At 37.4% G+C, this 67,902-nt stretch overlaps 1 protein-coding gene across 1 annotated transcript; it reads right to left on the reverse strand.

Moving 5' to 3' along the window:
- Nucleotides 1–4,499: 4,499 nt before the first annotated feature.
- Nucleotides 4,500–60,389, reverse strand: fntb (farnesyltransferase, CAAX box, beta). Its single transcript, XM_028821278.2, has 12 exons — nt 60,188–60,389; nt 36,271–36,335; nt 34,227–34,299; nt 26,133–26,224; nt 22,154–22,300; nt 21,217–21,300; nt 19,220–19,306; nt 18,574–18,703; nt 16,449–16,581; nt 13,831–13,942; nt 11,830–11,944; nt 4,500–4,862 (listed from the first exon to the last, which is right to left on the reverse strand). The coding sequence occupies exons 1-12, from the start codon at nt 60,284–60,286 to the stop codon at nt 4,752–4,754; spliced, it is 1,248 nt and encodes a 415-aa protein (XP_028677111.1). The 5' UTR covers nt 60,287–60,389; the 3' UTR covers nt 4,500–4,751.
- Between the last annotated feature and the right edge of the window lie 7,513 nt (nt 60,390–67,902).

Here is a 67,902-nt window from a genome sequence, read left to right on the forward strand (position 1 = left end):
TTGGTCAAGACAACTTGGGGGTGCCACATATACACCTTTCAAATGGAAAAAAAAAAAGAACTATCCAGAGGTACTTTTTAGGTGATCGCTCTATAAACTGGATTAAAAGACACCACTGTATATGTTCATACCACTGTATAACATTCAGGAAACAAGGCAAATATCAGATACCAGACGTTTGTTAGCAGCTTGCACCAGAGGGAAACCACCGTAATATAGTTTTGTATTTATTATTATTGTGTAGTTGCTGAGACACAAACATTACATTTTCATCTTGCCCGACATTATTGATAAAACTTTAGAATGTGTGGCCTTCCAAACACATACTTGGTCGTCTTACCTGTTGCTTATGGTCTGTTGTACTCTGAACATCTGCCATGTTTAATATCACAAAGCAAATCCATAAATTCCATAACAAACCACTAATTGAGGAGCAATCAAAATATCTGAACTCGAAATCAAATGGTTGCGTTCTATGTTTCTGATTTTACAAGTGGCCTAAAGTTAGCTTCTGGGTATTAAAATATGAATTGCAAATGTTTGACATTACTGGACAATAGTTCAGGCTCAAAACAGTTTTGATCACCCCTCACATCTTTTACTAAAGGATTCTTCCATGCATTTAATGTCATGTCAAGGCATTTTATATATAAAAAAGTTCTACCTTTAACTGTAGGGCTTCTTTTCTCGTGCTTACAAGTACGAGCACTTTCTCTACCATCGATCCATTGCCTACTGAATCCAGTTTCAGGTCGTGTGGGTCACAGCCTATCCAGATAAATACTGGGAGCAGGGCAGGAACCAAGCTAAACCAGTGTGCCAGTCCACCACAGGAAACAGACACCTGCTCTCACTTACACTGGGGCAAGTTTCCAGTTACTCCAACAAGCAAGTTATTGGTGACCGACCTGAGAAAAAACATGCACATAAATGACCCCCCACAGACACAAACCGAGTGTCTCAATGGGATTTGGATGGCAGACTTCTAGAAATCTGAGGCAGAGCTCCAATTTGCTCTAATGCCATCACTCCCATAAGGCCACTGTGGCCAAAATATAACTTTGTGTTTCAGAAACAGCAAACACCTCCTTCTTTTGGTCAGTCAAATCCTCCTACAAATTTTGGACAGAAAATAGGTTATATAGAGGAAAGGGGGGCTGGGGAGATTAAAACACTTTGAGGATTACAGTTTTGTGCTGAGTTTTTGGCAGATAATATACAAATGCTCACCACCTCATATTTGCAAAAATGACACTATTGTGTTTTAGGTGCCCTGAAGGCTTTTTTTTTTTTTTTTTTTTTTTTTTAAGAAAATCAACACAGTTTTAACATAAAGTAGAAATGTGGCTTCCTCCAACCATGATATTACCAGATTTTTGCCTAATGATGACTACTGGAGTCATAGTTCACTTCATCAACCACTATTCTCACTGCAAAGTCACCTAGTTGGCAATACGAACAGGTGTGACTGTGCATTACTAAAATCAGACTTGCCTTGTAATCTATAGTTTCTCTTCTTGGCACTCATGAAAATCAGTGCTTGCATGCCATTCATTTCTGTTGTCTTGTGCGCAAGAGCTTCCAGGGGGTCATGCATTTTTCACCACATTCTAATCACACTGCCTGGGAGCAGATCAAAGCTTCATGGTCTAAATGTATAAACAACAAAACCAATATCAATACTCAAATTAACATAGCCATTAACTGCAAGAAACAGAAGAGAGAGAATATAAAGACGTGGACAAATTTGTTGGTCCCCTTCTAGTTCATTGAAAAAAGTGACATCTGCCTCTTGAAAAGTGATGGCATGAAAAGCAATTGTCCCCTGTATACCTGCATGCCTTTAGTATATCATCAAGTAAAGAAAAGAGAGTGTGAAAAGAGATCAAGTATTGCTTACTTGATAAAGATCTTCTAAAATGGCCTGAACGCATTCGTTGGGACCCCTAGAAAAGATCTTAAATAACTGGATTCGAGCGATTTTTTTGAACTAGCTGTTTTTATCCCAATTAGTATCATACACAGGTCTTCAATCGAGAAATGTCATTGACTGTCCCACACTGAACATGGACCAGACAAACCAAAGGAGAGAGCTGTCTGAAGACATCAAAATGACAGACAAGCATGTTAGACAAAGGCTAGAAGACCAACTCCAATCAGCTGGATGAGACAAAACTGGAGCTTTTTGGCAAATCACATGAACTCTACATCCACAGGTGACAAAATGAAGCTTTCAAAGAAAAAAAAACACCATACCTACCTTTTAACAAACAACATTTATTTATATAGCACATTTTCATACAAATGATGTAGCTCAAAGTGCTTTACAGGATGAGAAAAAAAGTCAAAATATATAAGAAAATAAAGTTAGGCAATCCTAATTAACATAGAAAAAGTAAGGTCTGATGGCCAAGAAGGATAGAAAAAACACTGTCCAGCCCTCTAGGCATTCTACCTTTTAGGGAGGCTTGCTTATATTTTGGGCTGGCTTTGCTGCATTGGGCACAGGGTACAATGATATCTCAAGGCTATCAAGACATTCTGGAGCAAAATGTACTGCCCAGTGTCATAAAGCTCTGTCTCAGTTGCAGGTCACGGATCCACCCAACAGGGATATGAGCCAAAACACACAGCTAAAAGCACCCAATACTGGCTAAGAACAACACATTAGACTATTCTGAAGTGGCCTTCTAGGAGCCCTGATTTGAATCCTATCAAACATTTATGGACACAACTGAATCATGCAGTCTGGAGAAGACCCCCTTCAAACTTGACACAGCTGGAGCAGTTTGCCCAGAAGACCTGCGGGCAGGTGCAGAAGTCTCACGGAGAGCTCCAGGAATCAATTGTTTGGATTACAATTTTTACAACCCCTAAAGGTCGTGCAACAAAATATTAGGTGAAAAGTCCCATCATTTTTGTTCAAGCCATTTTTGACTGTGTTATTATTTGACATATATTGTGGAATCAAAACTCTAAAGCAAAGTCTGATTTTTGTTAAATACACAAAAAACAATGATGGGGCAATTACTGTGGTCCATTTCAACTTATTTCAGAGACAGTTGTGGGTTGTTCTTTTTTTATGGACGGGTACCAACAGATTTATTCACATCTGCGCCTATGAGTGGACTTGTTAGATCTTCTTAATGTGGTTTGCAATTTCTTTTATATCTTGAAAATGGTTGGAAATTACAAAAAAAATCAAGTTCCAGCCTCAATGGGTCACATGTTTTGGGCCTGCACCAAATTAACATCATTCTGGACAAAAAATTTTAAGTGCCTTTCAGACAGCCTTGGTGTCACAATCCCTCCTAACCCATTAACAGCTGTGTTTGGTGGACTCACAGACGGGCTTAAAATGGAGAAGGACAAACAAACTGTGATTGCCTTTACTACACTATCGGTACGAAGACTTATCTTGCTCAACTGGAACAATGCTAACTCTCCTCTTTTAAGTCAGTGGGTAACCAATGTTTTATATTATTTGAAATTGGAAAAAATCCAGTTCTCACTTAGAGGATCTGTGCAGAACTTTTTCAAAACCTGGCAGGATCTAATCAATAATATTTTAGAATAAGCTCTTAAAGCACTGAGGAAGCTGATCCTCTTGCCATTTCTTTTTCTTCTCCATTTATCTTTATCCGCCTATTAAACTCGTTAATCTATTTATTTTTACTAGCTTTAAGTTTTACTCCGTTGGCCATGCTCTCTTTCACAGGGGTGGGGGTTGATTTTTTTTCAATCCTATTTTTTTGTAAAAATTGATCTATTTGTATGGATTGATTACAATCAATAAAAATCAATAAAATTGAAAAAAAAATTACAAAAAAAATCCAATAAACATTATACACATTTTTATTCCCAGTCACTTCTATCAGAACTTTTTTTTTGGAAAAACAAAGTTGTAGTGGTGTATATGGCAAAGCTTTTTCCGTGATAAATGAGGACAGAATGGGGGAAGATAGAGGAAAAAAAACATCTGCAGAGCTTCTCATGTTCAACACCTTATCTTTAAAATGTAAAATCATTTTAATAGTATCGAGTTGCACAATGGATCCCAGGATTCTAGCATTTCTAGCCTGAGCACTACATGCACACAGGGAATGGTCCAACCCTGTTCAGCCTAAAATGTGTAAATTTGAACTATAAAGTGAAATTTTTGATTATATAATGTCATGTTAGCTAATTAGGCATGCATATTCCCTTTCCCAAAAAAGAGAGATAACCAATTACCTTTTTCTTTTAATGAAACACTCATAGTGTTCCATTCATTTCAGATGACACAGTTATACATCCACTTTTAAAATGGGCAAGGCACTAAAAATTCTTTCACAAAGCTGCGGTTCTCTCATGGCCAGAACAGAAATATGACACATCAGATTTTTTTGAGCATGTGGATTCTGTATACATACAATGTAGGAGCATCAAGATTTTCTTTAGCTATTGCAACCTACTAATTCATAAGCCTAAAAAAACATACAGATTAAATTAAAACACACTTGTAACACAAACTTCATTTATTAGTATGCTAAAATTCTTCAGCAAGATAATATATTCTCTTGCATTGATCAGTGGACAAAAAATCCTCATTCTCAGATACATGAGATGCAGCACACACCTGCTAGGGACCTTTTGGATTTGTCAATGCCCCAACTTGGAAAACGGCTACACTCCAAAGAGCCCTGCAGTCCCTTTGGATAACTCTGGATGGATTTGTACATGTCTGTCTTGCTGTTTCCTCCTGGAGACAGTTAAGAGCTGGACGCCTCGGTGCTTCGACTTAGGATTGGCTTTTGAAGAAAATGCTGTAGGGCTTGTGCTACTTTCTCAGGACAGATGTTATAAACTGGGTGAGTAGGGGCCTGTTAAAACAAAAAAAATGTTCACAAGGTGTAAATAACTGATTTTAGAGCATTATCTGAGTAATAAATTAAAAACATAACATTTAATATAAAGATATATGGGTAAATCCTATATCAGTTTAATGCTCACTATATATAATAATAAAACAAAATAAATAAATAATAACCAAACCAGATGCTTTGAACATCTGTTTGCCTGTTTAAGCTCCTCCTGTTCGGTCTTTCCAAAAAAGCAGATGAGAGGTATTAGAGTAGGAGAAGCCCATGCAGCACAGCCTTCATTAGATAACTGATAAAGTCCACAATGAGTCACAAGACCACACAGGGAGGTCAACCAGATTGCTAAAGTATCCCCAAATGCTGCTCCACGTATGAGTTACAAAATTTCATCAATAAACATTTACTCCAATACGGATGTGATCACTACCTCTTTTGTACAATGCCACATGCTGCCACTCTTGTTTCTAAACTTCAGACACAGTCAATAACATTCGACTATTTCCTTTAAGCCCCTGGAGTCTTTATGACATGGGAAAACCAGATTCTCCTCAACAAATACACTACAAACTCAAACCTCTTTTTAGAATATTCATGACCACAGTATGATCTGCAAAGAAGTCTCCTGCAAGTAACTATTGCTTGTGTATTTCTATCAGCTACAGTGTAAGCAGTACAATACAACTTACACAAATACATATAACTATGATTTCAACTTATCCAATTAAAACTGTATTGCAAGCCAAGCATAGTTTTGTGGATCCAAGAACACCAAACTGTCTCAGAGGACACTTGCACACCCAACCTACCTGGAAAGGGGTCTCTCTTTGAACTGCCTTTCCGAAGGTTTCTTCCATTTTTCCCTACAAGGTTTATTTTTGGGAGTTTTTCCTTGTCTTCTTAGAGAGTTAAGGCTGAGGGGCTGTCAAGAGGCAGGGCCTGTTAAAGCCCATTGCGGCACTTCTTGTGTGATTTTGGGCTATACAAAAATAAATTGTATTGTATTGTACTTGAAGATAAATTCCACTTGACGCTTTATCCATTTTCAAAACTGATTATGAAGGCCATCACAAGCAATTATTCAACTCAGCAAAAGAGACAAAAAAAAAAAAGAACCAGTCCTGTATAAGGCAAAAGTCCAATGCAGGTGACTTCAAAAACTGGTAAATTTTGAGATTTAATAAAGCTAACAGTGTCTGTTTGGGAGGCATGAGGAAACTCAAGCAACTACACACGGAATAAGAAAATGCAGTCAAGACATGAATGCATGGAGTTGGCACAATTATACTGTATGCTGGGTCACCCAAATCAAAACATACATGCATCAATCTTTTTCCTCAGTGACTCAGTTTGCAGTTTTTCCAAACACTCGCCACAGAAGTGAATATTTTGTAAAGTGAAGTCTATGTTTGACTTATAGGGAAATGTAATTATTAGTAGGGCTGGTGATTAATTGCTGTTAACAAGTTAAAAAATTTGGAGACTCCATTTAACGCAATCCCTAATTGCATTAACTTGATCCCGTTAATATGACCACACTTTACATGTTGTTAATGAAGCAGTGCAACTGAATCTATTAACAGAAGTCTATTAACAGTAGTAATGGATCACAACTACAAAGTAATTCCAGCTCATCTGACTACCCGAACTGCATCTGCTTCTCTCACCTTCCACTGACTCTATACTGAATTCTTACTTTTATAATCTTGTCCCTCTATCAGAGACCTTGTTACCCATTTCCCTGTCAAGCGTGCAGACATTTCTTTATACAGGCCAGCTAACCTCTTTCGTGGGTGCTTTACATCTGGCTCCAACGTAGCTCTTCCCACCCCTGCCAAAGTGCCCTTTTTAATTTCCATCTGGCACGCTTCAATAAAGCACACACTCTTCAAAACATTGCCAGTTTTCCCCTTCTTGCCATTTTCAATCTATCTCCAAGAAGCAAGTAAGCGACTCTAAATGAAGTGAACAGGTGGCAGAAGACATATCCTCCCGAGGGTCCTTTGAGCAGAGACAACCTCAACACCGTCCACACCTCTCCAAGAATGTTGACATCATCCTACACCCCTTTATGTGCTCCAGAAAGGATGCGACGATTTCATTGATCTTTATTTAAAAAGCTAAAAACTAACAGGGCACGTTTACACTTTATTTAGCTGGACAACAAAAGAGAAAACTTTACATCGAGGCAGAAAGCTGGCAAGGTCAGCTATAATACTAAACTTGTTTGCACAGAAATATTGTCTTTTTTGGCAAAGACATTGTCTGCTGGCTACTTAAAATTGTACACGCATGTGCTCTGGCCACCTTGTGACAGCTAATGAAGAAAAAGTTAAGCAAGTGCATAATGTGCAGTCAAGTGAAAAGAACTGAACAAAAGTTACTGGTATGCATTTAATCTTGCATGTGCCAAGAGGCAAATGCAATCAGCCCAATTCTTGTTAACAGGGAGCCAATGATAATTGCAAAGAGCACTGGGTGCAGAGGCAAGAAGCAAATGCCCCTCCTTTGGTGGGCTCATTCATACAGACAATTAGAAAGGAATGTGCTGCGGGAAATCCAGTAAAACGAACCTACAGATAAAAGTATCTGTTCAGTTTTAATCCAGTTATTGTTATACATATTTTGAAACAGCGTGATCTGGTAGTGCAGCGGCTAATGTTCATACCATGAATCTTTGGGAGCTTGTGCCGAGGATGGAAAAGGGGGTGCATGTTATTTACTTTACATCGCATGAAGGACTAAACATATCTTCTTAATTAAGAAGTAGTTGACCACTACATTTCAATTTAAAATACACTATTTCCCCTGTACCTAATTCTGGAACTGACATCCTTAAAAGAAATAAAAATTAAAATAATGAGCTCTAAAAGGTGCATAACAAAATGAATATTATTGAATCCTGCTTTATGTTATCATACTGACCTGGAATGGAGTAGTGTGATATAGCGGGTCCACGGCTTAGGAGAAAAGGGCAGTTTTTAAATAAATAATCACCGCACTCTTGGCTTATAGAGGGGGTATGGTAGTTTGGCCGGAGCGGTTCTCGGACGCAACATGCTGTAGCCATTTCCTCACTTATGTGCATGGGTTAGGAATCGTTCGTATCCATAATTGATGCCGGGAGCTGCTAATCGCCACACCTGTGCCACCTCCCCTTTATATACAATAGGAGTGCAAGTGCGGAGGGGAGGGGGGAAAAAAAAATTGGAAAAGAACCGAGTTTAGTGGAGGAGGAAGAGAAAACGCGAAGCTAAAAGCCGGTGTGCCTGTATTAACAGGCAGCTAGGCTAAGAGCCCCTGTAGAGTGTTTGGCCGGCACTTGGGGGTGCAGAAAGTAGTGGTCACTCCTGCTGAGCGCTTCAGAGGAGCAGTAGTGATCACAAGAAGGTTGGCTCGCCGCGGAAGGCAACAGGAATCGGAGGCATGGGAAGTGGAAACCCCAGTGTGAGTGCCCTGGTTGCTGGGGATCCCAAGTCTTGGTCTGGTGGAGCTAAATGAAGCCAGGGATCGGGAAGCTTCCAGAACAGTAGGGGAAGTCAGCTGCAGGTAGGGTGACTCCCCTGATGCAAGGCCCGAGAGGGAGAAGCAGGGGAGCTGCCAGGTAGAAAGACAGCACCGGGTTTTGTTTTAAAGGACTGCTTCCTGCCATTGCATTTTAACCTCATTTTTAATGGATTTAATGGATTTTTTTAACCTCTACATGTTTTTATGGATTATTTATTTATTAACGTTGTGATGCACTGCACTTTATTTGGACACTGGTTTTGTTGTTTTTAAATAAAAGCACTTTTGCACTTTTACACCTTTCCCCTTGCTTTGTTGGTGTTCTCATTGTCCAGCTCATTACCGACATTATCGATGGTGTTGGGTCCAAGAGCTTCCCAAAATGAAGACGGGAGCATGAAACTGAACCCACATCGTCACAAAGGAGTAGTAATGAACATTGTTTTTTTTATTTGTTCAAGGAAATAAATTTATTTTGATTACAAGTGTGTGTTTCATATCACTATTAGAAGGAAACGTAACACAAAAGTAAGGTACTGTTAGTAACACATTACATTTTATAACAAGTAATATTACATACTCTGTTACATTACTCATTACTTACAAAAAAAAAAAACTAAGGTACTTTTAAAGTAATGTTTGCAGACACTGGTCTGTTGTGTACATTTGCATTCCATATCTGGATATGATGTTAATAAAAATAAAGAGCCTTATTTGATTAACCAGTAAGCAACTGGCTGAACAGCCAATATCAGAATAGCCAGAAAAAAAAAAATCAGTAATGTCTAGAGACAGCATTTTTGACAGAACAAATAAAGTGCCAAAGTAATTTGAGCTGTTCACTGATTCATGTTTCACTGTATATTCAATTGTTTTTGTTACACAAAACTGTTCAATAAACTGGAATAATTTAATATACCCATGCAAATGATTATTAAAACTTTTTGGTATGAGAAAGTAATCAAGAGTTATTTCTCCTTCACAGAAAAATACTAATACATTTGAAGGAAATATGAATAAAATATTTGATTAATATGCAGTTAGTTTTGATTAAAAATTTCAATCGTGTAATTACTTTATCAAACAGCAGCCCCAATTATTAGTACTATTTTTTTATAATTGGCTGAAGCAGTTATCCAAACAGATTTACAGGTTAAGAATAAATTACAAGTATTTATAGAAATTTTGTATAGTTGCCACACATTGAGTTTAAGGGACTTGCTATTGGATCAAATAATGAGACAGAGGAAAAACTGAACAGACAACTTGAAGGTTTTAAGTGTAATGACTTTGCTATGACAGTTACAGTCACAGTGAGGCACTGCACTGGATTGCTGCCATTGGTATAAAGATGCACCAGTCACATTTCCTGGCGCATTTCTTCTGAAGTTCTCAGTATCAGTGTGTCAGAGAGAGGATGTGCAGCATTGGTCATAATGGCATTCCATTTTGTCTCTCCTTCACTATGACCTCCAGGGAGTCCAGAGTGCGTCACATAACTGAGCCTGCCCTTTTAATTAGCTTGTTGATTCTGTGGGACTCTCTTGAAGCGATGTGTGCAGGTTATTTGTTATCTGCATGGTTTGTTTGTTATCTCCAAGTGACTACTATGTCACATTGTACTCTAGCAATCGATTCCTTATTTCCTGTTATGAAGAAAAACACAGTAGAAGATGCCACTTCATTACAGCTATGAAAAAGGACCAGTAAAGGAGATGTTATGAAGTTCTGTTGATATAGATTATGCCTTTTATCTTGGAAAAGTCCATTTTTATTTATTTTTAAACATTTTTAGAAATGTTTTTACAATGTATAACTGTGATGTTAATAAGTGAACAACTTTAATGCATTTAAGAAGTGTACTACTGCTAAAACATGCAGCCACCACATTACTAGTATGGGTTGTTCACGTTTCCCAGAAGGGGTGAAATAAGCATTTAAAAGGGGATGTCTGACACTTTTTGTTCTTAATGGGTCCTTTAGCAATACTGCAGTCTGCTTTTACATCTGTTTTCTTGGACTTTTAAAAAATAATTTCTTTCAAATTTGAGACAAAATCTTGTATTGTACACTTTATTTTGCTTTAACATTTCATGGACTATGTTTCCACAAATATCCTAAGTTTATTGTCAACAACAGTAAAAGGCCAGGATCTTCCTCTACCAAACTTGTTCAGCTGTCCTTTCTTCATACCACAACTACACTGAACAAAGATAGCAAATAAGGAGAAGATCACTAAATCAGCCAGCAAATTAATCTATTCCTCTTACTCTTCAGGGTATTCCAAAGATAACAGATAAGCTACAATAACTGCTCAAATACAGCCTTGAACCTTCTCTTTATTTTTTTGCATTGTACATTTTAATAAAACTTGAATTTAAATTTGCTCACTGAAACCAAAAAGGCCATTGGCTAAGACTAAACCCAAATGTTGTTTTGTGTTCCTATATTTCAAATACCATACACAGAATTTACATAGAATGTAACAAGAGAATTTACTTTTGAACTGCTTTGTAGGACCTTTTATTTTTGTAGAAGCTTTACAAGGGCTACCAGAGCCACGGAAAAAAGCAGTGTGTTTTAAGGAAGGCTGGATTTTCACACTCAATTGTTGTCAACAGTGATCTGCATATAATATTAGGAAATCACCTTTTTTTTTTTTTTTTATAAGCAACTAACATAAAAAAAGTCTGAGATTTCAGAACATGCACTGAAAAGTGATATTTTGTGTTTGCATGATAAAAGGAATAAACGTCCTCTTTAACAAACAGAATGCTGGATGAATTCACTATTTAAACTGCCAACGTCTTTAAGTTTGGTGCATGCTAAGCATCTATATGCAACACTGCCTTCTTGTTTGTTATAGATGAGTGAAAGTACACACGCCTGTGAAGAGATGGCATAAAAATCAATGAATCAAAAATAAATTGCAGACTTTAATTTTTCTTTTTCAACACTAGATGGTGCTGTCAGGAAACTCTTACAACAATTTATTTATTTAGATTTTATTTATATATTATTGAATTCAGTTCAGAATAGAAAGCACCTTTTCACTTAAAGAAAGTCCTTATTCCTTACAATGCATGTTCATCCTTGCATTAGTTGCATTTCTTGCCACTACAATTCAGCAGCAACATTACTTTCATATCTCTGCAATTTTGGCCAAGTATTTGGACGCACACCCAACAATCAGTCATGTGAAATTTAACATGTATACTGGTATAAACCAAAGTATCTAGATACTCTATTATGCTTTATATGTGGATTGTACATATTGTAATATGCAATTTAAACAAACTTACTGGATGCTGAAACTTGATTAAGTTAGTTCATTACAGGTGCCACTCATACAGTCAAATCAGACAATTGGGTTCTTTCTACAACTCAGTTGATGGTTGTAAATACAGCCCAGAACTGAAAGGAGTGTATAAACTGTTTAATTTAGCATCTTTTTAAAGCTTACCAAGCGGTTTTCTTCTTTGCCAACAATCAGTTCATGATGGATATCCCCGCCCCCAAAATGCTGCGATAGAGAGAGCCCGCTTAGACAGTAACATGTATGGTAGAAGTCTCTAGATCTAAATTTGAAAGAAAAGACATTGCACAATGCCATTAGTGGACAGTTATGTAAAAAATAACATGGCCATCCCAAATACAAATTCACTAATGATGTTAAAGGGCTAGGCTACATTACCTAAATTCAAATAAAAAATGAAATCAAATCCATAGTAAATCGCACAACGTTTAGGTTTTTGAGCCTTTACCTACTTTGTTTTAAACTTTAATACTAAAAAATACAATTTACTATTTTTCCAATACAAGGCCCGACTATGCCTCAGTTTAAACATGACATTAGTAAGACCAGTGTCCTCTAAATAACCAGCATGTAGTGTTTACTTGGAGGTTTTTACCTCCTTGCTATAGGAATTAGTATGGATTCTACAGCCATTTTGCTTTCCTTATGTCTTAGCAACAGCTCAAAATGTACAGATAACTAAAACAGCATCTAATATGATTAGATGTTTGCACAGAGCCCAATGAAAATACAAAAAGACTGGTTTGCCAAAAATAAAGGAATCATCAGAAGAGTCTTGCTCCTCCAGCAAGGTTTCCTTTCGATTGGTATGTATACAGTAATCCCTCGTTATATCGCGCTTCGACTTTCGCAGCTTCACTCTATTGCGGATTTTATATATAAGCATATTTAAATATATATCATGGATTTTTTGCTGGTTCGCGGATTTCTGCGGACAATGGGTCTTTTAATTTCTGGTACATGCTTCATCAGTTGGTTTGCCCAGTTGATTTCATACAAGGGACGCTATTGGCAGATGGCTGAGAAGCTACCCAACCAGAGCGTGTATTACCTATTAAATAAAACTCCTCAAATATATTGTGAGCACGGGGGCTGTTCGCACCCCTAGAAGATACGGCCGCTCCTCAAAAAACACTGAAAGATTACCTTCACGTTGCTCTCTTCCTTGCTGGGCTTAAATGTGGCTGTTTTGTCAAGCGATATGCTTCCTGCATGGTGCTTCGCATACTTAAAAGCTCGAATGGCACGTATTGATTTTTGTTTGTTTTTCTCTGTCTCTCTCTCTCTCACTCTCTCTGACATTCTGTGCTCCTGATGGAGGGGGTGTGAGCAGGGGGGCTGTTCGCACCACTAGACGATACGGATGCTCCTCTAAAAAAATGTTGAAAGGCTACCTTTACATTGCTCCCTTCCTAGCAGCTGCGTTGTCCAGCGGTGCTTCACATACTTAAAAGCCAAACAGCCCTATTGATTTGTTTGCTTTTCTTTCTCTCTCTGACATTCTCTGCTCCTGACGCGCACTCCTTTGAAGAGGAAGATATGTTTGCATTCTTTTAATTGTGAGACGGAACTGTCATCTCTGTCTTGTCATGGAGCACAGTTTAAACTTTTGAAAGAGAGACAAATGTTTGTTTGTAGTGTTTGAATAACGTTCCTGTCTCTCTACAACCTCCTGTGTTTCTGTACAAATCTGTGACCCAAGCATGACAATATAAAAATAACCATATAAACATATGGTTTCTACTTCACGGATTTTCACCTTTCGTGGGGGGGGTCTGGAACGCAACCCCCGCGATAGAGGATCGATTACTGTATAATCTTTTCTTTGAAGAGGCCACAACACCCTACAACACAAATCTAATCCCAAAGTCTTACTACTTCTGTTTCAAATAGGAGTTCTACTAATCTTATCAGGGTTAGTGTTTCAAAATATCTTAAACTTTACTCACAAGGTGGTTTACCACAACTCACTGCTCACCTTCGAATGATAAAAGCCCATTTTTATAGTGTTAGTTTTGAATTTGTGTTGTTGAGTTTCTTTTGGAAGAACAATTCCTGTCAATGCGTTCATGTTAAAAATGTGATAAATCATGAAATTACAGCATGTGCCTTTGAATGCTAAATATAAAGAGAACAGAGGACACTTACTTGCCAGGCTTATCCAGCAATCCGCCAGCCGGATTCTGACAACACAGAAGAATGTATTCTTGCAGAGCTTGCTGGTGGAACATCCAATTGGTCATGCTGAGAGCAGAATCACCTTTAGAAAAGAAAAGAAAAAAAACATTAAAAATATTTTGTAATAAAAGAAACAAACAATCTAGTAGAAAAATTGACTATTTCAGTCAGGTAAATGAGGACAACACCCCATGACCGACATGTACTTTCTACCATTCTATTAGCCTGGTATGTAAAGCACCATGTACATACAATACAGCCAGCCTGCTTCCATTCCAACTCACTTCTGGATATATTTACAACATGAATCAGTCGGAGTCGCATCCTTTTTTTCAGTATGGGTACCACAGCATACTTGAGTAAGTGGTAAATTTTTTTTTTTTTTTTTTTAATATAACCAGAACAACACATAATGGATTAATTAGTTAATGGGTAAAATACATTCTGACAAATCTGAGGCTCATAAAGGGAAGGGGGTGATTGAGGTGTTGTGCAGTTAAACCTCTTTCAAATATATAAATGTCTCCCATTCAGCACAAAAGCTTAGGCATTCTTCCATTTTTATTTTACATCAAGAGAAGTTATGCCCCTTACTTATTTAAGTTTAACTGTGAGTCAAAGGATGATCTCACAGCATTTAGCACACAGTGACAAAAGACTACCGTTGTCATTAGTTTTGTTTTTTTTATAAAGAAAAGAGGCTTGTACAATTGTCTTAATTCACTTTCAGTTGTGTATTCATGCATATACACACTCTACATAATTCACTGACCACATTCCACTGCTTCCAACCATGACTGAAATTTATTAATTTTAACATGGTTTAAATTTATGAAGATTAAGTATTAGACAAATTAGGTATTTATGCTGCAGTTATTATTTAAGGAGCCTGAGGTACAAAGACAAAACTATTTTTAGCTGACAACAAACTGGTAACTTGTAAAACAAAGTACATGAGTAAATGAGGTGTACAAACCATTTTGGAAAAGTTTTGAATGCCATCAACATCCAGTTATACTCAAGGTTATATATAACAAATGCTGAACAGACCTAGTTGCTGATTCTGCTTGCTTACACCACTCAAATAACACACTTAAGTGGCTTTGAGAGAGAACCGATCGTGTAGACAGGTTTGGCTGAATTTTCCATGACAAAGACTGCTCAATTTGATGATGTTATTTTTTACAGGGCACAATTGATAACATGGTGTTGGAAAGAAAATCTGAGGGAAAGGGACAAATGTGGAACAAAGTGCAGACTTCTTGATTGTGATGTCCATATACTCATTGAATATGCAAGGAAAACAAAGAAACTCTGCAGTACAAATGTCAACCTAAGGCTGGGGCATGATTAAGAATAGTCTCTCAAGAACCCTACAGAGAGGAACCTTACATTTGGTTTATGGTGCATAAATCCCATTTGTACCGAAAACTGGACTTTTGCAGTTAAAGTGGTGCTAGAACATACTCAACTGACTACTTCTTGGGCCTCTGTTAGAATTTCTATCCTCCTGGCATTGTTAAGACTCATTTACTTCCTCAAAGGGCAGTGCTGATAAATATAATGTAATTCTGAGTGATTAAATTTATACTACACTGACGCATGCTTATCCTAATAATATTTTAACGAACAGTCCAAGATGTAAAAAGCCCATACCCACTGGGCATGAGTGGTCCGTGAATAGTTAAAAGAACCAGACAATAGTATAAAAAAAAAAACAAAAAAAAAAACACCAGCCACTTTATCTCAATTTAACTTAACAATTATGTGACATTCTACAGTTGTGCCTAAGAAAAAAATTTCTACCAGCATAATACAATTTCTCATACATGAATGGTATCTAATCTCTCTCTACTTAAGGGACAGATATCTTATTAAGACAGTTTAAATGTGGCCTTTCTTCTTTCTGTCAGATACCTATATCTTCCTTTTTAGCAAGCACGCAGAAGGGAATTGTTGGTACACTGCTTTGTTTATTGTATACTTATTCTTTGATGACTACTCATGCTATTTTATACAACCCTTTATGAATACGTTCACATTCTCTGTAGTCCCAAGGTATAAATTTATTCTGCACAGATGCCACCTTTGACAATAAACCCAAAAGCTGTGCGATAAATGCATCAGACTGTTTTGCCAGAAATAGCAAAAACTACCACTTTATATCGACACACTACCTATTGGACTAAAGAAAGTAAAAGAAGCAAGACACAAGTGACCTGTGACATTATCACACTCAACAAAAGTCATGTGCAACCTTCGGAATTCATACAAAGTCCCACAAACCCTGCAATTAATATACACAGCAAAATAAATTAAAATATGCTGTATATTTATAGCAGAAAAGTAGCAGCAGTTTAGAGCAGTATCTTCAAATTAGCGCAGTACAAGGGGAAGTGTGATTAAATGTCAAATGGCACTCCTGACCTGGGGATGAGAATATGAATCATAACTTGCATTCAGATACGAGTATGAAAATATCTTAATATGTTTTCCATTTTAAAAATCCTCCTGGGAAATTGTTTACCATTAACATGAAAGAAATAAACTACATGTTGTACTTTACAAACTTGTGAAGCATCACATACCCTCTTTATGCAAGGCCCTGTGCAAGAGAGGAAGTAGTCCAGCTTGCCAGAAAGAGTAACAGCCATCCACTAACTTGTTGCATCGACCTTGAAAACCACCTTCAAATCTCATTTGCCTGCTTGTTACCCAATGCTATACAAAAGCAAAAAAGAAAATCAATTATTGACTCTTTAAATATTCAACTTTATATATATATATATAAAAAAAAAAATACAAACATGCAGACCAGAAAAGAACTCTGGCAAGCTTCAAGAGGAAGTTACCAAAAATTAAACATTCCAAAAGACAAATGAGTAACACACGATTAGCAGGCTAACAATTACTTTTTTTTAATATAGGTTTCTATTCACATTCTATTTCAGAATGTTAAATTGCAAGCACTATTGTTGCTGTTCTTTACGATATACAGTAAGATGCCACTAAATCTATGGAGAACATAAGAAGAATTCTAATGACAATGGGCTACTTATCCAATGCAGCTTATTAAATGCTGTACACCCAACGATCAAGTCAGGATTTGAAGGTTCATAGTTTACACCCAGTATATATGCTTTTATGTGAGAAGAAAAACAATGTGTGATAATTGCTCTTCACAAGTTCAGACTTGGCCCCCAAACTTCTAAAAAGTTAGCAGGTGGTATCCACCCTACTAATTTCTTTCAGAATTTAAAACACTTATCCTCATATTTCCTCTTCAGCTCTTTCAATCTCTCTCTATAGCGGCATATTATGTTTATAGGTTTTTTTAAGACTTTCTTTAAAGCTGTTACATCATTCTTTTAGTTGAGTCCAAAACTGCTCACACTATTTCAGACAAGGCTTCACTAGTGTGTGTTCCACAGCTTAAGAATAACCTCCCTTGACTTCTACTTAACACAGAATGCCAAGCAGCTCAACATCCTATTAACCTTCTTAATCTTTTTGTAGGCTTCCTGGATTGTGAACAGTGACAAATTCACTTTAACTCACATGGTGTACTTTCAAGTTCCTGACACTCTGTTCTGGAATTATTTCTAATATGTACATGTATTATTTGACACATATTATTTACATTTAATTTCATCTGCCACATATATGTCTAATTTTGAATTATGTACAGGCACTTCTCTACTGACCGAATGGTAACTATTACTCCACCTAGTATAGTGTCTTTCACTAATTTTATCTAGCTTGCTATGGTATTACTGAGATCATTTACTGTATATAAATTAAAAAAGCAGTAGCCCCAGCACCAACCCTAAGGAACTTTAACCTCCCTAAATCTGGTAAAAGTTCCTTGCAACATAATCTTTTCTTTTGGGGATTTAAGCGAATTTTATACCCATCTGCACATCACACATTAAATTCCTGCTTATTTTAGTGTCATCACTTAGTTTCTTGTGCGGGTTCTTATCAAAACGTTTTTGAAAGTTAAGAAAAATATTGTATATATATCGATCTGATCAAATACTTTAAATGACCCTTCATAAAAGTCAACCAGTAGAATATTACAGTATACTACAGTACAATATTTTCTGCTGTCAATAAAATGAGACTTCTTATTTAAAATCCTATTATAATGAAAGTAATCCCACACAGTGTTTTCATATTTTCAACAAAAGTTATTCAATAGTGGAAAAATGTTAATTTGAGGATAAACAAGCTCTTCTGATGTTTAGTACTACAGTAACCATGTTTGACTTACAGAATGAGTATACTTTGGATACTTTTTGCCAGTTTACCACAATAAAAACAAGTGCTTAGTCATGTGTGCTTTACTTTGCTAATTAGATTTTGCCAACACTAACAGTATTATTTTTATTGCATAGGACATTGAGATTTTTATTTATATTTTTTAAAATGTGGTTCCTAATATAGCTTGTTCTAATTTCCATTGTTTTTTATTACTCAACAATGGTTGGTAACCCCAAGCAAGGGCTCACAGGATGAAATCAAAAGTAACTACACAATTTTACAAAAGTGATACTGCTAGTGTTCCTAAGCCACTTACATACAGACCTGTTTTTTTTGTAAGCACACTGAAGACTAAACCAGGTTCTAAATACAGCTTCTATATCAAAACAAGTTGCAGCAGTCTTTACACTTTAATGCTTCTCTACTTTTAAGTCTTCAGATCAAACTTACTAACAAGGATTTAAGGTCCAGTGTGTATTCCTTCTGCAGAATAACCATAGCAGCCATTCCACAGAAAGTATAGCCACCATGTGCCTCCAATCCAGGCACTCCACCAATGCCACCTTCCCAGTTCTGACATCTGCAAAAAGAAACACAACTTTACTAAACCTGTGTATTAGGGCTCCTGAATAACTGACATTTTATAATTCAGCACTTTGTGTGTGCGACACCATTACTATGGGCACTGCTGCCTCGCAGTAAGGAGACCGGGGCTTGTGTTCTGGGTCCACCCTGCATTTCCTCCCATAGTCCACAGACATACAGTATAGGTGGACTGGCAAAACTAAATCAGCCCTAGTGTGTGTGTGTGTGTGTTCACCCTACAATAGACTGGCACCCTGACCGATGTTTGTTCCAGCCTTGTGCCCTATGCTGGCACCACCTGCAACCCTGTTCAGGACTAGGCGAGTTAGAAAATGACTGATGCTATTAAATGCGCCAGTGATCAAATGTAAAAGAACAGTATCTCCTCTCTTGTGTGCATCTGAATTATATGAAGAATTAAAGGGTATCTTGTACACTGCATTTTCTGTGGCTTATGTGAGCTAGACGATTTCATCATTTATACAGTTCCAAAAAAGAAAGTTTGCTTCACCTTGCAATCCAGTTTGGAGTTCCCTCAAACAGGGTCGGAGTGAGGATGTTTGTTAATGATGCTACAGAAGCAGCACAATATGCACTTCTGTATGCAAGAATAAAACAAACAAATAAAAGAAATGAATTAGCACAGTCTTAAGTAAAATAAACAGCCATAGTTTAATCAGTTTAATTAAAGCCTTTCTGCCAAGAGAAACAAGATATCCTAATGATGCATTTCTACACAGGACAAGCTCAGTTGCCAAGTTTCTGCAAAACCAAGGTCCAATATGAACTTATAATGTAACTACAGCACTCTAAACATACTAAAGAGGACATTTAATTTATAGGGGTAAAACTTTTTGGTGCCATTTAACATGTGATTGTATTTTTGTAAGCGTAAAGACACAACCAAAATTTAACCAGTATCATTTTATTTGCTGTTCATAAATTTTAAACATTCCTTTAAACATTATTTTTAAATGTACAAACTCTACTTCTTCACTCTTAATTACCTTCACACATACATCATTCCAGATCATAACAGAAACATTTATTGTATTAGTAAATTATAGCCTTTTGGATTTGTATGTGCTAGAGATATAGAGAAGCAGTTTTTCAACCTTGAGTTACATCCCGTTAGGTTGGTTTTCTTACAATAGAATTTTTTCTTTCTGTCCATGGCACCCAAAACTGGATAAGTAAGTTATACAATGGATGGACAGTTTTGATCATTTCTGCACATATACAATGTATGATCAACATGAAGTTGAGTCAGACTGGAGTAACCTGCTGCTCTAGATCTACTGTAGATTTTTATGAAGAATAATGAGCATCACCGACACTGAGGATTTATGAACAACATTTGCTCAGCAGTAGTCCATTTATATTTTAAATGGTACTTTTTATTTAAAAGTTTCTTTTCTGATATTACTAACAAATTGAAATGTCTGACAGAAACTCTTAACTTAGTGCCTCTGCGTAAAATCAAACTGGCATGGTTCCTTTTTCATAAAAAGATAGGAGATAAGCATCCTACGGTCCTAGTGTGCAAAGACTTGTATCTTGCATGAGGTGAGCGAGTTCATCAATGTAGCATCTTGTCTTTCACAGAAATACTTATACTCTCATGTCATACACGCTGTTAAAAATCATCTAAGACTGAGTCATTTTAATCTTGAAAATTCAATTCATTATAGCTTGTGAGATGAAAAAAATATATCAAGTGACCTTCTTCATATACACACATTTTTGCAAAGCAGCCGTTTGTAAATTGGGGGAAGTTCGGTATTCAGACCCCTTCACTTCCTGTTGCGTTGTACATGTAATTTTAAATGAACACGTTTGCCATTTTTTCCCATTAATCTACACTCAATAACCCACGATGCCAAAGTGAAACACGTTTTTGTGAAAGGGTTGCAAATTAATTAAAAATTCAAAGCTGAATTTTATATGCTGAAACTAGATGTAATCCAAAATATAAATACACTAAATGAAACAACATTTCATGTCAAAGGTACTGCAATATAATTGAAATTTCTGTCCATAAAGTTGCATCAGTGGATTTTTTTTAAACAGTCTGAACGTGACCACTATTTTTTCTTCTGACCACTGTATCTCAATTATGATTCAAATGGATTCTAACACATTCTTACCATTTATTCTACAGCAATATACACTCAATTCATGTTTAGTAGTGTACACTTATTTATAAGTGTGTTTTCTTTTCATTAAGAATTGAGTAATCATTTAGACTTGCTCTATTTTACCTTGTTTACTTTGAACTGTACCTTGTTTTTCTGTAAAAGTAATTGTGAAGATGCACTCAACACTTCACAAAATAACTAGATTACAGTTATAAATTAAAGATGACAAAAAAAAAACCTAATTCTGCAGTCCTTGGGATGTGAAAGCTAAACACGTTATATATAAAATATTACAGATATGTATTACAAACTTCTGCTATTAAAGATGACAATACTGTCGGCTTTCCAAACCTATATGAAATGTACTTACCTCACATCTACTTCTCCACCAACATGCATGATAAATGAACCATCAGCCTGTTTTACAGAGTACAGGAAATCCAGCAGTTTCTGCCTGAGAAATCAAACATACATTACAAATCTCTGCTTATTAAATATGCTTCTATTTTTAACATATTTTGACAAAATAAACATTTAGTACTTTTTCAAAAGTAAAATAATGCCATCTTGATTTTACTTAGTTGTTTTCTAAATTTTTCTACACTAGTTTTTGAAAAAAAAAAAAAAATGCCAACAGTTAAATTACAACATAACTAACGCTTTGACAACAATGCAGTATGTTTTTGGGAAACATAATGTGGCTTTCAAAGTCAAGCAAATATTCTCATATTAACACCAACCTACAAACTTGATCACATCTCACATTTAAGTAGGAACTGTGCTTTTTTTAAAAAGTAACTGACACCTAAAACAATGGTCAGAAATTAGGATTTAGGCAAGAAATTAGCATAACATACATTATTAGTAAATAATACCAATTGCTAGAAAACACTACATATCAACTCTTGTTTGGTGATTTTTATTCAAAGTCCACTGGATCCCTTTCTAATTAAGTTCCTACTTAGAAACCAATTTTTAAAGTTAACTAAATTTATTGTTCACATACAGTATCTACCATTCATTTTCTGGATGCACATTATCCACCACAGGATTATTGACTCTGAACAGCACAGAACAAGGTTTCAACGACATTTTTCTTATTTTGTGATTCAAAAAAAAAAAAAAAAGCATGGGAAAGGCAGTATATAAATATAACGTATTATTATTATTAAAAGAAAACTAAAAACAATGCATAGCTCTGTTAAGATAACAATTACAAGCATTAAAAAGGTTACAAATGTAATCTGTAAAAATCTTGCTTCTAACTTCATATCATTATAAAATCCCTCCCCCCACCACTTGCTTACCTGTCAATGACGTTGTATGCTTCTTCTGTTCCTATAATACAGAGAGCATTCACAGCTGCATAAGTAGGTGCAAGGTGTGCATGCTGTCCTGGTCCACCAGCAAAACCTCCAGTGGGACTCTGACATCGAGCCAAAAATTTGCACACACTGGAATATTTAACAAAAAAGAAACTTCAGCTCTATCTGCGTAACATTCTTTAGATTATAACTCATACATATCTCATATATAAGTATTATCGACACCAATCAGTTTTTGCAAGAAGACATACCTGGAAACTACTGCCTACCATTTTAGCAACTCAAGAATGATGATTTTCAAACATGGCAAAAGACTGCAAAAAAGAATTTCTAAAAGTTATTTAGCCTGTTTCTATTTTTTTTTTTTATATAAACACAGAGGCCTATAGTATATATATATATATATATTAAGGTTGTCAGATAAATTGTTGCAAAGGCTGACATTCGATTATCAAAGAAAGTCTGTTTTACCTACACTAATTTTGGCATCATGTTACTAGTGCGTTATGCAAAGCTTTCAGTACCATCCAGCCATCCCTGTTAAATGGTAACCACATATATATGCAGGTGGATGAGCCTATGGAGTCCTGAATAATGGACTCTCAGTCAGGCAGACAGCAGTTTGTCAAGCTTAGTGTAGTGGTTAAGGCTTTGGACTTCAAACACTAAGGTTGTGGGTTCAAATCCTGCTACTGACACTTTGTGACCATGAGCAAGTCACTGCACCGACCTGTGCTCCACTTGTAAAAAAAATAAATAAATAAATAAATAAATAAAAATAAAAGAAATGTAACCAATTGTGTCATAATAGTTGTAAGTCTCCTTGGATAAAGGCGTCGGCCAAATAAGTAAATGTAATATCTTCACTCTGTATACCCCTGACTCTAAATATAACAGCAGGTCATGTCACTTGCAAAAACTCTCAGATGATTCTGCACTTTTGGGGTGTATTATAAGGGGAATGAGACAAAGGATAGGTGTCTGGTGGAGAACTTTGTTGTTTGCAACTTAACAATCAGCAAAACCAAGGAACTGGTAATTGACTTTCACTGCACTTAACAGCCTCTATATCAGGTCACTATTCAGAGAGTGGATACAGAGGTGCTGCAATCCTATAAGTATTTGGGGGTACATATTAATGTCAGGTTGGACTGGTCTCGTAACACAGAAGAACTATATAAAAAGGGGCTCTTCTTCCTTAGAAGACTGTGTTCCTTTAATGTAGGAAGTGACATCCTTCACATCTTTCTACAACTCTGTGAAGGCCAGTGTGGTGTGCTGGGCTGGTAACATCACTTCAAAAAAGGCCTGCCAAATTAACAAGATAAGTAAAAGGGCAAGCTCAATTATGGGATGCACTCTGGACCCACTGGAGGTCATAATGAACAGACAGAATGAAAACGAACCTGAATTCCATTATGAACAATGCTGAACCTGAACATCCCCCCTCTGACACACCCAACCAATCATTCAGCAGAACTGTGTCAAGAAAAGCTACAAGGGCTTCATAAAACCAACAGAACTACACCTCACTGGGACTGGGATGGCAAATTCAGAAGCTTTCTTTCTTCTTCTTCTCCTAAAAGTATTGTATTGCATCTGATTCTGTCCCATTCCCTCTTAAACTGGAGATCTCTGACTGCTGTTTAAAGCTAAGGACTTCTAATTAAAGCACATGAAAAACAACTCATAATTCTGATTTTCCTTTAATTGCACAACGCTTTAATTGTTATCATGCACACAAATTTTTCTCTTCCAGTAACTATGGCTAATGGGATACAATACTAGGCATTACGTGTACTAAATAACAATACTCAGAGGACCTTCACATTTCAACTTCAAAAGCTTTGGAAAATGCAAGGTGAAATAACTGTGTTGGCCTGAATGGTGAGTCAAAATGTATAGTTTGCTTTTGCTCTACTTTATAAGTCTATGTAAGTTGTACAAAAAATAAATATATGGAATTAAATTTTTTAAAACAATTTGCAGTAAGACAAGGAATGAGTCCAGTATGAATTTACCTGCAAATTATCAACAGTTACTAAAAGAACTAGTGCTCAAGTTTACTAATAAAGCTAAATTTGAATAACTTTACAGAAGATACAGTCAAGACTGAATAGATAATAAAAGACAACTGGGCAGGTTGGGTTACTAATTTAAACAGGGTCCTGAAATGCAAATATAAACCCACTCCCTCATTATCAATTCTAGGTCAGTGTTTCATTGCAAAATGTGAACAAGACTTAACTTTTATTTAATTATGTTTGGGCTTAACTCTTGTTTATTTACTTATGTTTATGTGTTTTCTGGCAGAGAGCACAGTGAGCCATCTGAGCACTATTGTCCATTGCTGATTCTCCAAGCCTCATGTCAGAATTACATTCTGAATTAATTACACATTATATTGTTGAAAAAAAAAAAAAAAAAAAAAAAAAAAAAAAAAATTGACGTGTTCTCTGGCAAATCCAAACATCACACACAAAATACTGAAAAGATCTGTGCCACTTCCGCTCACTTAGAGCCTCCAGTCTTTTTCAATAGTCAGGGAGCATGGCACAGGAACTTTACAGAACAAACATGCAGTGATTACCGTATTTTTTGCACCATAAGACGCACCTGACCATTAGACGCACCTAGGTTTAGAGGAGGAAAACAAGAAAAAAAATATTCTGAACCAAATGGTATACTAATATGTTTAATAAAATATAGCAGAATAATATTTCAACCATGTAAATTCAACAGCGGTATTAAGAAACATCATCACTGTCATTAACAAATAAGAAGAGACTTTAAGGTTCAAGCACTCTTCTAATTTTATGGAAATCCCAAGAACTCCTCATCGCTAGTGTCAGAATTTATGAAGCTCAATTGCTCACAATCACTTTGCAGGAGCACATACCTATCATCACGCGGCATAACCTGTCCAAAGCCACCAGGGGACAAAGCACGTTTGGACCAATGCTCCCTGAAGTTATATCGCCAGTCTAGTCCCATCTATATTTGTAATGCCACAAAGCCCTTTATCTCGTGTTTTGTTGTGGGTTTCCAGTTTGAAAAACGAGAATGCGGTGCAAGCACAGCCCTCGATTCAAAAAATTGCTCTGCATACCTGTTTGTCTCATCTGACAGTAGCAGAAAGGCAGCTTCAGGAAAGAACAGCCTGAAGTGGTCCAGCGGCTGGTAATCTGTCGAGTCCAACAGCAAGCCATACTGTCTTGTGAAGTCCGGTAGCCAGTTTGGCTCACAAGGATCAATGTCTAGGTATTACTCCCACATGAACCTTGCCATAGGTGCATCGGCTGCACGAATATGCTCAGCTGACCAGTTCCTTACTCTCTTGCTCGACCTCCTGATCACTCTCAACAAAATCAGATTCTGAAAAATCAGAGACCGACTCAGTGATAATGCGCAAAACATCGTCTGCTGAGTATTTTGTTTTCTACACTCGCTTCGCTCCCTCGTGAGATGTCGATGCCATCTTGCCTTTGCTTACATTTGTTTACATTTCGCAACTCACGCACACGCAAGGATTAGATGCCGAGTCAATGAGTCTAACATTCCTCCAAGCACAGAGGGAATGCCTGTAACGTAACAGTGAGTTTTGTTGCCCTCTACCCCTGGATGTCGACTTTTGTCAGGTACTACACATCATGGTCTGTGATGCAATATTCGCTCCATAAGACGCACAGACATTTCCAACCTTCTTTTGGGGAAAAAAAAGTGCGTCTTATGGTGCGAAAAATACGGTACTTGAAATAGTATGCTATGTTATTAGCAATCAAATAATACAAAGATCAAATTAAAGCACAAAGTTCAGTAAGAAGAATACTGCTCAAAACGGCAATGATGCTTCAGGATCTGATACTGTATCTTTAGCTTAACTTAAACAACAGGAGGAGGACCTTTGTATGCTAGGCAAAGATGTCATAAGCAGATATCCATATGCAGATAAGTTACTCACTCTGACTCAACAGATGACGGGACCACTTCATCCAACAATTCCAGGCTGTGAAGTATCCAATAGCATAACCAAGGCCGACTTGCATCAAGACACTTTATATATAAATAAAGTGCAAGAAAGATTAAGATAAAGATACATTAATAAACACAATCAGTATTAGCATATTACAACAGTTAACAGTTGCTACTTTTGAGGTGAGCTTGACTACTGACCACAGCTATGTCATGTGCCTAACTCAAAAATTTTTAAGACAAGGCAAACAATTTAAGTAAAATATGGACTGAATTCATTCTGTGCCCAAACCTGAAGTGGGACTGTTGTGCAGGACACCAAAATGTTTATCTCTGTGAATAGTGAAAATGAAAAACTTCAATCTACAAAAAATACCAAAAGGGCTATTATTCTTGGACCACAATTGGCAATGTAAAAACTTTGCCGGTTCATGTTTAAACTTTAATTAACATTAAATTTCCAATAAAGGCAGAAAACATGCAACATAAGTTAGAAAACGCTTTTTCTCCAGAATGAATTATGTCATTTTATTTATTTTTTTTCTTTTTGTTAATGGCTGTTTTGAGGATTCTGGGGAGGGAGAGACAGAGAACTAATGATACACTGTATAACAGGTGCACATAAACATTTTTGAGAGAATTCAACAGTAAATTTTTTACAAAATACATTGTAATTATTAGGATAAACAAAAAAAAAGTGAAAATTGCTTTACAAGCAGTACCCTGTATTGCCACTGAACATAGCAGGACATCCTTAATAACGGCACTTACACTGGAAGCAGAAATAACGAGTACCAACTCAATGGTAACCCGGCGCAGATTTGTGGGTTTCCAATGGAGTACAAGTAAAGTTTTCTCTCACTACCACAGCAGTAAACACTCTTCTTTCTCAAATATATATAGTAAACTGTTTCGGTAATACTGTAAAACAGAATGTGTCATTTTATATGTAACCGGGAATGGATAGGGGTATTAGGCGATTACCCTCTTTGTAAAAAAAATAAAAAATAAAAATACAAAAATAAAAAAAGGACCTAACCAAAAAAGACTGCATCTAACTACAGTAGAATCTCGCTTATCCGAAATAAACGGGCCAGCAGAACATCAGATAAGCAAAAATGTCGGATAATGGGAGGTGTTAAGAAAAAGCCTATTAAATGTCAAACTATGTTATCATTTTACACATTACGAACCTAATATGTAATGTTTTCAGTTCTCGAACGTCTCTGAACATGTACAAATCGGGTTATGACCAAAAAGTTCTCCAAACTTTTGCATCTGATCATGAGCACGCATTCAGTATACGAACAAGCCAGTTTCTCTTTCGGTTTGTGCACGCCGATGATTTCCGCACGTGTTCAGTCTCTCCCTGTGCATTCCCTGTGCAGCAAGACAGAGAGAGAGTGGGAGAGAGACAGACAGACACACACACATGCGCGCGCGCGTGCGTGCGTGCGAGAAAGAGACACATGCGCGCACACGCGGGAGCGGGAGAGACACAGGCGTGCACACGCGGGAGAGACACAGGCACACACACGCGGGAGCGTGAGAGCCATAGGCGCGTACACACACGAGCGAGAGAGACACAGGCACGTGCACACACGCGAGAGAGACACAGGCACGCTCGCACACACGCGAGCGAGAGAGACAAATGAACAGCCATGGTAGTGTATTATATAAGAAGATAAATGATTGGAATAGGAAAAAAAGTAAGAAACTGGCTAAGTGTGCAGATGGCTCCAAGATAGGTGGCCCAACTCATTACAGAGGAGACAGGCCTGGGCAGATTTGTGGCAGATGAAATTTAATATCATTAAATGTAAAGAACTGTACTGTATTACACGTAGGAAATAAAAATGTGAAGTTTGAGTACACAATTGGAGGTCTGAAATTTGAAAGTACACCTTATGAATGGACTCTAGGAGTAACAGTGGACTAGTTACTCTCGACTTCCAGACAGTATACTGAAGGCATTAAGTAGTAACTAGTTATTAACTTTAACTGCAACAAAGTGCCTCTATGTCCTGTTACTGTTTAAGGAGTGGATGTAGAGGTGGTGCACTCCTACAAATACTTGGAGGTCTATATCAATGACAGGTTGGAGTGGTCTTGTAATACAGAACTAGAGAAGAAAGAACAGAGCAGGCCATTTTTCACTAGTAGACTGTGTTCCTTTAATGTGGGAACTGACATCCTTCACATCTTTTATAACTCTGATGGCCAGTGCAATTTTCTATGCTGTGGCACGCTGATTTGGAAACATCACTTCATGAAAGGCCTAATTAATCAATAAGATAATTAAAAGGACAAGCTCAGTTAAAGGATACAATCTGGACTCCCTGGAGGGAGAAGCAAAGGAGATATAAATGTAATTAATTATTATAATTAAAACTGTGTGCCACTATAAACAATGCTGTACATCCGCTCTCTGATACACTAGAACTGAGGACTTCTAGCCAATGAATTATTCATCAGATGTGTGTCAAGAAACACTATGGGGGGGCTCATTTATACTAACAGCAACACACATGTATAGCATCTCACTGTGGCTGTAACTGCTGAGTAAGAAGTTTGTGTGTATTCATACGATAGATTGTGTGTGTCTGTGTGTATATGTATTTATTTATTTCTCTCTCTCTCTTTACATATTTATTTATTTAAAGAAATTCTGTAAAAAGCCAAATTTGACCCTGGGACAAATAAACTTTTCTTTGTCTATGGGGTGGAAATTGCAGACAGTCAGATTTAACTTGACAATATTCATGTCCAAACTGGATGAATGCTTTAGTTATTAAAGCAGTTTTATATGTCATCCTATCCTTATGAAGTGACCAAAAGTAATTGGACAATTGACTGATGAGCTATTTTATGGTCAAATGTAAGCAGTCTCTTCATCATTTAATTAACAATTAAGCTGGTAAAAGATCTGGAGTTTATTCCAAGTGTAGAATGTGCACTTGGAAGCTGTTGCTGTGAACTTTTAATATAACTATACAGGCAAAGCAGCCCATCATTCCAGTGGGAAAACAATGCAAAACCATTAGAGAGATTGCTAATTTGGTCAATTCCAGTGTTTCTGCAATCTGGTACAATCATAAAAAGAAGGAATGCACTGATGAGCTCAGCAAGACTGGGCAACCATTGACAGCAGCTGTGCTGAATGTTTTTCCTTAGTGAAGAAAAAACAATTCACAAGATCTAGAAAAGTCAAAAACACTCCCCAGAAGGTAGGCATATTATCAAAATCTACAATCAAAAGAAGACATCATGAAAGTAAATACAGAGGGTTTGCCACAAAGTGCAAATCCCTGGTATGCCTCAAGAACTGGAAGACCAGATTAGACTTTTCCAGAAAACATCTAAAAGAGCCTGCCCGATAGATAGATAGATAGATAGATAGATAGATAGATAGATAGATAGATAGATAGATAGATAGATAGATAGATATGAAAGACACTATATGATAGATAGATAGATAGATAGATAGATAGATAGATAGATAGATAGATAGATAGATAGATAGATAGATAGATAGATAGATAGATAGATAGATAGATAGATTTTTATTTTTAAAAACAAACTTTATTGAACACAGAAAATAAATCATAACAGTAAACCAAACTCAATCTTAAGTCATACAGAAAACATATACACGCATTCCTATTTATGAATATTCAGTTTCAAAACATTACATACTCAAATTGTTCTTTAGAATAAAATCTATATATATATTTATCTAATCCCTCCCATTGTTTCCACCCTCCAATCCCACTTATCCTTCATATTCTTTATTATCCCAAAGTTATAAATAAGTAAAAAACAAAACACCAAAATCAGAGCACAAATTGTAAATAATAATCTTCATCACATTTACAAAGTACATTATTTACGCACCACAATTCCTTAAACTGTGCTAAATTATTTGTAGACTTATAAAAATTAAAATCCACTAATATTCTACTTTCGCACACTTTTCTAAAAAAAACAACAACGTCTTCAGTCCCACTCCCAGTAATTTTGTTTTTACGTGTCTTCCATATTGACAGTTTTGCCTGCCCGATAATAAAATTAATTAAGTTCATATTCTCTCTTGTTTGTCGTGTAATTCTCACCCCAAACACAAACACCATGCCATTATACGGGACCCCCAGCCGTTCTACTATTCTTTCAATTACACTAAAGAGGGTCTTGAGTCTCTCACAGTACATAAAAGCATGAAACACAGTTTCCCTCAGACCACAAAAAGGACAGCAATCAGAAACCCCCGGACATATAATCGATAAGAAGGAGTTCACCACTAATATCCCATGCACCAACCTCCACTGCAGGTCTCCCACCCTACTGGCCAATGGTGGCTTGTACAACGACCTCCAGGCGGGATTCAGTCCTTGAGGGGCTCCGAGTTTGTCTCTCCAAGGTGTGTCGTGTCTTCGTGTCCTTAGCTGTTCCAGGTTGTTCACCTTCACGCACATCCTATAGAGCTGCTTCCCTGGCACCGTAGGCAGAGATAACGCCTCAAGAGACCGTAATGCTAAAACATCGGTCACACCGTCCCTCAGTTCAACAGCTGGAGATACAGTAAGCGTTGGAAAAGGCGTTTCATCATTTGGTTTCAATCGTGAGGTGAACATTCTGTGCAGGAGTGTCATGGATTCCCTGTCCAGTGATGATTGTATCCGACACAGAATCTTCTCCATGAGGCGCACTGCGTGCACTCCTGTCTCCTCTGCTACCACCTGTGCACTTTTCCAAGTGTAATTTTCCCAGTCAATTATGTCCTTTATTGTGGTTATTCTATGTATTATGAAATGATGAATAAAGTTTTCAGAAAGTCCTGTAGCAGTGCCAACAGCAGGATTGTAGAGCAGCGGTTCATTAAGGACCCAAAAAGAGGAAAAGTCATCACAGTCCTTTTTTATCGACAGCAGTTGCCACGCTGCTAGAAGGCTTTTATAAAACTCTGGCACATGTAAAGTCCCGATCTTATCAAAATGGCACAGCAGTAAACTTTTACCAAGTCCCATATGCCTGGCCTGTTTAAAGAAACTGTTTAAAGAAACTAGCTAGCGCTGCGGCACCGTGTCCTCACATGTTTAATTATTAACAATACAGATTATTTAAATGAAGTTAAAGTTTTATCTGTATACTATAAGCAACATATTTTGCTGCATTTCATCTTAAAAATGATATTGTCATCATACGCGCTTTATAAAGTAGCGCAGGTTGTGCAATATTATAACTGTAGTGTAAGTTTACAGTGAGGTAATCGTACTTATAAGTACAAACAGTTCTACAAGGAGCACTTGATGGACTGATTGAGTGCGTTTATAGTTCTTGGGATGAAACTGTTTCTGAAACGCGAGGTCCGTACATGAAAGGCTTTGACATTTTTTGCCGTGGTTGAGGTAGTGTGTACTTGAAACTGTATACCGATAATTCTCTTTCCGATCAGCTGCTGCTGTGATTCCCCACTCAGATACAGTGATATAAATACTCCCAGTGGTGCAGTGAGAGTAATATGGAAAAAGATGATCCGCTGTAGCAACCCTTAATGGGAGCAGCTAAAAGAAGAAGATGCAGTGAGCGTAACAACGCTAAAGCAGTTATGGTATTTGGAATACTATGGCTATTCCCTGGACCATTATATTGTTAAGGTTAATTACAATCATATGCATTACACTAATAAACAATATGCAGTTAATTTCAGTGTATTTATAAAGCCGCGTCAGGAACGTGGGTCTAAGAAAGAAAGGGTGACCACACAGGAACAGTAGCACTGCTTTGACGCTGGGTGCCGCCAGTCTGCAAAACCGAGCGGAGAAATTGCGTACGCCAAGGTATGAGGTACCGTGGAAATGTGCGTGGCTTTATGCCAAGTTTAGGTTTTATACATCGCGATTTGAGCGTTGAAACGTTCATACGCAACATTTCTGTGCGTACGCACCGTTTATACATGAGGCCCCAGGACTCTAACGACTTGGACCTTCGTCCTTTTGCATAGAGATCGGGAGCGCCACACACACCTTTCCAGCAACCTCATGACTCCCTATGCTCTCCCAATCCGTCTACTGACTTCATAGGAAGAGTCACCATAGACATGAATGTCACTGCCAAGGTAAGTAAACCTCTCAACAAGGTCGACACTCTCCCTGCAAACAGACACACTGCTGATGGCTGTGCCCAAGAGGTCATTAAAGGCCTGGATCTTGGAAGAGCAAAGAACATAACAAAAATGAACAAAGCCCAACATGAAGTCCTGACAAAACATTTCAGAACAGCATACAACATTGCCAGAAGTAAAATACCATTTGAAGAATTTAACACCCTTTGCAGATTCCAAACAGCAAATGGCATAGATTTTCCACTTCTACTGGTTCTACTTATCACAATGATCATGCATGCAGAGAATTTACTGGAGCAACAGCAAAAATGTCCAGAGATCAATTTGAAAAGGAAATACAAGAACGCAAATTCTTATCAGTTCTTAGAACAGGTGACAGTTCATGTCAGGTATGTGAAAAATAATGGTGACATATCCGTTTACACGATTAAATGTTATCCAGAGTAGACTGCAAATGCTTCAGGCATTTTAGAAGCTATTGATAAGGCAGTGGACACTGATTTTCAGTATGACAACTTAAACATGTAGAGAGCACCACATTACGCTTACTCAGCCTGAGAACAAAACCAGGAGAATACCAGAAAGACTTGGAAACAAAGTTCACAGTGAAAGATGATGGTAGCATCTGCTACTGTGGAACTCAGCCAACTACCTGCTAGGAGAAGTTGGGGCACAGACAAAGGCACCCTTGGTGCAGAGTTTCAGAAAATTATTGACCATTAAGTAAATGGACAGCAGATTTAAAAAATCTTGTCTGAAAAGTCCTTTCTCGTTTCCAAGTTTATGACCCTTCCACTCTTCTCCGCTCAGAAGCAGAACTGGGGTTGAACAGGTGGATTATTTTGTCACACATTGTGAAACACTAAATGACCTCATGCATATCTCTATAAATAGGTAATCGTTTGAAACTTTTTTGCCCTGACAAGGCAATTAGTTCCTGGATGCATTCTGGAAAAGGTTCAAGACACCTGGAACATAACACCCCAGCAAGATCAAAGAGCAGAAAAGTGGACATTAGTGTACAGAAGTCAAGGGAAGAAGTTGATGAAGCTGTGCCCTCAATGTTGAGTGGCACTCTCTCATCTGCGATTTCAGTTGAGATCTCAGATTCAGAAACTGACACAGACTAATTCATGTTCAAATTCATCATATTGTTCATACAAGTTTCAATTCAGTTAGAACAACCAAATGCATATTTATGTTGACTAATGTTGACGATTGTTAAATAATTTATGTATCACTGTTGTTATTTATGTTTGGAAAATAAATGTTTTTGATTGATTTTTTCACTATATTTAACTTTCCACATTAAGAAATTGTTTTTTTATACTTGGGCTAATTAAAATCTTTTAGGGCTACCAAAATCTGAAGAGAAAAATTTGTGAGCCCTATCTAGTCTAACATCTCTAGAGCTACATTGAATCTTCATCTTTAAATACTCTTCTATGGAGTAATACGATTACCAAATGGAACAAACTACACCTTGACACCTTTTTAGTTTGATCATTGTACTAAACTACTACTGTTATATCTTGCTTAAATGAAAAACATCAGAATCCACCTAATATATTACAACGATACTGCTATACCCCAGACTATCTAGAAGTAGATCACAAAAAAATGAAATCACTCAGCGAGAAATGATTCAAAACTTTCTGAACATATACCAACCAATGTAAATTAATAATTTTTAAATAAGGTGTTGATCACACACAAAAATTTAATACCAAAATAATTAAACTTTGACTTCCTGACTTATTACTATACTTTTTCCTTTTTAAAGCAGTAGGGCACTTAATTGGGGCCAGTGTATAATGAAAAAATGTGTGAAATATTATTAAAAATGACATATAAATTTATTGTAGCACATTGTAATGATTTTCAGATTCTTAAAGGATGTTTAGAAAATTAAGGAAATTAAAAATAAAATTTTTCTTTTTTTAGCATTAGTACAATGCTTACCTCATATGCATCTGTAAGATGTCGTAAACCTTTTTTTAAATATATATAATGCTGCTCCCTCTGTAAAGTTGGTCTAAGGGGAAATTAAATAGATTTCATTAAAGACCACATTAAGGCTTACAATCAGGTTTACAAACTCAAAATAATTTGTGGGAAAACAAGGACAGACTCAGTCATATTTTCTGATGGTGAATTTTTTAATACCTACTTTAGGAAATGCACACTGCTGGCAAATAACAACAAAAGGAAGGGGAAAAAAACAACAACAGCAGCAGCAGATTACTATTAAATGTAATTCCTAAAAGCACAATCTGCAGTACCTAATCATGGCTCGCTCACAGCTTTTATGACTATTATAGAAATTATTATAAAAACGAATTGGGAAAGCAAACTACATAAAGACAAAGATCTTAGTTGCAGTAACCAAGAAAACTATGGCAAGTTTATGCACAAGTCCTTTTTTTTCATCATCAGATGCATCTGTTACTCTGTTGTAATAATGAAGGTCTAGAATTCCCACTCCTGCAACTTAAATACTGCATATAACCAATGAACAACAGCAAGTATTTAGCATTTCAATGAAAATTAAATCTATCCAATTTAACAGCTGTGATGATGTTTTTCTTCATGTAGGGAATTAATGTTACTTGGACTGTTATACCTATACTTAGTTTGAATGTTCCATATTTTATAATTTATAATTTATTTAAATAAGTTAAACATTCTAAAATGTGGGTTTACAACTCTTTGCACCCCCATATAAAAGATACATGACCCTAGATATTAAAATGTTCACATAATATTTCAAGATAAATTTATTGAGCTTTCATACTGGGCTTCTAAATGCCAATAAAAAAGTCCATGCTAATTAATCATAAGGGGGATTTTGCTCTTAAAATAAATTGCATCTTGACACAAACTCTGGCTAGATGCATCTTTACTCACTTCCTAGATATCAATATTAGAAATTTAGAATGACTATGATGAGCTGAGAACAATAATGATGAGAAGAGGCCAAGCAGCACCTCATAGGTCATCATTCTCCCATTACCAGCTGCTATTCTGTTAAACTGGCAACCTTTATCTAGCCATCAAATCAAATTAGTACGGTTTATTGTTCTCTACTTGTGTTTGTTACCTCCACTTTCCTTATAATCTATCAAGTATATTAATGTTTTGCAAGTCTTTTTGGAGAAAAGCATTTGTTGCATAATGATGATCATTACACTGGTACATTTACAACATTCATTTGGTAAACTCCAGGATTGTCCATTTATAATAAAGAGACTGGCGGTGACATTGTGTGTTATAGATTTTGACAGTGCCTACAGAAGCAACTGGTTGTGCCATGTTAAAACATTCATAAGCAATTTCACCCGTTTTTTTTTTCTCTAAGCAAATCCCTTGCATTCCTACTGCACGATGGGCTAAATGATACACATAGTGTAAAGTGCACTTGTTTAGTTTTTTTCTTTATATCAGTTAAAACATGAAACTCTTCTTCACATTTATTATGGGTCAGTCTTTGACCACCTCTGCCCAAAAGGAAGCTCCATTGAGAAGTCTATAGAAGTAAATGGAAACATTTGTGCTTCCTTCAGAATACAAAAGGTTGTCCACTGAACTGATGACAACAGAAGTTAACCACAGACAGACAATCTATGAACTATCTGTGCGGAGATAAGACATCTTGTGAGAAACACCAAAGAAGCGGAGTTTTTTTTGCCATTATAAATTAGAATTTCCCCATGGGATTAATAAAGTTTATTTAATCTAATCTGATAAAGCACCAGTATGTATGTTAACACTACATTATTTCGACTTTGCCCGTTTGTCTATTTTTAATTTTGAAACATCAAACAAACCTTTGCAAATAACATGAAATGTGATAATATACAAACTGGATTTATTTTAAAGCAAGGGCTTTAGTAACATTTTTATTTACTTTGGTAGTTATGATCCTAGCAGTATTTTTGTGCAAATAAAGAATGTTTCTAGTTGATACATTAAAAGTAAAATTAAGAATTATACAAAAATTACTTACTGGATTAATCTGTGATTTTTCTTGTAGGCACTGAATATGTCTTCCGCACTTTCTTCAACTTTTTTCTATTCAAAAAATTAAAAAAACAGTAATTCTGTGTTAGAGCAATTACATATTAAAACATATTGTTTATACATAGTAACTTAGCTCAAAAATACAGTATAGTGCAATTGAGAAAGTCTCTCTGCCGCTGTAGTGGCACAGAAAGGTACTGAACTAGTTTTACATGTGTTTCTTTTACATAAAACAATGCTCTGTATGCTTAATCAAAATTTTTAAGAAGGCAACACAGAAGTTCCTAAACCATGCAGAGTCCCCAAAACCTCATTTGGTGATTTATAAGTGGTAGCTGAGAATGACTTTCACTTTAAAATCAATGAATATCAGGCTATTTAGTCTCAACTTTCTGAGCCATCCAATATATTGTGATAGTCTGTTGGGTCACTTTTATTACTGAATTTAAATTATATGAGCGCCTTGAGCATGGGAAAGGCACTATATAAACAAAATGTATTATTATTATTATTAATGGTAGGCACCACCGTGAGTGGCAGCCTTTCCAGCAGCTCCGTGTACGACTTTATATTTCTACCTTTTTCTTACAACTTGGACATGGATTTTTACACGCCGAGACTCATCTATTCAGGTAGTCAACTTCAAGCGCTGAAAACAAAGGCCCGTGCCGCCGTGGTTCCCTATTTACCTGACGAGGTAAGAAGGCGGTATTGTGGCAGCAGAGCCAGCGCTAAGCTAAAGGCTAACCGGCTAGTGAGAAAGTGAAGATACAAGCCTTCGGTGCCTTCTGTGATCCTGAGAAATGTGAACTCACTACTAAATGGAATGCCCTACCAGAGAGCCTGAGAACACAGCAGATTGTGGGCGGTTTTAAACAAACAGCTAAAGACTTTTCTATTTAGGAAAGCATATTAATAAGAATTCTATAATCATTGTTGTTTTATCTGTGTTTTTATCTTGCCTTGCCTTTGTTTAATCTTTTTATGTTGCACTTTGAGATTTACTGCTAATGTAAAGTGCCCCTATAAATAAAATGCATTATTATTATTATTATTATTAATAAATAAGATTAATGAACTGGCTGCGCTGGTGAAAAATGTCAGGGCCTACACAAAATGCAGTTTGTTGTATTTTTGTGAAACGTGGCTAACGACTAGCATCCCACATGCTAACGTGGAGCTACCCTGGTTTAGCACAGTTAGAGCGGACAGACACGCAAATACCTGCGGGAAGCGGAAAGGAGGAGGACTTGCTCTCTATGTGAATACAAGGTGGTGCAACCCTGGACATGTAAAAGTCAACTTGCCGCAGGGACATCAAACTGTTGGCCATAAGTCTGCGCCCCTATTACTTGCCCAGGGAGTTTGGACAAGTCATTGTTTTTATTGTTTACATCCCTCCTCGTGAGGACATGGAGATAGCGGGTGATATCATCCACTCTGCTGTTGCTAAACACAGCACCCGAGGCACTTGTGCTAATCTCTGGCGATTTTAACTATGTGACGCTGGACAAAACATTACCTGCCTTCTCCCAGTATGTGGATTGTAACACCCGGGAAAATAGGACCATTGACCTATTGTATGCAAATGTTAAAGACACATGCAGCGCCACCCCGCTGCCTGCACTTAGGAAAGCAGATCATAACCTGGTTCTGCTTCAGCCTCACTACAAACCAAGAGTGAGGGAGCTACCTACAACCACACGCTCATTCAGGATGTGGTCCCCTGAGGCAGAGCAGGCTCTGAGAGACTGCTTTGGAACTACGGACTGGGATATCCTGCAGGGATCATATAGTGAGAACATTGAGGAGGTTGTTGACTGCACTACTGACTACATCAACTTCTGTATGGACATTGTAGTTCCAGTAAGAACGGTAGGTAGGTAGGTAGGTAGGTAGCTAGCTAGATACTTTATTAATCCCAAGGGGAAATTCACAGTACGCTGCTATGCTAGCAACAAGCCATGGATTACAAGTGACATCGAGGACCTTTTGAACCAGAAAAAAGGGCTTTTAAAGGCGATCAGCATGAGCTCAAGCGCGTGCAGAAGGAACTCCCAAGTCCAGCTCAGGGCAGTGAAGGAGCAGTACAGGAGAATGCTGGAGCAGAAGATGCAGAATAACAGCATGAAGGAAGTGTGGGATGGGATGAAGATCATCACTGGCTGCAGCTCGAAGCGGGGTGCCACCATTGAGAGAGACGTGGAGAGAGCGAATTTGATGAACAACTTCTTTAACAGGTTTGACCACCCTAACCCACTCTCACCTCAGAGTACTGCATCCTTCACCCATCCTTCTGCGGATACCAGCATAGGAGAGTTTCCCCCCACCCACAATTACAGCAGCCCAGGTAAGCAGAGAGCTGAGGAGACTTCGGGCCAGCAAAGCAGTGGGTCCAGATGGAGTATCACCATGACTGCTGAAGGCCTGTGTGTTGGAGCTGGGGACTCCTCTACAGCGCATCTTCAACCTGAAACAGAGGAGAGTCCCGAGGCTTTGGAAAACATCTTGCATCACTCCAGTCCCAAAGATATCACATCCTGGTGAGCTGAATGACTTCCAGCCTGTCGCTCTGACGTCACATGTGATGAAGACCATGGGTTGGCTGCTGCTTCACCACCTGAGGCCACAGGTCCGCCACACCCTCGACCCTCTGCAGTTCGCATACCAGGAGAAGGTGGGAGCAGAGGATGCCATCATCTATATGCTACACTTATCCTTCTCCCACTTGGACAGAGGCAGTGGTGCTGTAAGAATTATGTTTCTGGACTTCTCTAGTGCCTTCAACACCATCCAACCTCGGCTCCTTAGAGACAAGCTAACAGAGATGGGAGTAGATTCCTACCTGGTGGCATGGATCGTGGACTATCTTTGAGACAGACCTCAGTATGTGCGTCTCGGGAACTGCAGGTCTGACATTGTGGTCAGCAGCACAGGAGCGCCGCAGGGGACTGTGCTTTCTCCGGTCCTGTTCAGCCTATATACATCAGACTTGCAATGCAACTCGGAGTCCTGCCACATGCAAAAGTTCACTGATGACACTGTTATTGTGGGCTGCATCAGGAGTGGGCAGGAGGGGGAGTATAGGAACCTAATCAAGGACTTTGTTAAATGGTGCGACTCAAACCACCTACACCTGAACACCAGCAAAACCAAGGAGCTGGTGGTGGATTTTAGGAGGACCAGGCCCCTCATGAATCCCGTGATCATCAGAGGTGACTGTGTGTAGAGGGTACAGACCTATAAATACCTGGGAGTGCAGCTGGATGATAAATTGGACTTGACTGCCAATACTGATGCTCTGCGCAAGAGAGGACACAGCCGACTATACTTCCTTAGAAGGTTGGCATCCTTCAACATCTGCAATAAGATACTGCAGATGTTCTATCAGACAGTTGTGGCGAGCACCATCTTCTACGCGGTGGTGTGCTGGGGAGGCAGCATAAAGAAGAGGGACACCTCACACCTGGACAGACTGGTGAGGAAGGCAGGCTCTATTGTAGGCACGGAGCTGGACAGTTTGACATCTGTGGCAGAGCGACGGGTGCTGAGCAGGCTCCTGTCAATCATGGAGAATCCACTGCATCCACTGAACAGTATCATCTCCAGACAGTCTGTCACTGTCCTGCTCCACTGACAGACTGAGGAGATCGTTCCTCCCCCACACTATGCGACTCTTGAATTCCACCCGGGGGGGGTAAACGTTAACACTATACAAGATTATTGTCTATTATACCTACCTTGCATTTTTTTTTTTTTAACTTGCACTTCGTTTTTTTTGCTCTTTAATTAATATTGATTTTATCAGTATGCTGCTGCTGGAGTATGTGAATTTCCCCTTGGGGATTAATAAAGTACCTATCTATCTATTATGGTTACAAATAGAATCCAGCATCTCCTCCATTATTAACAGTAACTCTTCACCTTTTATTATGAAACATGGAGTCAGGTCCACAGTTTTTTGTTTTATTTTTTTCCTCCCAAAAAAACATCATAACACTGTCAAATGTGTGGTATCATTCCATGATGAAAACATTCCTGGCATTTCTATTCAACTGACTGCACATCTATTACATTTCTTAAAACAAATTCAACTGAAATGTTACTTCCCCTATTGTTACATAAAAAAAAAAAAAAAAAAATTCAATACCCACACCCTTAACCCTCCAGTAGATGGTACTGTCAGAACGGTGCCTTTCACACATAAAAACCCAGTATCTTACTGGGTTTATTATCCCAAGAATTTAATGGGATTTACTGTTTCACACTTACCAGGCTGACCTGTTAACATCCCAGGGTGATAAGAGTTCACACATGACAGTCCCTGGGAAGGAGATCCTGAAAACTGCCTAAACGGTCAGCGACCATCGATGCCACTTTGATTTTGTTTTGGCCTAAAAGAAAAATGGTGGGTGAGTAGCAGTGGTCAAGTGCCACGTTGGTTTTATTACTACTGTCTGCCAGACAAAACACATTCTTTGCACAATTTATTCGAGTGACAGTTTTTTTTTTAACCTGGGCCCCTCCCCCAATCTTGTTTTGTTCTGTTATTTTTGATTTTTTGCAAATGCACATAGTTTTGAAAGAGCTCAAAGCAGACCACCTTTAAATTTAGTGGGTGTTCGAAATCTTTCCATTTAGTTGAAAATTTATATATAGTGCTGCTCCAAAGTTTGTGAACACAAACAGTAGTTTTATGAGTGTGACATATTTTATTAAAAAATGTTTGTTTAATCTAAATTTATCCTTGCTTGGTGAAATAAATGTTAACATTTCTGAACTCCTCCATTGATTTGAGTCCTGAGTCCTGTGTCCCACACTCAGACTAAGTGTATCGCTGTGAACTAGAGTTTTTTTACTCCATTCAAACTTAATACAATCGGACCAATGCCTGGCTTTATTTGGACTCCTAGTTTTTTTTGGTTCAAGTGACAAAATCCTTTAAAGTCATATTTCAGCTGCCACGTTATCCAATAACACATTTTTTTTTTACTATTGCCATATTGTGAAAAACGCCCATCTAAACTCTTAACAAATGTCCTCTTGTATCACGGGTTGCATATTGTGCTCATGCAGCAAACACTAGCAATCAAAACACTGAACTCCAATCATTACAACCTGAACTCACTTCACACTCCTTTATCCAGGTGTAAACACTAATCATCAAAACTGTTCACTCATCAATCGGAACTCGATCATTTAAATAAGAACAAAGGTATTCAATGAGTTTGAAACAATGGTTCCAAACAACCAGAGGGAGAGAGTTCATGAAAACAAATTCAAAGAAGAAAAGAAGGAAGGGGCTGGCAGATAGTATATATCAGATGAAATACAAGCCACATTGGTGCACAATGTATTGATCCTTAGGACAACAATGGCAGATGCTGGAAAGTGTTTCCAGCCTAATGAGAACTGCTACATAAAGTTATTGTCTGTCTGTATACCTGCATTGTTATTGGCATTGTTATCACTAATTTAATATTGTTCTTTATCAGTATCCTGATGCTGGAGTATGTGAATTTCCCCTTGTATCTATCTAGTGGCAGCCATCGTCTGCATTTTCACAGAAGAAAACAGATAAATTGCAGTACTTTTGAATCTACTGTATAGTGGTAATGTGAAAGTCAGGGTGTCTTTGTACTGCACAGTACTGTAAAGATCTGTATACTCTATGTACAAAAAGGAACCATTCTTTGTTTCTACAATATTATTGTCAAAAAACTGCTTTTGCAAAACTGACAGTCGACCCCTCTGTAGTAGGCAGGCAACAGTTGTTGACAGATGACAGAGAAACAGCCATTTTAAATATGGTCAGTGGCAACAATACAATACAGTTGTGTGAAATGCAAAAAAAAAATCATATAAGATCCAGATTTTTTCCAAATATTGATCATATAGGCTTGTCAAATGAATAAAGATAAAGCAATCGTAATATATACCATTTGAAAGAAATTCCATAAAAAGTCAAGACTCAGTGCTTTCAGTATATTAAGCTATGTCCCATACTGTAATGTACAGAAATTTCACTAATTTCAGGTCATATGTTCCCTGTCCTGTTTACATGATAGTGAACAAAATGTCTTTACAACACACTTTCAGTTGATAAATTTAAATTTTTCTCTGCAATGCCATGGAAGGTGTATGACTGAAACCCTTAACACGCAGAGAACTTCCTGTAAGTCATCGAAGAGGCATGTGGGGACATTTCACTTCAATCACTACAAGGATGGATCTGACACACAAACATATTTTCTTTGTTGTCTGGCAAGGGAAAAACATTCAGTGTAAAGTGGAGAAGGTTTTGTGGCTTGACCCTGTCTAAAGAAGAGATGGAGATGACATGGACTAGTTTACCAGTTTTGTATTTTTGGAATACTTAAATGTAATGTGTATTGCATGTAGTTTGCAGTAAAGCTTACGATACCATAACACACACCTGCATATTATTTGCTTTTACTACTGCGTGTACTGTATGGGTTTTTTCATTTCTGACTTAATAGTGCAAATAAAACATTTGCTGCACTTCTGCCATACCTGTAGTTTTCTGTCAATTACAAAATAGGTTTACATTCTCTGAAAATAGGCATTAATTCCTGAACAGGAAAGGTTTCTGTTGCAGTGTTAAAATATTTCTCACTAGTGTGTTGTGGTTATCACCAGTGTTTGTGTATTTGACTTTTTGTGAGAGCCATATGATGGCAAAGTTTGATTTTGATTGAAAAATAAATGTTTTAGGTGGTTAGTTTAAATTTTGACATCGACGTTTAAGGTTTACACATAAAAGTCTGTATTTTTTTAAGTTGTGTTGATAGCTTTGAGAAAAGGAAGAATTACTTCATGAGGAGTGTGTCAGCTGTTCAAAAAAAACTAATATAATCAAACAGTATTTTGTTGCTCAAAGTACTAATACAGAAGAAATTCCCAAGACAGTTTATTTTAATTTTTGATGATATCTAGGAAAGATATTTATGCTTTCCTCATATGAACTGATAGCTTTTTGATTAAAAGAACAGGGAAACCTAACACAGTCTCCTCATGAATCCACCGTCCTCAGTTCCAACCACACGCCCATCTGCTGATTGTGTGGAGTTTGCACAAACGTTCTTCTCAGTATCCTAGTTTTCGTATCACATCCTCAAAGACATGGAAAAGACTGAATGTTGCATCTATGTTTGCTCCATGCGAGTAGGTCTCTCAACGCACCTGGGTCCATCTTACGCCCAGTGTTGTTGGGTTAGGCTATGGCTCCCTCAGCGATTTGGAATTAGGATAAGCGGTTTTGGGAATGATGTGTCATTTACTTGTTTCATTGTTGATTGAGTAAGAAAATTACCACAAAAACACCTTTTTCTGACCAGGGCAATGCTCGCAAAAAAAGGAGTAAGAAATTTTCAAAATGTGTATCCCTTTTCTATATGAAATTAAATCTAATGCAACTCTGAATGCGATTTGAATGTCCCCAATATTAGAATGCTTGAAATTGAACAGACTGGAAATTTACATTCCCCAACTAACCATGTATGAATTTTTAATGTGACATTTAGCATGTCTCCATGTTCAAAATAAAGATGGGTTACAGTACTGATTATATACCTACTAGTAACAATCCATAAACATTTTATGAACGTATTTAACAATAAAATAAAAAATAAAAAAATCAGACTATTAAAGCTGTTTATAATGAATAACACTTTCAACCACTTCAAAAATCATTAAGGGGCTAACATTGCATTACAGCCTAATGCACCATCTATTGAAGTATAACTATGAAAGCCAAAAATAGATTTATTTCTTCAGAATTTGGTCAATCATTGGCAATTTGGTCAGGGTTTTCTTCTATGCAAAAGTTTGGCAGCCACATGCAAAATGCAACAGTCAAAAAGAGGCTTATAGCAGAAAGTGTGCTCTTCTCTGATGTTCCTTAATTATGTCTGTTTATGCAGAGGACCTGAAATTCTCCTCCTTATAAAGTATCTTTTTTTGAGCAACTTCTGACCTTTCTTAGAAACCCCTCCATGATTCTGTGTTAGTACTAATGTTTAGAACAGCATAAAGATGAAGACAGCAAGGGAACACAGTTTCACTTACTTTATAGGCTTTGTCAAGAACAGGGCAATAGTGAACACAACAAGGCATACCAGAACATTCATGGCAGGAAAGCAGGTCAAGTTCTCCTTCACCTAATTAATTGTATGGATTTCTTGTTTCTGAAGGCAGACATCAAGTCATGCCAGACAAATAAACGAGAGCACCCTACTCTCAGGACAGGCAGGAAGATGCTCCTGTATTGCCAACCAGGGACCATCTTACAAGCACCTACCTAGAGAAACTTGTAGAACGTAGTGTTGGATCACTACTAAAAGCCATATACAGACTTCAGTAATGGCACCAAAAGGTTTCTGAAGCAAATAAATGGATAACTCCGCCCCACCTCTCCCTAAGAGCAGGGGGTGCCCCTTGGAGTTCCAACTGCGCTAATAAATGACCAAATGGAAGTTGCTTGAAAACTTCCATTTACTTCCAGTTCCAAGATTAAAGAAATCCAGGTACCATACCATTTAAAAATTTTTTTTTTCCTCAGTACCTTTTCAGTACTGGTACACTACACATGACTAACGAACATAACTTCGTGGCTGCAACAATGGATTGGTTTATAACTAAATAAATAAAAAATATGTCTGAATGTATGTTTTTTTTTTTTTGTTTGTTTTAGCCATCTGCTATCTGCCCATTTTCCAAGCACTCACAATTGTAAAACTATTTTGCTTTTGCATTATTTCATTGCGAATCCCATTGTGACATCTGACAAAACATCAACATTACATAAATCCTAAACCTCATATCCAACCTCTGCCCAAGAAATTGGCGTAGCAATATACTGTGAACAATGAAACAACACCCCATCTGCAGTCATTACGGTCATATAAGCATCAAATGGGTTTCAGGTGTGAAAGGACATTGTACCATACCCTGGAAAGATCACGCAAACTACATATCTCACATGATTTGAACACGGCACTCTGGAGCTATGTGGTGGCTAAGCTAACCACTGTATTGCAATTGGTCAGCAGAATACTATGAAGCTAGCAAATTACTGAAACAACAATTCCCTACAAATGTTTTCTTTTTCACAGTAAAACTCTATACCTCTTTAAAACATGGTCACCATAGCCAAGTAGGCGAGAAGGAAAAAAAAAAACAAAAAAAAAAAAACGTGCAGTTTCTCTTGTACCTTTTTCAAATTTACCATCTTCATACAGAGACAACTATCCACCATGTATTTTGGAAGTGGATGAAGATCGCAAGGTGGCACATACTGAATTGTGGTAGGTCTTGTGATTCAAACGTTCCAAGCACAAAATCTGCAATACTCGATTCAAAAATTAAAAAAAAATAACACGTGGTGGGACTCCTTATCCTGCCGAGAATAAGATGGATATGCCAGCTTTCAATACACAGTCGATACGTGTTGTGAGGGATGGCCGGCAGCTCAACCCGGCCAGGACGCCCAAAGGAGGGAAGGATGGGGGAAGGCAGATATTTTGGGACACTGCCTCCCCCAAAACTCTAGATGGCATCTCCCGTGGAGTGTAGCGGTGCCTTGGAATCCCACAGGGAATCCTGGGACTTGGAGTTTGGCTTATCAGCCCTGCTGGGTGCCGTGGGTGCCGCCAGGGGGAGTTGTCAAAGGACATGGGGACTCATCCTTTCCCTATAGTCCAGAAGTACGAGATAGTCACAAGGACAGAAGCCCCGAAGTACTTCCGGACTGAAGAAAAGCCAGTTCTTCATTAGACTAATTAGAGCGCTAGCCAGTCACGTTGTCGGAAGGACAGAAGATCTTCCGGGTCAAGGACTTTATAAGGGACTGCTGAAGACCCAGCACGCAAGCCAAAGTCGGGAGGTAGTAGACAACACTTGCTGGGAGGTGTGGAAGAGATAGAAAGTGAGAAAATGATCTTTTTTATTGTATTTAATTGCCTGTTTATTGTGGCTGTGGTGCTCTGGGCAATGTTTTCAAGACGAAAAAGTATTAAAATACTTCTTGGTGCTTTTACTTTGTGTCCTGAGCGTCTGTCTGTTGGGGTTAAAGGGGCAACAGCGACCCCTAGCATTCACAGCATTTACACGCATTCAGTTTAAAAGCAGAATGGAAGCCATTGGTAATAAACACCTGAAACCAAATTAATAAATATTTTAATATATTAAAAAAATTCAAATATGGCAACTGGTCTACTCTGCTAACATATATTATAACTAACAAAATAAGGATTCACAAACTTTTAAGCAGCACCATCGATGACTGAGATTCACCTGAATGGTTAAGCCTTATGATAAATCGAGACTGGTCTTGGATATACAGTAGATGTCGTAACATTTTGAACAGTTAAAAAATATTTATTGAGAATTTGACAACATAGAGAAACAAAGGTAACTTAAATGCATTTTATGTTATTGTTCTCATACAAGTTTTTTTTTTTTTTTTTCTGAATGTCACCAATCACTTGGCACAATGCAGGAACACCACCTGCAAAGGCTGACAGTCCATCACAGAGCAAACATAACACACACTAGTGCCAATTTAGCACTGCAAATTCATCTCATCTACATGTCTGTAGACTGTGGGAGGATACCGGAGTACCAGCAGGAATCCCATGCGGACACAGGGAGAAGAACATGCAGACTCCATGTGGGGAGCATCTGGGACGTAAACACTGGTCTCCTTGCTAAAAAGGTATCTGTGCTACCACCGCGACTGCTGTGATAGGCTATAGTTCCTCCGTGTCAGTGTCCAAGACAGGCAGGTTTGGAAAATGGATGGATAATCTGATTAATATTTATCTGAAGAGGTGCTGGGTCCAATACCTGGGATAACCTGCATGTGTGAAAAGGAATGTCAACTAACAATGCATTTTTGCCAATATAGTGAAATATACAGAAAATGTGCATCCCAGTCAAACATATTCCACCACTGCAGAGAGACTTTTGAATTGCACTTTACAATAAGTAATCACCTTGGTTATTTACATCATTATTTTTGTTACTAAAATACTTAGAGACCTTTACTTAGAGAAGTAAAAGTCTTTAGGTAAGTCAATCATTTGATTTAAATAAGTTAACATCACTACAGGAGTACAAGCTGTTGTACAATATAAGACAAGAAAAGATGACAGCTCTTTTACTGAATAACATTTTTCCTCTTTTTAAGAAAAAAAAAAAAAGTACAGCAGATTTAGAAAAAGGTACAGTCAGCAAGTCAAAACATATATATATATATATATATATATATATATATAAAGGATTGTGAACACTAGAGTCTTATTGGAAGACAGAGATTAACAACTTCACCAATGCTGTTCACTCTGAAAAGCACATTATTCTAATTAAGTATTTTGCACTGTTCAATTACAACCTTTTAACATTGGATTAGGCAGCCTGAGGTCACAATAAGCAATCACAGAGTCTTCCTAATACAAAAATTAAAATAAATACAGTTAACAGTGAGGCATTCAAAACTGTCAAGCCTTGATTAAGAACTTAAATATTTATCAACTATATTTCAGACAGACAATGTGCTTCGCATGGAATTCTACACAACAAATAATACAAAATACAGGTTAGCAGACTCCAACTGAAATGTATTTCAGTAAAACCACAATATGTATGCCAGTTACAAAGAACATATCAAATGCTGCCAGCACTAAAATCAGCTCAGCACTATACCCACACCACCATTAAAATAGGATAATACTGGAAAAAGCTATGAACAAATTGAAAAGTGGAAACTGTGACTTCATTCTCACAAATCAACACTAACTTACCAAGCATTACATAAATACGATATGAGCAGGAAGAACAAGCTAGGAATGACTAGATCAAGATTGTTGCTTTGGTTGAAAAAAAACAGCTCAAAAGTGAAAGAATGTGGAACTAAACTACAGCACTTGTGTCGTCACTAGGCATAATTAAAATCAAATCATACCAGTCAGTATTATAAACACGCCACTAATTTTTATGCAGTGTAGCAGCTGTTTATAAGCTACGTAATGTAATATGAATGTAGATTATGAAGGTCAATGTCTTTAAAATTGAGATAAAAAAAATAAGTGTAAGTAAAGCAGAACACTCGTAGTCAATGAACCCTGAAGGGCTCTGAAGTAACTGTTGGCCTCTCAGCAACTTCCTTCTCAAACCTTCTTGATGGCATGCCGAGTTTTTGATGGACATTCTTTCCTAGCCAGCATCTGTTAAGTCTTTCTATTTTTTGATTATTTAGTTGGCAGGGTTAACATTCTTTAGAATATTTACATTCTTCATTTTCCTATGTTTCATTTTAGTCCCAACTCAATGATTCACGTGCCATCAATTGCTGCTCTGTTTCAACTTTATGCCTTTTTAAAATTTGAAAGTCCATCTAGGCAGCTTCATTAATATGCTGTCTCTTTAACCTCTGCCCAAAGGATACGGCAGCTGCATTTTTAACAGCCGCATTTAAGCAGTTCAGTGTAAAGACTTACTGTGAAATCTGATATTAGAAGTTGTTACTATTATCAAACAAGATCTTACTTCTTTGTCAAAATGATGTGATTTAGTAAATATTACTCTCCTCTCTTTGCAACCTTGTGATGTATTAGTAATCGTTATAAGATCACAAGTTTAACAATTACATTATTTGCTAAGTGTTAATTTCCTTTGAACCTTCCCTAAATGATATATATTTACCTATCATCCACACACTGTAGAGCTGTAAAAGACCACAGCACAGGGATGTTTGAAACTTGGACTTGTTAAAAGAGTCGTATTCAGTAAATAAAGTAAATTTGCAATTCAATAAGTAAAATCACGTTCTCTCCCCAATTGATTTACAAGACATGCAAGATAGCTTAATTAGTGACCCTATACCGGTTTGAAATGGGTGTGAAGGTGCCCTGCTATAGACTTGTGCCCATACTATCGCTGGTTGCTCCATGCTGCTCAATCCAACCAGAATTGGCTCTGCCTTCCTGTGTCCCTAAAACTGTATGTTTTTAAAATTTTTGAAATTGAAAAGTAATCGTCCCCAACTCATGAAAAAAATTGACGCCAAAGAATGAAAAAAAAATCCAGCACAAGACCTTACCTACTAAAACCTATGATTTTAACAAATTTTAAATGGTCAATATTTTTCAAGTGGAATAAAATCGAACAATCATACTTTGATAAAAATCTATATTTCACTTCTCCAACTATGCTGCTGCTGCTGCAATAAAAAAAATCTCCTGTCACTATCAACTACTTTGACGACCGAGTGAAATACAGATATTTTTTAACGAATAATCTATCAAAAAAAACTACAAATTAAAACTAACATCAGTGTTATATTTGGTGCACAATATTTACTTTTTATAATGCTGCATTTCACACTTTTCTTTTGACCTCGTTTGAGTTTACAGCTTTTCAAAATGGCTGTGCACCTGACAGCCTAAAAAAAAAAAAAGGGCCTTTCACAAGATTAACAAAATAGACAGTTACCTAATAAAAAGGTTAAAGTTCAGCTTTCAGATCCATGTAAAATTACTAGCTTGTGATAATTGTGACTCAGTGTGGGCCAAATTAACCTTTCACGAAATCAGCCTCCAATTTTAACATCAAAGCGATGCCCATCATTCTCCAATTAAACATCTCAACTTTGACCTCTTCCTATCGGCTTTTTTAACAGTCTAAATGAATGTGTTAAACACATGAAGAGCCTTCTCTATAACTGGCAGTCTGAGGCTATGTCCACACTAGGTGTTCATTTAAAAATGGCATCTATAAAATAACAGGGAGGTGGGATCTTTTTTTTGAGAAAATTGAAATTGAACAACTGAGATGCTGTATTTTTCTCCTCATTGTTAGGCCAAAATGCACACACAGGTGTATGTAAAGGGTTCTATATTAATTTAGGTTTGTCATATTGTTTAAACTAGGAGAAAGAAACAAACATCTAGAGCCAACAGATATTCACCGTAAGATAAGTGGCACACTACAGCTATACAAAGCCCATGGTTAGCAATCTCTTAACATGTGCTGCCAAGCAAACCTTGGACTAAACCTAAAGGTCTTGTTTTAAGATGCTGCTGCACAGCTGACGTGCTGTGATGTAATGCTAATTTAGTGTCTGCAGACAAATGCATTTTATTTGTAAGGAAATGCTCACAAAACTTCTGACACTTTCACTTTTGTGACTACTTGGGGACAGAAAATTTTAAATAAGGATTATTTTTAAATCAAATAAATCAATCAGTTAAAATATAAAATCATTAAGCCTGTGGAGCAAAATCAAAAACGTGATTTTTCATTTTCACATCCTGACATAGAGACAGACACAAGTATCTGTAGTATTTATAGATAAAGAAAAAGCATGTTCACAATCAATAATAATTATTACCAATATGTGTTTACTGCAGTAATATAATTGCCATACTATGGCATGTTGGCCACCTAGCACAATGAATTGGGGAACACAGAGTTCAAATGCAGTAATGCTTGCGAGATTATTTATGACATTTTCAGCACAGTGTTACTAACATAAGGAATGTACAAGCATTACTCCATTACAGTATGTAAGTTGTAGTCCAGGATGTTAGTATACGGTCTTGCTTCCATTAAACCATTTTTTTTTTAATCTTTTCCGGAATGTATAAAATAAAAATGACTCATTTAAAAATAAAGAAATACATTATATGTTACATTTTCAGCAAAGCATTTTTAAAGATGTTTCTTCTGTCAGATTTTCTCAATGTAGATACCCAGTGAGAAAGATAAATGATGGCAGCACAGAGGCATGTAAATGCATGCTCTCTGAATACACACACATACATCTCTTGTATGGGTCTTTTTGCCTCATGCAACGTTTCACGCAGATTAATTTTGAAATTGTGTTCAACCTCTCTCTATGTGGGCTTTCAGACTGTTCAATGGGAAATCTGACAGTATGGTTTTCTATGCTGTGGTGTCCTGGAGTAGCAGCTTGAGCTTAAAATGATAACGCCTATACAAACTTATCAGATGGTGAACCCTGGATATAATAAAAGCTGTGATGGAAAACAGAATGGTGGCAAAATTGGAAGCCATCATGAAAAATCCTCTCCAGGAGGTGCTGTCTCAGTGCACTTTTAGCCGCAGGCTCATTCCAACACAATATGCTAAGAAGTGACCCTGTGGGGTCTTTTCTACCCACTGGAATCAGGCAATTGTCCACCTCCTGATGCACTTAAGTTCATTTTGAAATATCTACACAATATACTGTACATTTATTTATTTTTATTTATTTACTTACTTACTTACTTATCAATTGATTGGCAGTATTATTTGTCCTGTGAGTCTGTATCCTTATTTATGTTTCTGCTGCTGTATGCATCTGAATTTCCCATGGGATTACCAGTAATTAAGTTTATGTAGTCTAATCTATACAAACATAAATAGTAAGAGCACTCTATTTAACAGTTGTCAACATTAAACGTAAAAGTAGGGATGCATGATAATATCGGATTTATATTTGTATCGGCAGATAATGGGTTAAAATAATTTTATCGGCATCGGACCGATGACTAAATTGGACCGATAATTCGAACCGATATTGATGACGCATTCACTGTGTTCCGGATGTGCCGGACATTTAGGCAACGCTGGGCTACTGTGCGAAAATGTCTGCGGTGTGGAAGTTTTTCAAAGTGAGTGAGAGTGACATAAAATATGCCATTTGCAACACTTGTTCGACTAATGTTTAGCGGGGAGGGACCAAAGTGCGAAATTTCAATACCACCAACTTAATTACACACTTGAAGACACGCCATCCCGACAAATATACAGAATTCCTCAGAGCAAAAGAGGAGAATCCTGCGCCACCGCGCACAAAATCAAAAACGTGTTGATCAGTTACTTGAAAAATCAAAGAAATTTGATAAAGATAACCCTGAAGCTAAAACAATTACTGCAAAGGTGATGGAATTTATTGCTCTGGAGGATCAGCCATTTTCTGTTGTAGAAGATACAGGATTTCGAAGGCTGCTTGAGTATCTCGAGCCCCGTTACCAGATACCCAGTCGCCGTTATTTTTCGGACATAGCGCTTCCAGAGTTGCATAAAATTGTGGAAAGTCATGTGCACACACTCCTTGCTGAAGATGTCACAGCCATAAGCTTTACCACTGATATATGGACATCTGATATGAGTGCTATTAGTATGCTTAGTTTAACTGCTCAGTGGATCGACCGCAAGTTTGAATTGCAGAAAGCAATCTTGCACGCCCAAGAATGCTCCGGATCACACACGGGTGCTGCACTCTCTGTAGCGTTTAAAAGAATGTTTGAAACATGGAAAATACCCAAAGAGAATGTTCATGTAGTATTACGAGACAATGCACGCAACATTGCAAAGGCTATGGAGGAATGCGGGATCCCAAGTTTGCCATGTATGGCTCATACTTTACAGCTTGCCGTGAACGATGGCGTACTATCCCAGCGCAGTGTCTCTGATACAATAGCGATCGGCAGAAAAATAGTCGGTCACTTTAAGCATTCACAATTAGCCAACTCGCGTCTCAAAACTATACAAACTGAACTTGGTATGCAGCCGAAAATGCTTCAGCAAGATGTTTCGACTAGATGGAACAGCACATTCTATATGCTGCAAAGCTTGCTGGAGCTGAAAAGAGCCCTTGGGGTTTATGCCTCTGATTTTGAGTTACCTGCAACTCTAACGCCTAATCAGTGGGGTTTGATCGAGAACATAATCACACTCCTTGCTCCATTTGAACAACTGACAAAAGAAATTTGCCAGTCTGAAGCCTTGGCTTCTAACGTTATTCCCTCAATTAATGCCTTAAAACGACTGTTGACTAAAAGTGCTCATACTGACTTCGGAGTCAAAACCAGTAACAGCGCTCTCTTGGAGGCTGTAAACAATCGTTTCATTGAGATTTACAAAGAATCCATGTACTGTGTTGCCACTATTGTAGACCCGAGATACAAAGACCGCTATTTCGATGCAGATGTAAAATCACTGGCATTCAAAATGTTGCAAGCTCAGGTGGAACTTGCATCGAACGAAATGCAGACGACTGAATCACAGATAGATGGTCCACAACAGAAAAGGGCCAAGAGAAATGACGAAGTGGCTTGCACGCTCTTCGAAATGTACAACGGAATTCTTGAAGAGAACACATTGATGCCTCGGGAAAACAGCCAGATGACAACAGAGGTAAGTTAAAAAAAAAAAGCTCTGTGGAGATCTTTACAACATTGTTTTAAGTAAATAACATGGGTTGTCGGATACAATATCACTATTCTAACATAATTCGAATGTATACAAAATCTTGGAAGGCAAGAAAGAAAAACGGCAATCGAATGTAAAAAGAGCGGCTGTTGGTTTTACCTCGCACTAACTTTGGCTTCATGTTACTTAAGATGTGCTGGACACTTTTGTGGGATTTTACAGATCTGTTTTTGCACGTAATTTTTTAGGATCAGTCTATGCGTATTTCTAAATTGTTAACCCATATTGTTATTAGTCATTAGTTAAACGGTCAGCATCTTCTGTGTTAAACACAACCATTTTAAAGATTGCTAGTTTTCATCAAGCGACTGAGCCAACTATAGCCTATGCTTCTTTGCTTCATATTTTTGTTCGGTGCGTGTTAACTAAATAGTTTCATAAATAAACAAACTCGTTTTACATTTTTTGTTACTTTGAAAAATGCTGTCTGCTAATAATTGATTATAATACTTTGTTGAGGTCTTTCAAGTATTTTGTGTAACATTTAATACACTTGTTTCATTTGTAAAACACTTAAAGGGTCACAATGCTTCAGTTTATTTACTGTAAAAAATAGACAAAGGGATATAAGGTCCTCTGGCCTCTAGGAAAAAAAGAAAAAAAAAATGACTGCATTTACTTTGTTTGAGCAATCACTGACAATTTTGTTTGTTTTTCTTTTGAACATTGTCTTTAGAAAGTGCCAGTGCGGTTTGTGTCTTATTTCTCTTTGCGTTGCTTTTTGTGGGACAGCCAATCACATTCATGGAAGACACTGTTTTCAACTGAGTCTCTTAAGCAATAATGAGCAACTTGTAAGCAGATCATGATCATGCCCAATGCGTCGATCGTGTTGCATTCAAAAAAAATTTTTTTTAAACGTTAGTCTATCATATATCCTCCCTATGGCATTTGCCACTTGATTGACATACAGGCTGGCCAGTCCGAGATCTCTTTTCTTCTAACACACTAGTCATCCCGCACGCACGATCAAACGCGCAAGCTACTGCAAAACTCCGGCTGTGATCTAGTTAGCCTTCCAATTTATATCGACTAAAGAAGGGATTTAAAAAAAAAATTTGTTTGGGCAGGGTATGGGCTGGATGTGGAATTGGAAGAGGATTTTTTACTCACAATGTCACAATCGAAGTGCGTTTGTCTGATATGTCAATCTATCATTGCTATTCCAAACAAGGAAAATGTGGAAAGCACTTTCGAACTGTTCATAAAAACTACGAAACTGACTTCCTTCCGAAAAGCGATCCGAGAAAGAGAAAGGAGAGGGAACTAAAATCGCTGTTAATCGGACAGCCGTCATTTTTCACATTCAGCTGAAGTCTGGGGCTCATGGACAGTTTTGGAACTTACTCACAGAGAAAAAGTTCCCAAAAATGAGGAAATGTGCTGCCTCCTTGACTGCATTATTTGGCTCTACTTATTTATGCGAGTCAACCTTTTCCCATATGAAGATTATTAAATCCAAGTACTGTAGTGACCATAAATGTATTGAATTGTTATTGTGCCATAAGGGTTATTCAGTTATGCAAGGTATGACAACATATATTTTATGTATAATGTATACTCAGTATATATATATATATATATATATATATATATATATATATATATAATTTTTAATGTAGGTAGATCATTTCGATCTGGTCATTTTAAAAGTAGCTCGCAAGCTGAAAAAGTGTGGACACCCCTGATCTACAGTGAAAAGCAAAAATATTAATAATAAAATGTTTAAAAAAACAGCAAATACAATACAGACATGCATTCAATTCAAATGCCATATACTTATTTTTATTGTAAGGATTCTAATCTTAATCTGACAGCCCTGGTAAACGCCAAAATGCAGATCTATCTTTTAGATATGAAAGATGACACAGAATATAATACTGTATATGTATGCATGCTACTTGGCAGGTGCAGGGATTTCTTTCTGAAGCACCAATCCCGAGGAATGAAAATCCACTGAAATATTGGAACAACAACTGGAGTCGGTTTCCTACCATTGCCAAAGTAGCACGCAAGTTCCTGTCAGCCCCATGTACTAGCGTGGATAGCGAGAGATTATTCAGTTTGGCTTCTAATGTGATCAACGAAAAGAGAAACAGAATTTCCTGTGACAAGGCAGAGATGCTCTTGTTCGTTAAGAAAAACCTCCCCATCATGCTTAAAAAATAGAAAAGAATGATAAGCCTCCAGAAAAAAAAAGTTACTTATTTCTTTACTGTTGTACGCTTTTCTGATTTTTAAAATTATAGATTGGTTAGATTTATTCCATCAAAAAAGAAAGAAAAAATGTTACGTGGTAAACTATTTAATACTGCAGACTGTAAAACAAAGGATCAGATAGCCAGTCAAATGTGATTGAGCACAAGCCATTTGAATAATTGTAAATTATCTGCAAAAGTTGTTATTCTTAAATTGTATTGCTTATTTCATTGTAATTGTACATTTTACCATTTTTTTTCAGTTTTCATTTTTTCGATTATTGTTGAATTTGTTGTATTTGTTCCATCAAAAAGAAAGAGAAAAGTTATTTAAAGCAAAAACCTGTAGAACTGTTTCCCATATAACCAACAGGTAGCCAGCTAAATGTGGCAGATATCATTTGTTTTTAATGATTGAATGTAGTGTGCAAAATTGTTTTACAAATAAATGTTCACTTTGTCTGTAATTCTTGTCCAGACAGATCAAGTCTCATTTTTCTCTGTATCTTATAAATATGTATATCGGCATCGGTATCGGCAGATAAGTACATAGACATTATCGGATATCGGCATCGGCCCAAAATTCCCATATCGGTGCATCCCTACGTAAAAGTTTTCTATTACTTTTCTCTTTTGGCTCCCCTTGGACTAATTTTTAGTGGGTGATTAACCCAATATTAACATGTTTGGTAAGTGAGTGGAAACCAGATTATCCAGAGAAAATGCAAACTCTGCCCTAAAGGGGGACACACACACAACGCCTTTATATGTTCACCCACTTGCAACAGCGGACTTTAGAAAACTAGTTAGAGACACCTAAAAAATAAGTAGGTAACTCAAGTGTCATACTATTTACATACTTTACAACTTCTAAACTTCTTTTCAATTGCCTTGTCAGTATTAAGTATTTTTGTTTACATAGCAATAAACACAGGCAACAATACTTTGGACCTTCATAATAACTGTTCCAAAGAAAATAAGATATTTCATTAATGTATCACTGCCCCATTCATTCTGGTCCACAGAAGATGCCATATCTCTTGAATGTCATATCATTCTGGCAAATAATGGATAATTAAAATTGTTATGCCAGAGTCCTGCTTCTTGACTACAGGTTAGCATTTAACCCTGTACCAGTAAAGCGGACTAGCAAACTCCTCAATTTAGGACACTGCATCACCCTCTACAATAGGAACTTGGTCTTTCTAACCAACAGACCTCAGCATGTGCAAACTGGCAGCATCACGTCCTCCGTGCTGTCCCTCCACACAGGTATTGCAATGTCCCTTTAAATTTTAGGGTGTGCTTCTTAATGTACCATGTGAATGTTTTTCATCTCTAGGAACCCCTAATATATAAATTTTGATTAAAATCACACAAACACCTAACTGGCTTGTAATTTCCAACAAATTTGTTAATAGAAATAAATTACATATATATTATGCAGCAACTATTTACAAAGAGCATTCAAAAATGAACATACGAGTTCAGAAAGCCAACATTTTAAACAAATGTGTCTAATAAATGTATTTTTTTCCTCTCTCAATATCAATCAAGTTAATTCAAAAACAAAGCATGGCATCAAAATAAGTCACTTTTAGTACTCCATTTCTCGATCCCTGCTTACATTATCATAAATAAAATATTCCCATGTAATTTTTTATTCAGCTGTCAAACCATGAACAGGCCTCCCTTATACAATTTTTTTTATTGTTCTCTGTCTGACTGTTTTTTGCTTTTAACTTTATTTCCATAGTATGCAATACCCTGCCTTGCTTACTTACTCTGATCTTTATTCATTTAACTGCTACTTTACTTCTAACTGCTCAACTTTTTTTTGATAACATCACACTCAAGACTTCAGTTTCTATCCTGTTTTCTTAGTTTCTTTTAAAGAACCCGTATCAGATTATCAGGATTAACTAGACCAGAATCATAAGTCACCCTCCTCTCTCTCTCTTTGCGTGTGTATTAGCACCTGTGCAAGGGTACTCACAGCTCCTCTGCCTCACACTCTAGAAATTTCCCTGATGTTCATTCTCCTTTAATGAACGTATAATTAGTTTCCATTATTTATATGCATACATTCAACAATATTATTTGTGTTTACTTTAGTTGAGTTCCTGCTGGTTACAGCATGATAAAAGGTAGTGTGCTGAGCCCCCTTCTGTACTCCTTATTTACTTCTGATTAAGTGGAGAGACACAGCTCCAAAACCATCACTGCATTTGTTGATGACACCTTATCAACAAAAATGGTCAGATGGCTTATGGAGGAGCGGTCTACCTTTTGACTCAGCAGTGTCAGGACAATAATCTCACTCTTAATGTCAGAAAAGCCAAGTAGAATGTCAAAGACTAAGAAGAAGGTAGACTACACTGACATCTACAGAAAGAGAAAGCAGTTTTAAATTTCTTGGAGTGTGCATAACACATCTCATCTCTTGTTAAAAAAAAGCACCTCTATTTCCTCAAATGTTTGCTTCTCTGCTCTTTTATTATTATTTCACATTTTTAACTGCACATTAGCCATTTGTTTGCTGTAAAAGTTAGATTTACTATTTTTACTTCAACTGTAAACAAAATATATTAATTTGGCCAGCGTTGTCCAATTTTTGCATCTAACTATACTCAAGTCCATAAGTATTTGTACAGTGACACAATTTTCATAATTTTGGCTTTGTACACCACTACAATGAATTTGAAACAAAGCAATCATTATGTGATTGAAATGTTGAGTTTCAGCTTTAATTTAAGGGGTTACCAAAAATACTGTATGTGCCATTTAGGAATGACACATTTTTCTCCATAATCACCTACCTGCCTTCTAAGGGCTCAAGAGTACACAGACATTTGACTGACAAGCTGTTCTATAGCCAGGTGGGAGCAGTTCCCTCATTATTTCATTAACTATTATATAAGAGATCTGGAATTGATTCCAAGTGTGGAATTTGCATTTGGAAGCTGTCACTGTGAACTCTCAATATGAGGTCCAAAGAGTAGAGTTACTATTTAGAGAAATACTAAAAGACATGATGAGTGGTCAAATCAACCATCTGGTACATTCTTTAAAAGACGAAATGAACTGGTAAACTCAGTAACTGCAGAAGGTCTGGAAAACCACAGAAGACAACTGTTATGGATGATTGCAGAATTCTGTCCTTGATGAAGAAGAACCCCTTCACAACATTTAGCCAAACCAAGAACACTCTCTAGGAGGTAGACATATCACTGTCAAAGTCTACAATCAAGAGAAGACTTCATGAAAGTAAAGACAGAGGGTTTATCACAAAGTGCAAAAAACTGGTAAACCTCAAGCATAGGAAGGGCAGATTAGACTTTACCGGAAACATTTTTTAAAAGCCTGTTCTGTAAGATTTATTTTATTTATTTTTTTGTAAGAAAAAGTAATAAAGGTTCATTATTTTTGTATGCAAGTGTTGAGTGTCAATTACCATCCACCGGTTCTTTTTTTGAAAAATAAAATATGGTCACCCTTGTATTTAGTGTTCTAACATACTCAACATGCTTCCCAAAATGAAGGACTGGATTTCTCTTATTTGGGTCTATACAGGTTTGTGGTTCCTGCTATTGCGATGCTCTTAAACATTTAAAGGGCTGGAGCCCATCACACAACTTTGGGCACAAAGCAGTTGACCAGCGTTGTAGGGGCCTGCTGGTTGTTGCTGGGCACACTGACTCAGCGGGTTGATGTAAAGTGAACAATCAGTCTAACATGTTTGCCTTTGCAATGTGGATGGAAAACCGATACCCCGTCTGATGCCCATAGAAAACACAGTGTCAAACTGAGATTTAACAGCCATAAATGTGCATTTTAATACAATTATATATCCAAAAAAGCCGACAAAATCTGCAAGTGTGAAATACCACAGAAAACTATCCAGACGGACTTTAATTTTGGATATTACTTTGTAAGCCAAGCCAAGCCTCGCCGGGAAGATGCGCGTTCGTTAGTGCTTCCCGCTTTTAGGCCGGTTCGGTTCTGTCATTTTTAACGCACTTACACGCCCTAAGATTTGCGCACACGCCCTTCATTGGGAACGCCTTTAAACCGGGAATACACATTGGCAGACTGATTAAAAAGCAACCGAATTTGACAACACAATTCCTGGCTTTCTCAGAAACCAAGTCCAAAGACGCACGAGTCGGCATTCGGTTTACTCCAGGACAAGCTAATCTCTTAACGGATTAACGCGGTCATTCTATCACTCCTCGTGAAAGAACAAAAAATAAAAAAAGATTACAGGGTCACCAGCTTTCTCTATACAAAGACCAAACCTGAAGGGAAAACTAACCAAAAACCTCTCTTACAACAAAAACATTTACTCATATAGAAATCGGCAATGCTTCTTGCCTAGTTTGTTGTTGTTGTTGTTTTCTACTTTACCTGTTCAATAGAAGTCACTGTCTCCACCTTGTCGTCTTTAAATGTCTCTGCACTGTGACAATCTGCGAGGCACCATAGTGGGTTACAAACTTCATCCATAATAACTTTTTGAAGAGAAAAAAATCACACTCAAGGAGCACGAGCACGAGCCCGGCGCAGCACCGCTTTCGTTTCTTCCTGTACGTTCGTTGGCACCTCAGTCGATTACGGAAGCCTGCAAGGTCACAAATTCAATGCGTTTCTAAAACTCAAGGACGCTGCTGTGTAAAGAGCGGGACGCGCACGTAATCCCGAAATACGAGTGGTAAAGCTCTAATTTAAAGATATTACAGGGAAACGAACACTTCCCAGTTTTTGTTAACACTTTAATAAGAAGAATGAAGAGTGTTTCCAATATCGTCCCGTAAAAGCCATTTTCTAGTAAGGATATGTTAAAATGACAGAAGTATTTTTAGTTATGTTAAAATTTTCGCCTATATATTAATGCATAGTCTGTGGGAGATTCTATTATATCCCTCACAAGCTAAATTGAAATGGAATATTCTAATTATTTCTTGTCCTTCTGAGTACAGAGTAGTCCCAGTTTATGATCTGCTGTGCAGATGGTAAGGACTAGGTGGCGAATTTTTCAAACCATATCCCTAACATATAACCATATCGAATGTGCCGTGCGTATAGAACGTAGTCAATTTATTAAGTAAACCATATATGAGTCTGCCACAGAGAAATAACGCAATTTTTACGTATAGAAAGTAACTGAATTATAACAAGAAAAAGCAAAGTTTGAAGAAGAAACTTTTTTTCCTTTTTTTGCCTTTTATCCTGCGTGAGTAATTACTTTTTTATTGTTTGCTTTGAATTTTATTTATTTTTTTTATTTATTTATTTATAAAGCACTTTAAAAACAACCTCAAGGCTGACCAAAGTGCTGTACAAAGAAAAACAACACATAAACACATAAGAGCTGAAGACATTCTTAATAGAAAGTATACAAATAGCCAACATATTATACAGAGTTAAAAGCCAGAGAGTAAAAATGTGTTTTTAAAAATAATTTAAAGGCAGCTAGCGAAGGAGCCTGCCTAACATGCAATGGCAAATCGTTCCCGAGTTTTGGGGCTGCAACTGAAAAAGCTCGATCACCTCGGAGTTTGCATCGTGCCCTGGGAACGCGTAAAAGCATCTGGTCTGATGACCGGAGGGAGCGAGATGGTACGTAAGGGTGCAGTAGTTCCGACAAATAAAGAGGGGCACACCCATTAAGAGATTTAAAAACAAATACAAGGATCTTAAAATGGATTCGAAAACGAATTGGAAGCCAGTGGAGTGAAGCCAAAATCGGGGTAACATGCTCATGCCTTTTTAAAACAAACTTTATTGAACTGAAAAAAAATCTTTTGTTACGCGTTTGACTCATGCTGGATTTATTTTACTTTGCCAACTCAATAGAAGCTCGATTTTGGGAAAGTGGAAAAGACGCAGCTACATTCTAAATTTGAAAACTGCCTGTTTAAGCTTGAGTTCTGTTTGAAGTTTAGACAGGCACTTTAAACGTTGCATGCTTTGGCACATTAGCTGATCAGAGTTGAACTTGCCTTGAAAAGACTGAAAGCGCCCTTTTGTGTGACTGTATACAGGTGCTGGTCATAAAATTAGAATATCATGACAAAGTTGATTTATTTCAGTAATTCCATTCAAAAAGTGAAACTTGTATATTAGATTCATTCATTACACACAGACTGATGTTTAATCAAATGTTTATTTCTTTTAATTTTGATGATTATAACTGACAACTAATGAAAGTCCCAAATTCAGTATCTCGGAAAATTAGAATATTGTGAAAAGGTTCAATATTGAAGACACCTGGTGCCACACTCTAATCCGCTAATTAACTCAAAAGCCTTTAAATGGTCTCTCAGTCGAGTTCTGTAGGCTACACAATCATGGGGAAGACTGCTGACTTGACAGTTGTCCAAAAGACGACCATTGACACCTTGTACAAGGAGGGCAAGACACAAAAGGTCATTGCTAAACAGGCTGGCTGTTCACAGAGCTCTGTGTCCAAGCACATTAATAGAGAGGCGAAGAGAAGGACAAGATGTGGTAGAAAAAAGTGGACAAGCAATAGGGATAACCGCACCCTGGAGAGGATTGTGAAACAAAACCCATTCAAAAATGTGGGGGAGATTCACAAAGAGTGGACTGCAGCTGGAGTCAGTGCTTCAAGAACCACCACACACAGACGTATGTAAGACATGGGTTTCAGCTGTCGCATTCCTTGAGTCAAGCCACTCTTGAACAAGAGACAGCGTCAGAAGCGTCTCGCCTTTGGACTGCTGCTGAGTGGTCCAAAGTTATGTTCTCTGATGAAAGTAAATTTTGCATTTCCTTTGGAAATCAAGGTCCCAGAGTCTGGAGGAAGAGAGGAGAGGCACAGAATCCAAGTTGCGTGAGGTCCAGTGTAAAGTTTTCACAGTCAGTGATGGTTTGGAGTGCCATGTCATCTGCTGGTGTTGGTCCATTGTGTTTTCTGAGGTCCAAGGTCAACGCAGCCATCTACCAGGACGTTTTAGAGCACTTCATGCTTCCTGCTGCTAACGAACTTTATGGAGATTTCATTTTCCAACAGGACCTGGCACCTGTACACAGTGCCAAAGCTACCAGTACCTGGTTTAAGGACCATGGTATCCCTGTTCTTGATTGGCCAGCAAACTCACCTGACCTTAACCCCATAGAAAATCTATGGGGTATTGTGAAGAGGAAGATGCAATACGCCAGACCCAACAATTCAGAAGAGCTGAAGGCCACTATCAGAGCAACATGGGCTCTCATAACACCTGAGCAATGCCACAGACTGATCGACTCCATGCCACGCCGCATTGCTGCAGTAATCCAGGCCAAAGGAGCCCCAACTAAATATTGAGTGCTGTACATGCTCATACTTTTCATGTTCATTCCTTTCAGTTGGCCAACATTTCTAAAAATCCTTTTTTTGCATTGATCTTAATTGATATTCTAATTTTCCGAGATACTGAATTTGGGACTTTCATTAGTTGTCAGTTCTAATCATCAACATTAAAAGAAATAAACATTTGAAATACATCAGTCTGTGTGTAATGAATGAATCTAATATACAAGTTTCACTTTTTGAATGGAATTACTGAAATAAATCAACTTTGTCATGATATTCTAATTTTATGACCAGCACCTATAAGTTAAGAGGAAAGAATTCAAATTCCATAAAAGAGTGTTCTTGGCGTATGATTGAAGTGCTATTTCCCAGTGGTGTAGCTAGAGCATTTGTCGGCCGGGCAGTCTTTGAGTTTGCCGCCCCCCACTCCTTACATATTATACAAAAATGAAAAAGACGAACATTTTCACTACATTTTTAATTACTGACCACGACTGAGATTTTTCAATAATGCCCTATTCATTCTTTTTTAATACTTAATCCCTCCTCTTTTTTTTTATAAAAGCAGCACCGCTCTCCTTTGTTCGCTTCATCTTCAGATTGAGAAAATAATTAACATATTAATAATGAGACTGAAGGGTTCGTCCCTTCCAGTCGGAGTAAGTCGGTGAACTGCTCGAAATTCGTTTTTGTAAAATATAACTTTGAAACATATGTTTTTGTAACAGTTTTTTAACTTTACAAATGGTGTAATTTTTGACATATGTAACATATATTAGCTTGTCAAAGCCCTATCAAACAATGGTAAAAAAAAAAATTGTTTAAAAAGTTTTACCAAAAAGTATTCCTGTAGTCCGTCATTCAGATTACCTTCAGTATTTCTGAAGTTTCTGCAAAAACAAAAGGTCGAGTAAGCTCAGCAGCCACCTCTTTTAGTACAGTCGGGGCACAGGAGGCAGAACACACAGTACTACTTACTTTTGCTGAAGCTTTGCAAAGGCAGCAGGCTCTAGATTTTGAAGACACACAGCTAAAAGCACATTTAAAAGGTAAAAGAGATAAGCCAGCTTTAGAAGTGTCAATTGCAGAATCCAATGCAAAACTGTGAGCCCTTAAGGGACACAGTAACATTCCAAGAAATCCAAATCTTTATGATGTTCCTAAAAACCAGATGAGAGGAAAGAAGAGCCATATGGTGCAATTAGCAGTAGTTCTTCACATACTAATGAAAGTAAATACCTGTACAAACCTTAACAGTAAAATGAGCTTATGAACAGAAAATGAAGTACAAGTACCCTACAGAAAGGTCCCAGTTTTTGAAGTTGACCCAGTGGCCTATGTAAGCTTTATTAGAGCATTTGACCATGCTGTGGGAGAGGTGATGGAGAATCTCTGAGATTCTCTGAGAAATTAGATTTCTTAGAGCAATTTACTAAAGGCTCACTGCATAAAATTGTTAAAAGATGTACATGTTTGCCACCAGAAGAATGTTACAAAAAGGCCAGGAAGAAGCTAGAGAGCTTTAATGGAAACCAGCTAACCAATGCCTGAGAAAGCTATGAAGTGGCTGCAAGTAAAGTCAGATGATGGAGCAGGCGTGAGAGATATTGCAGCTATGGGACAGATGGAAAAATATAGCTTGTGATATTGAGGAAAATGAAGACAGAAGAGCATGACTTGCTGATCTAGTTGACTTTCTAGAATGACAGACGACAAGATCCTTACATCCTGTGCACAGTAGGCAGAAATTGCTGTTTGTGCATTCGGTAAGTCCTGTTTATTTTGCAATGAAAGTCACACCCTTGTTGCATGCAGTAAGATCAAGAGACTAAAAAGTCAATATAGGGTTGAGTTTTTGAAATCTAAAGGCTCATGCTTTAAAGGCCTTAAACAAAGACATCTTAGTAAAGACTGTTTAGAATATGTTCTCAGCAACATCCAGAAATATTGCATATGTGTAAAGAAATGGGTATAGAAAATAAAGCCTTACCCACTAAAAAAGAGAACATTAAGTCAGAAAAGAAGAATATTTCTGTTGAATCGGAAACGTGCACTTCTACCGGGGCTGGTAAAGAGTACATCCTAGCTGTGGTCCCAATCAAAGTTAAGTCTAAAATGAGTGAAAACTCTATAGAAAGCTATGCCCTTATGGACTCTGGCAGTACAGCTACATTCTGCACCAAAAATCTTCAAGAGCAGTTACACCTTCCTGTAAGTAGAGCTCAAGTTCCTATCAGAATGGTGGAAAGGGATAAAGTCAATAAAGAGAAACTAGTAAAACATTCTGTTCTATCAGAGTTACAGGTTTGTGGAGCTGTAGTAAATATATTTATTGAATTACTAGAGGTTTACACACTGAACTTTATCCCAGTGTAAAAGGAAAACATCCAAATGCAAGAGGATATTGCAAAATGGTTCTTATATCAAAGATGCGCATCTACCGCAGATAAAAGAAGAGGTTGGCTTGTTAATGGGTACAAATGTCTCTAATGCCTTGGAGCCTTGAAAAGTCATACACAGTAGAGGTGAGGGTTCTTACACTGTGAAGACAGCTCTTGGATGGATTGTCAATGGTCTGCTAATGGGGACAGACAATGAAAGACTGCAAAGTTATACAGTCAATCGTGTGTCAATAATGGAGATAGAACAAATGTTACTCCAGCAATACAATACAGACTTTCCAGACTGCAGCTGTGTGGAGAAAAAGGAAATGTTACAAGAAGACATTAAGTTCATTCGCATAGTCTCAGAGTCTGCAAAATTGGTGGATGGACACTATTGCATAAATCTGCCTTTTAAAGATGAGACACTTAAAATGTCAAACAATCATTGTATTGCAGAACAGTGTGCTATTGGCCTCAAGAAAAAACTTAAAAAGAGCCTAACATTCCTCAGGATTACAAAACTTTCATGAAAGACATTTTAGATAAGGGATATGCTACTAAAGTACCCACAGAACAATCACAACTCAGCCAAGATAGAGTGTGGTCCATTCCTCACCATGGCGTATTTCATCAAAAGAAAAATAAAATTAGAGTAGTTTTAACTGTACGGTAACTTACCAAGGGTTCTCACTGAATGAAAGATTGCTGAAACAATCTGAGCTAGTAATACTGTCACTGGAGTTCTTACAAAATTCAGAGAGCAGCCAGTTTCATTAATGGCGGATATTAAATCAATGTTTTACCAAGTAAAGGTTCCAGATAAAGATACTGATTTCATTTGCTTTTTGTGGTGTTCTGAAGGTAATCTGAATGACAGACTACAGGAATACAAAATGACAGTACATCTTTTTGGTGTTACTTCTTCTCCCAGTTGTGCTTCTTAGGCTTTACAAAGAACACCTGAGGATGCAAGAAGCTCAGTTTCTGAAGATGCAATTAACACTGTACTTCACAATTTTTATGTCGATGACTGCCTAAAGTCAGTTGCTACAGGTGGACAGCTGTAAAGTTGGCCAAAGATCTTCAAGCCGTGTGTTTCAGGGGTGGATTTCACCTGACCAAATAGGTGAGTAACAGCAGGACAGTCATGTTGTCTATACCTGAAGAAGACAGGGCTATTGAACAAAAGGACTTAGACTTCAGCCATGATTTGTTACCAATTAAGAGAGCCCTATGCGTTCAATGGTGAACACAAACTGACAGTTTCAAATTCCAGATAAAGTTACAAGATAAACCTGCTAAAAGATGTGGTGTTCTGTCAGTTGAAGTTCAGGATATGATTTTTAGCACCGGTTTTATTGTCTGCTAAACTTATTTTAAGAGACCTATGGAAAAGAGAAGAAGTGGAGATTAAGTATGTCCAGTATGGTGGAAAAAACGGAAGGATGATTTGCGGTTACTTGTGGATTACAATGTAAGCAGACGCATTAAACCAACTGGGTTTGGGCACAATAAAGTCTGTGCAAATGCATCATTTTGGAGATGCTTTTTAAGATGGATATGGCATTGTTTCTTATCTTCTAACTAACAAAGAACATAAGAGACATTGTTCAATTTTAATGGGAAAGTCGAGAATGGCACCTCTGAAACCTGTCACTATACCAAGGTTAGAATTAACAAGAGCTGTGTAAGGACCTGGGGAGTTATGCTTCTCTTGTGGCCTGGAAGTGCTAGGAAATCATGAGGACGGAAGCCTGAAGTACTTCTGGGCTGATTAAAAAGTTGGAATTCTCCAGCTGACCTGAAAGTGCTGGCAAATCATGGGGGAGGAGGAACAGAAGCACTTCCGGGTCAATGACTATATAAAGGACTGCTGTGAAACCAGCAGGCCCGCCATTGTCGGGTGGAGGTGGGCAAAGCTTGCTGGGAGGCGTGGAGGAGAGAAGAAGGGTATATTTTATTGATTCATTTAATTGTCTTTTGGTGGCTGTGGTGTTTGAAGGGCACTGTGAAAGAAGAAACCTTTAATAAATATCTTCTTAGTGCTTTTACCTTGGGTCCTGTAGTGTCTGTCTCTTGGGTTTAAAGGGGCAACAGTGCCACCTAGCGTCCACAATGCTTCAATGGGAACAGCAACTTCCCCTGCAAGAGTCAACCTTTTGAACTGATAGCACCGCTGTATTAAGGTATATTACAAATGAAAGTTACTCGCTGCAAAACCTTTGTTGCCAACAGAGTAAGATTGATAAGGAAGCACTCTCAGCCCTCACAGAGGAGGTATGTCACATCAGCCTTAAATCCAGCAGACCACTCATCAAGAGGATCAACCAGAGACGTTTCATCCAAAGTAAAACATGGATTCAAGGCCCGAGCTTCCTGCTAAAGCCAGAGAAGGAATGGCTGAAAAGACCTGATGAAAA

Source organism: Erpetoichthys calabaricus, chromosome 16 (genome assembly GCF_900747795.2).
Source record: "Erpetoichthys calabaricus chromosome 16, fErpCal1.3, whole genome shotgun sequence".
In the NCBI taxonomy this organism is placed as follows: domain Eukaryota; kingdom Metazoa; phylum Chordata; class Cladistia; order Polypteriformes; family Polypteridae; genus Erpetoichthys; species Erpetoichthys calabaricus.

Bases quoted from the DNA above. Each gene is read 5' to 3' on its own strand.
- fntb (XM_028821278.2), bottom strand. From the start codon at position 60,286: ATGGATGAAGTTTGTAACCCACTATGGTGCCTCGCAGATTGTCACAGT. The intron at 22,301-26,132 runs GTGAGTAACTTA...TAAATATTCCAG, and splicing joins CCGTCATCTGTTGAGTCAGA to TGTGTGCAAATTTTTGGCTC. The intron at 19,307-21,216 runs GTAAGTACATTT...TCTTGCATACAG, and splicing joins GGTGGAGAAGTAGATGTGAG to AAGTGCATATTGTGCTGCTT.